Raw genomic sequence first — 72,089 nt, forward strand, 5'->3', positions numbered from 1 at the left:
TTTATTGCCTCGGGTCGCAAAAGAACGAACAAAGATGCTAACATGCTAAATGATAATCCATGTTTCTTTTTTCTTTTCAATTTTATTTGCAGTTTTTTTATATTGACAGTTTTGCAATGGTTGATTCCTGTAAAAATTAGTATTTTTTCAAAATTTGATTTTGACTTCTAACAACCAAAGCTATCAAAATTAAACCAAAAAGTTTTCATTTCAAAAAAGGAGTTTAAATTTGGCCAGTGTCAAAGAAACTAGAGTCAAATTAAAAGTTATAAACAGATGATTTTGTTTCTGTGAAATATGACATCATTTTCTGCTTCTTAAGTTCCCAAGTTTCCCAATTTGTCGATAATTATGCCTGTCGGCGGTCGCTTAAAAGCGCAAACTAAGCATAAAATTTTTTTCTAATTTACTGAAAAGAAGAGTTTTTTCCTAAAACAACCAGGGGTGTGAAAAAGTACATCTATTGATACAGTGTATTCAAAATGAAATTTTATGGAAAAAGTTGAAATTAACAAAATTATTTATATTCACCAAAACTCAAAAGTGTTTTATAAGACTTTTCTAAAAACTTTGTCGCTTTTTTGGTTTCCTTGATTTCATTATGACTTTGTCAACTGTCTTTGGCAGCGTTTGTCTGTTGAATGAGTTCTGGAAAAACTTGTCTGTTTGCTAATATCCTATCGCTTACGTCCAATTGGTTAATCTTAGCAGTAAAATAGGTTTCATATTAAAACAGTACTTTTTGGTGACCTATTTTTTAGATGAAAACAAAGTATCTCACTCAACTTTTCTCATTCGCCAAAAAAGTTTCGAGAACTCCTTGATCTTCAGCATAGAGCACTTTTTTCCAGCATAATTTGACAGCCTCAAGGTTAAATCATGAAGGCAAACATTATCAAATTTGAGCACGTTTGAGTCATGAGTCGGAATCTGTAAGAAAGTTTAAATTTAAAAACCCAAAATTAAGATAAAATCTGGTGCATCTTTTTGGTTTTTTAGACCTCATTAGATAAGAGGCCGAAGTTATCATTTTAATTCTACTACAAGTTGATGATTGTCTTAGTAATTCTTACGTCTCCTTCTTGCCGCCCTCGTTTTTCACGTAATCTAGTAATTCTTCTCAGAAACAACAATTTAAAGGAAAAGTTGAAATTTTCTGAGCTAATTGCACAGCAAACGGTTAACCTCGTTTTTTACTCGAAAATTTTTATTTGGGTTTTGACGGAGTTCAATTTTGAGCGCAAAACTGCACTAGTTTTGAAATTTTATGGTTATTCTAGATTAAATGAATCTGTCAGATAAGATTTAAAATTATGCATATAAAATAAATTCTAGCAAATCATCCTAATTCTCAAAAAACTATGAAGAAGAAGAAAAAGGAAAAATGACATCGAAAATCTTAAAAACAATAAACCCATCCTAATTTTCCTATCAAAGCTAAATAAAACTGAACTTTCAAACAAATGATTGAGCGTCTTCTTGCATATTCACGTTTTACAATTTTGTAATAACTATGAATTGACTTTATCTGAGAGTTTTGGGTAGATTTTCATAGAAATCTTTTTATCTCGAAAACAAGGACAAAACATACAAGAATTGCGCACTGCAATAAATCGAGGTCCCACTCATTTGAATCTAAGCAAAACTAAAACGACCATAAAATTCTTACTTCTTGTCGTTTTTTTTCTCTAAAAAGCTCTTATAAACTTGCAATTGGCCACGCATACAGCGAACAAATTTCAGCAAAACTAATTCTTTTAGTGTAGTTTTATTAGATGCAACAGCTGCTTTTTCAATCAGTCAGGATTTTATTCTTAACACTTTTTTTCTCTGTCTTGTTTCTTTCAGTTTCAGGCAAAAAATGTCTTGAAAGAAGAAGTTGAGCTTCCGAGCATTGACATACAACATTTTGGGAAGAAAAACACTTTGCTGGTTATCTAAAAACATATGTTCAAGATAGATTTTGATTAGTCATGGAAAGGGTCGTCAAAATAAAAACAAGCTACAAGTAATCAGTAATCAGTTCGCTTTCAGATAGAATACTTTGCCTTATTTCATCTCCACAATCAGTGCATTATATTCTTGTCGGTAAAACCATTTAACAAAATTTTTTTGCGTTATCAAATCACAGAGTGCTAAAAATTTTGATATAGGTTTGTCTCAACTTTTGAAAAAACTCTCAATGTTGATCAATTTTCATTCGGCCTTTCGTTTTTTGCTTATACTTTTATTCTACGTTTTAACTTTTTTTGATATCCAAACTTTTTACTCTTGGAACGTTCAAACTTTCAAAAATTTCTATATCGCGTTTTTTAATTTTTGGCTGAAAACTTAGCTTTATTTTCTCTATGTGCATAGACCATTGAAGTCATTTCCTTCAAAAAAAAGTTAGATTGAGATCTTTTGAGCTTTAGAACAAGTAGTTTCAGCTTCTACTATAAAATCCGTGCAAATAAAATTACAAACAGTTGTCAGTGTTTGACTCTATTTTTGGATGGGACATTCAAAGCATCGATTGATAGAATAAAAATTCATATGTCGAGTTGAAGTTTTTTATACTACTGTCATTTTTTCAGAAACGAGAAGTTCGAAAATCTAGAGCAACCAGCTTTTATTCAACTAATTTTGGTCTATAAGTTTTTGAGATTTCCAAGTCAACAAAAAACGCCACTCCATTCAAATGACCAAGAAAAACTTTCCTCATAAATCTCCATAAAGGCGCAGTATATTTTTCGTGAATGAGAAACTTTGGAGTATAATTATTAGGATATGCAGTCGATCATTGACTTTACTTTTGTAAACTAATTTTTTTCTTTATTAACTGATTTTTTTTTCAACAGATAGAAACTTAATTCGGAAATGGTGCAGCTCAATTTAGATCAAATCTTTTCCTTATTTAACAATTTGCGAAAAAACTGTCAAAATATTTATCATTGTCTTACCATGATGTCAAAATATAAAGTAAAAAATTTGAATAATTAGATAACGCGCTTTCAAAAGTTTTGCAAAAAATACCAGACTTTGTGGCAAAATTTAAGGAAAAACTCATTTTCTTATCATTCTTACAAAATATATCAAACTTACACCAAATCGTGTTGCAAAGGTTGCAGTACTTCAGAGCTATAGCCTATCTTAATGCATATGAACCTTGCAGGCCGAAATTTGAAACTTACCATCTAAGCATATTCCCTATCTTTATACGTTAACCTCTGATCATAAAATATATGTTAAAAGACCGCCAGCGGTCTCCTAAATCTGTTCCCTTAGTGAATGTCCAGTAAATGTATTCTTTATCATAATAAATTTGAGTTTTGCGCGCCGAAGACCAGTTAGAAAGTGAAACAGAGCCGCATTGCGTTCTGATGGACGATCAGAATTCAGTACTTCAGCCATGTGCGACTCTTAAAAAGGTCACAGATTGACCTTCAATGACCATATATCAATTTCAAAAGCAGCTTCATTATATCTCCCAAATTTCAAATTTCATTCATCGTCTTTTTTCCCTTCTTGAAGTTTTGGCGGTTTGATTTGGAGAGCAAAACTCGCGTGTTTGAAGAACTGACTGACCAAAAATATATTATAGAGTCAGAATTCAGATACCATAAAAATTGATAAAAATTATTGTGATAAAAAAAATAAATCAATTTTGGACAGTTACAAGGAGGGAGAGTGGTCTAAATTTTTCGGGGATTCGATCCGTTCGGCTTTCAGCAGTACTGCTTTTACGAGTAAGTTAACTTTTGTTTCTTATCTGCTGCGTAAAATAAAAAAATATTCGAAGTAAACATACGGGTGCTGTTTTTATTTTTAAATATATTTTTTTTCAATCGGAAGAGCAAAAGTTTTGCGTCTGTTCTGTCGGTAAAAACTTAAATATGATGAGTTTTCATTTACAACAGGCACTAAAATAATTAAAGATCACCTTTTTTATCTAATCGTAAAATTTTTTCTAAATTTTGCACCGAGTGCAGGTGCTAATAGAAGGCCTGGATTGAGAAAAAACACCGCGTTTTTTGTGAAACATGAAATTTTTGGATTGCGTGAGTAATTTTTGGTCAAGTCGAAAGAAACGAAAAAAAACTCAAGCAATTTTACAATAAGCTCAAAATTTTGACCCCATTTTCAAGTTTATTTAAAATTTATGAGTTAAATCGCGCCTAATGTTTGTGTTAAATCGCGCCTAGCGTGCCTTATTTTACTTTTCTAAAAGTTATCCTTAATATTTGGCTATTTTTATATTGTGTTTGAACAAAACGTTCAAATATAAAATACTATATCTTCGGTGTTTTTGAGCTTAGATCCGGGTTGGCCTGCTTCTCATAGAGTAATTTCGGATAGGGTACACCGTCTGTTCGTCACGCTATCTAATTTTCAGCCGGATAGATTCTTACAGCTTGTTACTTTAATACTGATCCTAATCTTACTCTTATATTTCCTAGTCTCAATAGATATAGTATATACTGGTATTGTTGCGAGATTATAGGAGAGGAAGATCAGCTGCTTTCTAAGTTAAATTATTTCTTCTCTGGCTGAAACTATAAATAGTTTCATCTTTACAAATTATCATAAATTTTAGTTTTGGATCATGATTGATTAGTTCTACATATTTTTCAGTGATAATTATCAATGAATATAATTGGATATTAAATACTTGTTTTAAGCGGATTTCATTTTTGTTAAGATGATGTCAACAGAATTTTTATTGCATCATGTATCTGGCAATAGTTTCACTTTCATTTTGCATAAAGGAGATTCCAGGAACAAGAATGATATTTGCTACCTGAAGAAACATTTTTGGTCATAATCTACGAAAACATGGTTTGCATTTGCTTACACGTGTTTTCGAAGTTAATTAAAATTGCGGGACCCATCTTTCAAAATTGCTTTTTACTGGGACTCAATTATCATACTTGTACCATCTTGACTTTTGCTGAGGTATCTAAATAAGTTATTGGTTTTAATGTATTGTTTTGTTACAGGTGTGTAATAGAGTGTGAAAAGCTAAATTGGAAAAATCTGAATGGAAAGAATTGTGTCGCCGAGTTAGAATTAAAAATTACCCAAAAAACGTCAACTGGAGCTCGCAATTTTTCCGTACTCCAACTCAACTCCAGATTATCACCAGAAACTTCGAAATCTCAACTCTCGAAATCTTATTTTAGCTCTACTATTACAAACAAATCAAATAAAAACTATCAGGCTACCAAAAAAAAAACCCAGATTTTGAATACATCCCAAAAACGAAGAGTAATGGGCCTTTGTTTTTATTTACCTGACAAAAAGTTCAATTACCTGCCTACAAAATAATATCCAATATTAATCAACAATTAATTGTTTCGGTAATTTACTGTTGTGAGATACCAAAAAAGAAAGCGTTTCTAGAGTTTTCGTTTCACGATTTTATATGTGACAGCAATATCAAAAAAAAGTAGCTACTTTCTCAGCGAAATTTCTTATATAGTTGATTGATTACACCTATATCGATAGTTTGAGTTCAAATATGGCGAATATCTTCACAAGTTGCCAACTTTTGTTCACTCTCTTCGCCCTTTCAATCACGCTTATTGCCGGCCAAGACTCTTCAATCGATGACCTTGAAAATGGGGTGGAAATTCAAGAAGAATTGATGAACAAATTGCGCAAAAAAGTCCCAAAATACATGCCCCCTTCAGATCTGAAATACAAACAAGTCGCGGTTAAATTGGACATCTACCAAATTTTAGACGTAAATGAAAAAGATGGTTTGATGACTCTGAAATTATTCGTGTATTATTATTACAATTCTCTGTCTGCAAAATGGGATCCCGATGAGTATAATGGGACCCGGATGTTGGCGGTACCCAAAGACACCTTCTGGACCCCAGATTTAAGTGAGTTGTGCTTCCTGGTTGAAAAAGTCCTACTCAAAATTTTCATTGATGATAGAAATGGTTTTCATACAATTTCATAGGCAAAACACTCCATGACTAGTATGACTAGCGTTTACCATAAATGGAGTTATAATTGGCATTACTTCCCTTAAATGATATAGTTTGATATAGCAACGGCAGCTTAACAAAAAACAAGCTTTGGAATAATCATTTAAAAAAACGTGAAGATTTTGAAAAAGAAATCATTATGGCTGATAAAAAAACAAAAAAAATTATTTAACCAAAAGTGGTAACCAACAAATTTTCAGTAATTAAAAAATGCCATAGTAATATAACATTATACGAAAAAAATCTATGATTATTACGACTAGGATTTTGCCGAATAATAGAACTATAATTATTGTTTCCTTATTGTTTTTAAACTTTTTTTTGCTATAGCTTGATATTTATTCGTTAAAAGGCATCCACTCAGACTGACTTTTTTCCATTTTAGTTTTCTTGATAAAGTTATTTTTCTTGATTTTTTTGAACAAAAGCGATTAATAGATTGTCGCGACTGTTTCTTAATGTCTATGGATGATTTAGAAAACTAGGAGAAATTTTTGAAAAATAACGATGAATAATCTGAAAAAAATAAGAAAAAATTATTTCATAAAAACTGTCCCCGTCTATCTATTTCAAGACAAAGTGATACATTGAGGATAACGTAACGCATTAATTAGAACAACTAGCTTGCCTCAATTACATTCAGATATTTTCTAAGCCGGATTTAATCGCCGCTTACGCGTTTGTACTCAAAATAAATAGCGCGTTGTTTATATGAGTTGGCATAATTACATAAAAATTGATCACAAGGAGTTTTTTACCATTGAATGCGGTGCAGCAAAATTTTTCAGAAAAAATCGGCAAAATTGGCCAAGTGAAATGTTGAGATTTTTAAAAAGAAAAAACCACTCGAGATTACTTATTCTGTCTCTTTCTATATAAATTCGGAACAGTGAAACTTAAAAATATAAATCTAACAGGTTACGTTGGATCCGTAGGATCCACTTGCCATAAAAACTTCTTATAGCAATCCAAAGGAATTATTTTGATTTAGGTTAGAAATAGAACTTTCTATCGCAATCATTAAAGAAAACAAGTTTCTTAACATAATTGAAATTCCAATAGTTCATGGAATTGTTCAGTTTGCGATAGAAGCAGGGTTGGATATTGGTTTTTCTCGAGTGAGCATATCTTGGGTTTTCCGAAGCTTTTCGAAACTTTGGTCTACCCTTGCAGTTTGTAGTTTTTATTGTTTTTTTTTCTATGAAATTTTGAAGCAATGAAGTTTATAAAGTATAAATCTAACAAGTTTCTTCGGATCCGTAGGATTCACTTGCCATAAAAGCGTTTTATAGCAATCCAAAGGAATGATTTTGGTTTAGGTTAGACATACAACTTTCTATCGCAATCATAAAAGTAAACAAAACTGCTCGTATCAGGGCGAAGCCCTGAATGTTCCGACTGCCTTTTAAGGTGTCTGGAGCAGTAATAACATTAACAAATTAACTATAATGAAACAAAGTGAAAAATTATTTTTTCCTAAAATTTGAGTGAAATTTTTTGTGAAAATCATCCCCCCAAACGCCATATAAAAAAAGGATAGATTTCGTTTCTTGTAATAAATCAATTATGACAAATAAGCTTCTTTCAACCAATCTGGAACAATTCCAAGAGGGATTAACTCTACGCTTACGCGTTAATAGCGCGAAATATATCGCGCGTTAATATCCCAAATTGGCCAAATTGGCAATCTTCAAACCCCCATAACTTTATGAAAAATGATCACAAGTAAATTATCTTTTCAAATTTAGGCTTAGGACAACAATACTTTTTGATAGATATAGAAAATTCAGTCAAAAATGGCTAGTTAAGAAGTCGAAATTTGTCTGAAGAAAAAAAACCCACCCCGAGCACAAATGTTCCTTTACTTTCGTATCGAAAGTCGGAACAAGAAGTTGCTTAACATTTCAAAGTATTCTATAAAAAATTCTGATAGTTCATGAAATTGTTCAGTTTGTGATAGAAGCAAGGGCGGATATAAGTTTTTCTCGAGTGAGGGGCACATATCTTGGTTTTTCCAAAACTTTTTGGAAATTTGATAGACCTTTGCAGTTTGTAGTTTTTAGCTCGACGGAATTGATTTTATGAGATCATCCAAATTAGAATAAAGATCATTGTTCAACAGATGTTTGTGCGCCTGGATCACCAAAAATTTAAGAAAAAAAACACACCAGAAAAGGCCCCATAATTACTTATTTTGACGCGCGCTCCCCCTCAAAATTGGTATATAATTTTGTTGTATAATTTTTAGGACAAATGCAATTTTCCATAAATGCCTGAAAACGTCGTTTTTGATCGGTCTTTTTAACTATTTGCCTGCGACGGAAAAAATGGACAAAAAGTTCATTCTTGTAAATTGTGAGGTCTCAGAGATGCCTGAGAGAGGTCAAAATTATCCAAAAAGTGCCTAAAAACAACTTTTTTTGCCCTTTTTACAGATCATTTGGCCGAAATAGAGTCTTTACAGTGAGTTGGGAGAGCTTACAAAGTCATTTTGGCCAGCCTAAAAAAGGTCGACAAAGTTTTTAATATCCGCCTCTCCCTTCGAAAAAAATCCTATATCCGCTCTTGACTTTGCTCATAACATTTTATGACGACGCACTTCAAGACGCGGCACTTAGCAAAATTTTTGTTTGTCATGGGAAAGTTTTGTTTATTTTGTCCTTAGCTATTCTTTTATTCGGGATTTTGAAACGCAAAAATGAAAACTGTTTTTGAGACTTTGGGAAAAAATGATTTAAAGTGCCGTTGCATAGATGGTTTGAATGGTGTTAAGTTCAATTTGGAATAAAATGTTTCAGCCAGCATTGTTTTTCAGCCATCAGGAGTGCAATGAAAGTCAACTACGATGCGTACGACAAACAGACGGTATGGTCTTCTGGCTTCATAGTCACAAGATCTACTGTAGTTTCGGCCATAATGTCATGTGACTTCGATGTGACCTATTTCCCATATGACAAACAGGAATGCGAGTTTGAGGTATCGCCCATGATCACCTATGATGACATATACACTGTCGGTAAGTAAAAAAAAAACTTTATTATTTGGGGGGGGGGGGGGGTGGGGGGGGGACGTTGGAGTGTCACGAGGCTGCCTCAGTCTATGCTATTCTTCAATCTAAATGTATCATTTTGTCAGTAGTGCTAAACGTTTTTCAAGGACACGTAATTCAGGCCCAAATCGTTTTCACACGCTTGTGGTGTGAAGTCAGTTGCAAAAATCTTGGTGTTGAAAAAAAGTCTATTGTTATATATCACTTACCTGATCAATCAAAACGTATTGAATTCTGGAAACTCTAAACTCCCAAATGATATTCTATTTTAATATATATTATATATATTCTTAGCTAAAAAATAATTATAATTATCTCATTTTATTCGACAGTTTTCGGCTACCAAGTTCGAGTGATCTCATAGCGCAGGCAGCAATTCCTGTGAACGAAGACAAGACCGACCTACTTCGACTTTTCCATTCTGGTTGAAATAATCAAATAACTCACCGTTTCTCTGGGAGATTTGGTTGGGACAGTTTTTCTTAGCCGTCAGCCGTAAGGACAAATTTCCCGTGGGGAAGTTCTTGCAACACCTGCTGCTTTAATGAATGAACTGTACCCTATGCCAGATACACTAGCAGCCTCGGAAGCTGCAGTTGCAGCCGGAAGTCGAGCTCTGAGGGACCCAGCAGCAAATAGACGAAATGACGAAATCATACCGGGGAGGCGTAGAAAGAGTCCTCGACTTAGGGACAACTCGTTTTATCATGAAGCCTAAGCACGCTTAAAGTCAATACTTTTCTTTTTCGTCAGCGATCACTGATTCGTATCGTATTTAAACCTCAATGCCTGTTCATTCAAAGCTGAGTAGGACTACACGGTGGAGTGGATAAAGATTTATCTCACAATCTTCATGAACGACAACGATTCGTTCTTCTGATTTTATGCTCATCTTGGTGTTCAAACGGCCCTATACAATCGGTCATCAGACCAGGAAAAAGCGACACTTAAAGATTTGTTTATCGACGGGATCAGGCTGATCGACATACAACAACAGCTAATCAAGGCTTAGGTAGACCTCGATAACCCTTATCGTTGGCACTCGAAAGCGAAACTCGGAGAAATTTCAGAAGCTGCTTCCACAAAACCAACGCCAACGTCTGTATCTATCCTGATAAGGGTCAAACAAGAGCCCACATTATCGGTATAGCAATACTGTAGTCAAAATCACGGTTGCGGGTGGGGGAACAAAAAATTGCTCTACTCAATGCTCTAATCAGTACCGTAAACCGACCGTGCTAGAAGGGCCACTTCGCCAAAACTTGCAACAACGCGAGACAACGTGTAAGCATGCTACAACAAGATTCAGTCCAACCAGAAGAGGAGTCAGATTTTATCGACATTGAGGTTGACATCGAACCATAATATGTAGTGACGTCGAATGATATCGTAAAGTTAACAGTGTTGAAGCAAAAAGGACACAAAGAGGAAAATAGGGCAGTCTCAGTATACAGCTATGATCAGGCACTTGTTGTTTCTACGCTCTTTACGCACGGTGGACACAAGGAACCCAGTTTCGTTTTTGAAAAAAATGACTGCTGATATTCTCCTTAGAAAAATGCCTGACGCCAGTTTCTTGTTTATATCAAAATAATTTGTGAGAACAAAAGTTGTCGTTTATAACAATAAACCTTAAACTTGTTTGGATAGCTCGAGATTCCATTTTCCTACCATAGCTGAAAGATCGAGAGAGCCCGGTTTCTAGTCTCGGTAACCGAACTAGAAATCTTCCTATTCTAAACCATCACGAACGTTTAGGCGTAGATACTATGCAACACACACCAGTCAAAATAAATACAACGGAAGTAATGGAGATAGATCCGTGCTCAAAGTTCTGGAAGGTTTAATTGTCCTAGCCGCGATAAAGATTTTTAATTGTCCTAGCCGCGATAAAGATACATCTGTCAAAAATATTCTTGAGGCCAAATCAATGAACGCGCAAATCTGAAAAAAAGAACCATATGCCGAATATGCATGAGCTGATCGACTCAGTCGCCCAAATCATCACTAAGAACACTATATTCAGTCAGTTATGTTGTTGTTAATTTTAACTTATAGACAAGGTAATTTTAGCGCTTTGTGTGGAGTAGCAACGGATACATATCGATTCAAACTGGTTTCTATTGCGTCACACATATACTCACAGAGTTTCAGAAGGCGATAGATTGCAAAATTAATGAAACTGGTAACGCACCGAATTTTTCGCAAATGAGTCAATTAATTCTTTTAAACCGCCAAAAGCTCTTTGAATTAATCAGTTGAGATACGGTTTCTGACAACAGCTGCAGTGCTTCATACCGGATCTACATAGTTATACCGTCTTATTCTGACCATTGCTATATCCTGCTAAAAGAAATCATTTTGTGGATGGGCGAACAAAAGTTGTTTTCCTGAAAATCAGGGATTTTATAGCCGATATACCAAAACTACATTTTGACGACGCGTCAAAATCTTACCGCATTAATTCTTACCCATGCTCCAGTGGGTTGGGCTCATGTTTGGAGCAAGAAATCAAACCCGATGTGTGAGCTCCGATAGCGTTTGTCTCCAGGTTTTTTACAAACGGCAGAAGCCAAAATCAGTACAAATGAACTAAAATGATGGGCCATGGTGTCACCATACGAATCTTTCCAATCATCTCTCTCGTGAAACCCATTCGCTGTTCCTGCTGATCATAAGGCTATTATGTCGGCGCTTAATGAAAAATACGGCAACAAATCATATTAGTCAAGGCTTAGTATGTGGGCGGATTGAATCATCCCGTTTGACTACGAGGTTATACACCCAAAATTTGATTTTCCAAAACCGTCCTCGCACAAAAAATCATCATCAAGTCTAGCCAAGCATTTAATTTGTTATGCTCTCAGAGTTAAGTTAAAACTACCCCGATTTGAACAGTTTTCAACGCATTAAATTTTCAGCCACTCAGAGCGTATGGTGTCAATGCAGGCAAAGTTGACTACCACTTTAACAAGAAACTTAGCTAATCCAATTGCAGCATTTGTTTCAACCAATCAGATTGCAGTAATTTTTGATCAAATCTCACGCTAAAGGTAGTCGAAATTGCGTACTACGTTTCTAACCAATCACAGCGTCGTATGCACATTGGATGCACACCGAACTCGCCGCTAGATGCTGAAACAACATGCAAGCCAACCCCAAGCCAGTATAAAATTGGATATATTGGATATGGTAAAGCTGATGAGTTAATGAAAAATCATTGTGTTCGAGCTTTCAGTTCACGGTCAAGTTTTATGAATACTTCAAATTCCTCCAGCAAAAACATCGATCTTTCAAACAAGCAAATTTACTCATGATCTCTCCTTACTTCCAGACACAACAAATAATATATGCCAGCAGGATCGACATAGTACAAGCGCGCAACAAAACCAGAGCATGACACTCCAAAGAGCGTTATGTGGCGACGAGAAACCTCACCGAACAACTCCTATTCACGAAGGTTCAACAGCAGACCGTGGCTCAGGCTGGGATCTCTGCCATCAATGGTGGTAAGCCGCTCATCACTCGAGGCAAGAGGAATGTGGTTTGATCTCCCAGGGTTCTTTGACGTGGACCTGGCCGGACTCACAGGGGAAGATCAATTCTTAGGCCGATGCGCGTGGCTATCATCAACAAAGATGTGTAGTCCTTAAAGAAACTGGGGGATTATATGGCAGCGGTTTTGAACCATTGTGTCATAGTTGACAGCAAGCTCGCGATTCGGGAACAGCTTCTAACCGCAATTCTGGCTCAACTTCATTGGTCTCACTCGGTACAAGCAGCTATCTTGGATGCCTGGGAGTATTTTGGCGCCCTGTCTTGAACTGCCAAACAGTGAACACTTGAGACTGTACTTTGTGTGGTATGATTTTCAAAACATCGAAAATGGTTAAATTTTCTCAGCCACTATCAGAACTAAAAAAATTTTGCAAAGCAGAGGCATAAAACCCATCCTCACGCCGGTCGGGGATCACAGGAATGGTGATTTAGTAAAAAGATCAATTCAGACCATCAAGAGGAATTTAGGAGCCGAAAAATTGGATCCAAGCCTTAAAAATCTAATTTCTACAAGTAAGTAAATATCGACGATATCAGAAAAACGAATCAACATTGAAGGAATAACCAATTGAGCTTCATTCTGGGAGGATACTGAACACTTTTTTTTCGTTAACACGTGGAAACAGTGTTAATTCTCAGTCTTTAGCCCAATTTCTAAAAAGGAAACCCTTGAAGCCAGAACAGCGAACAAGCCAGGATTGCAGCAGAGATCGCGCAAAACGTAAGGACGCGAGTTGCTCATATCTTGCAAACTCCTTAAAAACTGGTATCACGAAAGAGACGTTGGGGTTCTACAACCACGTGGGAGACTTCAATATTATCGTACTCTCGCACACTCATTGGATTAACATTGCGTCATCATCCAGGCAAAAGATTCGCTAAATTACGTAAATTAGAAAGCTTACTGTTAGAAAACTCCTCAAGACTCAAAGTTTTTGAAAACTCATTGATCGAAGTTTTGGCAAACCGTTGTTCAAACTGGCTAGGGTCAATATTGTACGTATTTCAGTAAATATATATTTTACTGGCAAAATACCACGATGCCTAATCCTAGGCAAATGACTGAGCCGAGCAGATTAAAGTCTAGACTAACAGAGGATCTCACAGCCGAATCTTCCGGTGACTCGATTGTCAAAATAACAGCTCCCGACACAGAAGATGTTGTCAGGCCATCACACCAGGACTCTCAGGCAGATGAAGCTGTTCAGTTGCCGATCGGTCCTCAACCTGCATCGCGTCAATAAGTCTTCTCCATTCAATAAGTCTTCTCCAACTAGGGCGACCAGGATCGGGAGATAAGGCAAGGTCAGCAGCGAGACCAAGAAAGCCCATGAGCTTTTTTGTGGTCCATCGCATCACTCAGTCAGAATCGTTTAGGCGGCCGAGACATACACACAAAGCTCATCTGCCGAACGGTGCGTTGATTCGACACGCCCAACTCCTTAATAACACCAAATCGAAAACTAGAGGCATCATCTCCGTTTCCACGAATGAATGATGAAGTTACTCCTTTCAAGAAGAAACGGGCAATCGAGCAGCCTATTAATAAATAACAGTTTGCAACAAAAATTTGAATTTTTGTAACTTAAAAAATTACTTTTGTGACTAAATTACCTAGATCATCCAACCCTGTGCTAGTTACATCTTTCATGGGTACAAAAAAATTTCATCTGCAAAAAAAAAACTTTCCTGTTGATGGAGCTGTCATGACGCGACCTTCGGTACCTCATTCTGTGATACGTATTTAACTATTTATAACTTTTATTCAGTAGTTCAAAACGTTTCTCAAGAAACTTTTTAGCGGTCCTAATTAATGTCACACGGTTGTGCGGCGAAGTTAGTTGTGAGAGCCTTGATGTTGAAATGAAGTCTACTTTTCTATCTCTCTTATCTGATCCATCAAAACCCAATCAATTCTGGAAAGTCTAAATTCACATATGATAATCTTTTCTATTTATATAATCAAACATTTCACTCACTTTTCTTTTTTCGACCGACTGTTTTTCGGCCACAAAGATTAATTAATTTCAGAGAAGTGAGAGTGAAAAAGAATCATATATAATTTTTTCGAGGTGACTATTTTTTTTCTTGTTAAAAATAAAAAAAAACATTACAGGGCAAACTATGTACTTTGTGGTTTATAAGTGGATTCCGTAACAGGCTCAAAAAGGTTTTGTCATGATATCAGCAACCTGATTCTTCGATCTTTTTTTGTAGTTGTGAACTCCGCAGACAAACAGTTGAAACTTTGCGGAAATTTCTAATCCAAATTCAGAACAAGCAGTGTTCACAGTTTAAGTTCAGATGAACGAGATGTTATCTCTTTGATGAAATTTTTTATTGTTTTTTGTTCAATGCGTGCGAGTATGATCCTGTTAATTGCAAAAAAGTGCTTTTTATAATTAATGAATAACGTAAAAAGGCTCATCTTAAAAGCTGATATGCAGTAGCGAATATTAGAATGGGGCAGCGGCGGACGCCCCCTCCCCTCCCCTCCCGCCGCCGCCCTCTTCAGGGATTCGACCCACTGCCGAAACAAAGGGTTCACGTTTGTACTATTTTGAGCTGAAGGACCTTAAATTTTGTATTGTCTAAAGGTGCCAATAAATACTAACTTTGAGGGGAAGCGCGCGCCAAAACAACGCGCTTTCCAAAAAATGCCTAAAAACGCCGTTGGTCAAAAATAGGTTCATTATACTGATTTGTGAGTGCTGAAAAAATCAATTTGGTCGACCTATAAAAAAGGTGGAAAAAATTGTCGAAACTTTTTTTGAAAATTGGCATACCCCTTGAGAAAATTGTAGATCAGCTCCTGAGTCGCTCATTATTTTAGTAGTTGTTGATGACGGTCAGTTGGATCTGATTTACTACCAGGATAATGACCAGTGGGAGCTCATTACGCCAGTGGTTATAAAAACTGCGTCAGGCCCATACATTCACAGCAAAAGGTTAGATTAACAAATCAATCTATAGTTATAAAGTTGATACCAAATTGTTGGCAATATCGGTGACCTTGAGCAATTTAATTGGTCAAAAACTATAGCATTTCAGGTGAACTTGTTTTTTTTTCGTAAATAAACAGTTATTACGTGTGAAAAACAGTGAGAAACTAAAACCCGACGTTGACAGCAGTTTTCGGCTAATTTCGTTCAGATTCGTTGACCGAAAAGGATATTGCCAAAAATTTGCCATTAACTGTACAACTAGATCTAAGGGTATTGACATTTAATTATTGACATCGCCCTTATTGACATTTCATTACCAAATTTTGATGCATCTGACAATTTGTACCCAAAGGAGGAGAAAGAACCCAAACATAAATAAACCCTGATTAGTGGCTACTCGAGTCGAGTTTTAAGGCCGAAAATTGAGCAAAACTATAGTGTTTTTATACGTTTGGGCTCAAAATTTTGCAAAACGAGTGATTTAAGGTTTCAAATACAAAACCACTCAAAAACCGTTCTAAATTTTGCGGGTTTTTAAACATTTTTTCTTTTCAAAAACTCTGATTCTTCGCCAAACCAGCACTGATTTCGGACTTATTAAGAATTTCAACTGCGAAAAGCTTACCTTTTGCGAATTCTCCGTTAAATCAACGTTGATTGAGGGCTGCAAAAACACTACGAAGATCCAAGGTTTTTCTATTCAGTGCTGCAATATAACTAAAACCCGATGACGATCGCTGATATTTTGCTAGATCAGCGCTATGTTGAAGTGGTCTTAAAACTGCGGAAACACCGACACCCTTAGTTTAAAGCTAAGAAAGCGCTGCAAAACGCTGTAAAACTAAAAACTCCATTTCTTTGCTAAATCAACGTTTTTGAGATCGCATCGATAGAACCGAAAGCGCTTCAAAAAATCTAGACAATCAGGATCAACCTTGAACTTCATTCAAATCAGCGCTAACTCAGGACTGTATTAAAACCGCTGGATACTGTAAGCCATGCCACACGCATTGGTCGTCGTAATCTAATAAAAATATACTAAAAACCTACCTAATCTAACTTAAAAACAATAAAAAGGTAAAAATAGAATTCAATGAAAATGTGTGTTATTTCTTACTAAAAAACAATAACACTGACGCTCGCTCACAACGAAGGAGGTCACTTGCGTTAAGCCAAGGTCATATAAGACCAGTTAATTACGAATAGATAAAAGAAAAAAATTAGTCACAACGCTTCCCCTAACTGGGAAAGTTTTACAGCCCATCCAAAAATGGGTGATCCTTTTCTCCCTGTCCTTCACGAGACGAAAAACGTGTACAAAAATCACAACTAACTAGAGAGCAACCAGATAGTTTACAGAGTACGAATACAAGGTTTACGCATTAAGGAACTAAGGAATTAAGGAACATCTTGAGTGATTAGATTGATCAAGAAAAAGATGAGTAAAGTAGACTGATTTAACCAATGGAATTTGATAGAAGTCAATATGATAAGGCTTTATTGAATTATTTCGACAAAAAAGGATGTTAAGATCCGATGGTTACGTAAATTTTTGCTGAAGAGAACTGATAGCTAGAATTTAAAAGTTTAGGAGAAAATGGGTTTGTGGAATAATCCGACGGACTATCTATTTCTCAGAGAAGAAAAAAAATAGAAGTAATGATAAACAACTACTACACCTACATTAGTGTTAACGGACTGGAGATAAATTCTTTCGAAATTTATATAAGGTTAACTTAAAGGTAGCACCTGCAGTGAGCATGAATTGCTCACAGAAAAGAAATAAATAGTCCAAATAAGACCAATTAGATTTTAGTTTTAGTTTTTGTCAAGGAATTTTTTACACTGTCTAATTAAATCTGAGTCGATATCTCCGAATCGTCCAAATCTTCTACTACTGAGGGTGGCGATGAGGTTAGTAGCTCCTGTACTTCTTCTTCCGTGAAAGTTCTTGTTTCAGGCACTATTTCCGTCGGATTTTGTGAGACGATGGGACTAGGTTGTTCAATTGACTGAGCGACCAAAATTTCTCTACAATCCCTCTCGTTTTCGAATATGACATCGCTCACTGTGTCGGATATGACATCGCTAAGTGTGAAGGTATTATCTGCTGTCCCCGATGCTTGCTCGCCTATAACATCTACAAACAACCTTTTACTATAAAAATTTGGTGGTCCCACGTTTCGCATTGGTCTAGAAGGAATTAAGAAATTACGTTCAGGGGAAGACTCTCCCACTTTGTAGACCGGTATATCTTCTGCGGAATCACTACCAATTCCAGTTTCACTGCCTGTTCAGGTTGTACACTGGTGTTTTTGGTCGTCTCTGGCGTGATGTCATAAAAATCGAACATCGAAGGTGGTTCCGTCTGTCCCGGGAACTCTAGTCCAATTTGCATCGAAAGGGTAGTTGCCGGTAATATTGTCTGACGGAGTGATGGCCATTTCTTGCCTTGTTCTAGCGCAAGCCTTACTGCTCATTGATCCTGCTTCATATAAATTAATCAGATCCGGGACAGTGACATTACCTTTGAAAGTTTTTGGTTGTTTCAAACAATTATCCTTTATGGCGCTATCTGATTTCCTTAAGATCTTCCCGCTAGCGAGTTTCATTGTTGAATGAGACGAAAGTATTATTTTCTCTCCGAAAGGTCGATAAACAGGCTCCTTGATTCAAACTTTTTCGGCAAATGCTACCTTTCTTTAGGGTGTTTTGGAGTGGCAGTCTCTTAGGTTTCGTCGCTCAGAGAGTCATGGTTGGCGAAGGGCTCGGTTCCGAGTCGTATCCCTTTTCTTCGGGGTTAGGATTTTTGTTATACAAAGGAGTGCCCAGGTATCCATCTTCTATTCTGTCATCTGCCGCCCAATTGTTTGCCCTGTTTCTTGACATAATTGAGTTTCCGTTGTCTAAAAGTTTACTACGATTTAGATTGATCAAGGTTTTCCATAATGTGTTTGTTGTTCTGTTGAAATGTTTTTCGTAATGATTGCGTTTTATTTTCGATTGTTTTGTGCTCCGTAGGTTCCAAATGATCTTGGATACTGAGTGCCTAATTGTAGGTTTTGTTAATTCCGAAGACTTTGTTTGTAATTTTGATGTGACAGTATTGACAAGTTTTTCCACTAATCTGTTGGAACGGTGGTCGCCAACTGTACAATAAAATTTTATATTATGTGAAAGACGAAGTAATTTAATATCTGCTCTGGTGAAACACGAAGCGTGGTCGACCAGAATTGAATTTGGGGTTCCATGAAGATGAGTACAATCGGTAAGAAAGTCAATTACTGTTTTGGCTGAAGTACTTCAAGTAATTTTTGCCGAAGGGAACTCAGAGAATCTATTTATACGTAGTAAGATATATTTACAATGCCCCCATGCGGAATCTAATAAACCTGCAAAATCAAATCAATTTCTTCTTCTACAAATTTGAGATCTGAAGGTGATTATAACGTTTTTCAGGAATTCGGCATAAGATTTTATAGTTTTTTCCGTGAAAGTAAATCATACTGTTACTAGGTGGCGACCAGACGTATTTTGAGAAGATTTTCAGTCGAAATTGTCTGGGACAGGTTTCATGGGGGCTGTTCGCAATACAAATGGTAAACATAACTTGTTGTCTAAATAAAGTAATCCGTTAGCGGTATAAATTTTTTTTCTTCTAAATTTGTGGAATTAACTGCCCAATTTATTGATTTAATCTCCCATCTTCTTCTAGAGCTCTGACTATGGGGTATAAAACGATATTTTTGCTTTTAAAGAAGCTGTTCAATTCCAATGGTTTTTCAGTCACTTTTAGAGATTCTAGGCTTTTTTCTTAATTGTGATGACTGATCCGAAGATTATTTCTCTTGTGTATAAATTAAAACAAAAACGGAAGATGGTGGAGTTTTTATAAGTCCACTATGTACCTTTACAATATTCACAATATTCGATATTATGGGAGATTTAAGAAAATTCAAAGGGAGAGATTTAAAAAATATAGAGAAAAGAAAAGTATAAAATGGTCAATTTAGAACAATTCTTTAAGAATACTCCCGGAGAATACAATTAAAGTACAAAATTTGGAATGGAAATGACCAAAATTGTAAATTGTCAATCTGGAGCCAACTAAGTTTAGAATTGAAGCGAATATTATAATATGTAGTATTACGTCAATGGAAATTTCCGAAATTTGTCCGATCAATTTTGAGTGATACTTTGAGGTATTAATAACTGTGTATCTGACGGATTTATGATTGAATTGATTTTACTTACTGTTGTTACAACGAATTCTTCATCATAATATGAAGGAACAATTTGTGTTCCCATTGGAAGTCTAGAAATAAAATCCGTGAAGCCAATATTCTTACCCGCTAGGTGTTTGTTCGAGAAATTAAACAGCAAAAGTCTGTCCACCCATCTTGTTAAACTACCATGATAGGTTTTAATTCCATGATTATAGATATTACTGATAAAAAGGCTTTATGATTGATTATGATTTCAAATTCCGAACCGTATATAGAAAATTTTTGTAGTGTTCTACAGACCAAACAACACCAAGGAGTTTGAGTTCATTCGCTGAGTATGTAGCCTCGTGTGGTTTTAAGGAAATTGATCTCCAGTCTTTCACGCCTGGTTGTTCGAGCGTTGCGCCGAGACCGTTATGTGATCCGTCCGATTTTACTCGTGTTTTCAGTTTCACGTTGATGTGTGTCTTTTCGGTTAAGCTAACAGTTTCTGATTTGATTTTCTCAAAAGCTATGTTATAATCGTCTGACCAAGTGAATATCGATTTTTTAATTAAAATTGGTCCTAAATGACTTCCCAATGATGCAAGGTTTGGTACGAGTTTCATAAATTGGTTGAGCCGAAAAATTTAATGAACTCCTTCAAGTTCCGAGGGATTGGGATCGATTTTATTTCTAAGGTTTTATCTTCCAGAGGGGTTACTCCTGTTTTTGGTATTTCGCTACTTTACCGCGAACTTAGTATTGTCGAGCGTAGTTGAAATCTTTTCAACAATTTCTTTATGTTCCTTAAGGCCTTCTTATGTTTAAATTGTCATCGAGGTAGACGTTAGCAAAAGGGATGAGTGCATTGGTTGAGTGATTGACTGCATTACTCTTTGAAACTCATTTAGCCTATCGCCTAGTCCGTAAATCCCGTTAGAAACTAATTTGTACCAGTTATATTTCCTCCAACGATGCTACAATTACTATGTTTGCTCGTGAAATTGTTTATATTAAGTTGGCTGTTAGCATATTTAAGGTCTAATTTTGTGAACCAGACTTCTTGGTCGGATTTTTCTGAAAAATGAGATGCAGCATTATTTGCTGGTTTTTGAATTTTTGGCATCTGGTACTTATTTTTGACTTTTTGTTCGTTCAAAAAAATAGAGTCTAACGCGAGCTTCATTGATTTATTTTTCTTGCAGGTAATAACTATTGGGCTATAAATCTATCTTCGTCGCATGATTGTAGCTTCTTAATGTGTCCTTCGGAAATAAGTCTGTCAAGCTCTTTGCTTACTGCCGAAAGTAAATGTAGCGGAATCCTACGCCCTTTTAATTGTAATGGTTTCAGTGGGTCGTGAATGTGAGTAAACACGAGTTGGTTCTTAATTTTACTGATTCTGTTGAATAATTTGTTGAAGTTCTTGAAAATGGTTTCAGTTTTATTCTTGTATAACCCAACGGAATTTATAAAGACTGACTTTCAATGCTTTTCATGTATGAGGAAAGGGTTTTTGTGCAACTTCTATCCCGACGTGAGGTGGATTGTCATTTCCTAGGATGTTTCGTTCGTGCCCCTCAGTTATGAAGAAAGCTGTATTGTCGTACATCCATCCGTTCGATTTTATTTGTGAGATGACAATTCCCACAATCTTTATCGGGTCATTCGTGAAGACGCAGTTTTAATCTTTTGCAGCTTAATTGACTGTGTTAATTTTAAATGTGGATCGCGTAATTTAAGTTCGTGTATTAAGTTTCTTTTCAAAAAGCTTTCTGGCCTTCCTGAGTCCACCTGTATAATTAGCCATAGATTTTTGTTATCGTTTTGTCCCGTTTCTGACCATGCAATAATTACTCCTCAACAATCTTTATGTACATGGTTATTTACAGCAGGTTTGTCCGACGGAATTACAATAACTTCAGTATCTACAATTTCGTGATTTTTTACATTAATTACGTTTTTCTTCGAGACTTACAATTTTTTTTTGAAATGTCCTTGAAAATTACAAGATGGACATTTTGCTTCTCGTTTATGAAAACTCCGATAATTATTTACAGCATTATTATTTAGAGAGTAAGAGAGTTTAAATATACTTGTCATTTTCGAATGGTTTGAGATTCCTTTCTCATCAACTAAGGCAACATTTGAAGTTTTTTTTGGGGGAGGGGAGGGGGGTTGGGAGATTTTCAGTCAAAGTTTTCCGCTTTTCTTTGCCATTTCTGCTGAAGCACCCCAGCAGAACTGTTCCAAGCTTTCTCTATCTCTCTGGCGTCTATTGATTAGCTTATGGCGTTCGAATGTCACATTGAGTTTTCTAATAAAAGCTTGGTTTAGGAAAATCCAAATTTCGGCGAAATATATTAGTAGGATTTTGGATTTTAAAATTTTTTGTTAGAAAACTCTTTTATTTTCGCTTTCAAGTGCTAGGTATAGCATAGACTGAATCTTCTTGTTCGCTTCTTCAATGCGCATTCCATTAAAGATCTTTGTTCTCAGCTTGATTGGGGAGCTCTCGCAATCGCTGAATCTGCTTTTTACTTCTGCGTTCCTTGCTAGACGTTCCGTTTTTGCTGTCGTTGATTTGTTTTGAGGCTCTCCCGCCAGTTGTAGGATATCTGGTTCCAAGAATTCGAGTGGGTTTAATAGGCTATCGATGTTCTCTTTGGCTATTAATGCCAGTTGGAACATATCCCCCCAATCTTTCCACGGGGTTGAGAGATCGATAGAGTGAGATTGCCAGAATGGAGGTACTCCACTAATGCTAGATTCGCTTACAAATGACTGAGCCATTAAGAAAAAAATATCTTAAAATAAAAAAATGGTATGAAACAGAGTTCAATTAAAATGTGTGTTATTTTACCAAGACAAAATAACACTGACGCTCGCTCACTCAGAAGGAGGTCACTTGCGTTAAACCAAGGTCCTATACGTGCAGTTAATTAAAAAAATTATAAATGAATAAGAACAATCACAACAAACACAACCTTCTAAAACCACGTTAAAAGGATGCTTGTGCGAGAGGAGAGGGAAGGAGGAGGAGGAGGCGAGGAAAAAAACCCGAACTTAAATAAACCCAGATTAGTGGCAACCCGAGTTGAGGTTTTAGAGCCAGCACATCTGGAGTTGGAACCTAAATCAGCGCTAGTTCCTGGCAAACAGATTATTGCAATACCGTGTAATTGATATGTAGAGCTACTTCAAGCCTACAAAAACCTGCAAAATATTTAGAAAACCGTACCCTTTCAATAAAGCAGCACTGATATATGACTGTGATAGAAAATCAACAGCAAAACCTTGCAAAATACCGATTCCTTGCTAAAACAGCGTTGATTTAGGGCTCCAACAAAACTGCATTAGCATAGAAATTGTTGAGTTGTAACTAAGTAGCGCAAAAAAAACATCTTTTCTGATCTTCCGCAAACTCAGAGCGGATTCAATTTGGCAACAATACTGCAGGAACCATGAACAACATTAATTTATTGGTGAGCCAGCGCTATATCAGGTCATTAATCATTCTGCTAAAAAAACACAGTTTTCCCTACTTTTTCGGTTTTATAGCGCTACTTTAGGGCTGCAAAAACACCCCAATCGCCATATTTTTCTTAAATCATCGACATATTGACATTCTATCAGGGCTGCAATTGTTCTGCAAAAACCATAAAAACTTTGATCGTGTTCAAATAGTTTTACTTCAGTCATACCAAGTCAGCTCAAAATCAGGGCTACAAATAGCTGAGCCAACTTTAAAAACCCCTTTTTTTCGGATTCTTTGATAAAGTAGCGATAGCTTAGGGCTGTTGAGAACTGTAAGAACTACGAACATTCTTCATATTTTGATAAATTACCACTCCACCAGGACAGCAAAGTTTTCAAGGTTTTTCGAAAAAGAAGTTTTCATTGAGAGCCACAAATGACCAAAGTTCTATAAATTCTCTCTTTCACTAAATCAGCGCTGAGTCGAGGTCGCCTCAAACTTGCAGACGCGCCAACATCCTTGATTTGAAGCTATGAAAGTGCTGCAATAACACTGCAAAAAAATTATCGTTGCTAAATCAGTTGTTTTAAAATTGAATCAATACTACAAAAGCCCTAAATGTTTCTTATTTTTTGCTCAATTAGCGCTAACTCAGCGCACCACTAAAACTGAAAAATCATGAATGATTTGGTTTTTGTTCAAATCAGCGGTAATTCAGGACTGTATTATCACTGCTGAGTTAATGAACACCCGGAATTGTTACAAAACTCAGCGCTAATAAATGGCCAACAGATAATTGCATTTACCACGAACAACCCTGTCCTGTAATTGCTATATCAGAGCTAATTCAAGGCTGCAAAAGTCCTGCAAAATTTCGATGGAGAATGCTTGGACATAACCAATCTTTTGCTAAACATAACCAATCTTTTGACATAACCAATCTTTTGACATTGAGACTGCAATGTAATAAAATTGTGAATATAAGGGTTTGTGTACCATGAAAAAATCATAAAAAGTTCAGGTTTTTTCAAGTTTTTGCGCAAGTTGTTTTGCTGCGCGATCTCTAATTGTTATTAATAAAGACGTTAGATTAATATTAATAAAATAATATATATAAATTGTTAAGTTTCAGACAGTAACTTTTGGAAATTTTTTTTCGTGTTAAATCAAGAACTGTTAACCTAGCTCTATAGCGTCAATATAAAAAAATCAATTGTAAAAATCAAATGAGCAAAAAATGACTTTACATATAGCATATAACAAACAACATACTGCGTTCTTATATAAAATTACTGAAAAATTTTAAAACCATTCAAGTCTTTTTAGTGGATTTATAAACGACGAAGTGCAACAAATTTTGCGTAAAGTCCACACAAAATATCAAAGCGCTGAAGTTTCCGCTGTATCATGAGCTGATTTTGCTGTTATAAGTAACGAATTATTTTCTGAACTAAACTATATCTTAGAAAAACTTAAATCTTGCATCCATCATCCAATGCGCTTCTCTTTTATGGTTTGAAGTTGTATTGGTAAAAGCAAAAAAAAAGTTTTGGTAATTGAGGGATTCGATCAGCTGGATATAATGCAAAGTACTTGAATCTCAGTTTGAGACTCCTTTCATTAATCTCTCAAGGATATAAGTTATCCAACGTCGCAACGTTTTTTTAAAGCCTCTAAACTAAAATTTTTGTTAGATTAACAAAAAAAAATTTTTTGCAAATGTTTGATATCAACTACTTCCATTGAGTTGTAGTTTTTTCAATGTTTCAAACACAAGTCTTGACAATTTAAATTGAACACTAACTTTCAGTCAGGTTAGTAGAAATTTGGATTTTTACAGCTATCTTTATTGTTCTTTATTGTTCTTTATTGTCTTTATTGAATAAAAACATACTACTATTACAGTCACATTGAAAAACCCTCCCAAACGAATACCAATTTTTGCAGTAAACTGGAAGTTCAGATAAATTTCACATTTTCAGCGATTGCTCCGAAGATGTCAATTTAAAGTCCAAAAATCTTCTTCCTGATTTTTAAATTTCCATTACTTCTTCCATCAAAAAAACTGGAAAAAAATCTCTCAAGCTTAAATCGCCTCTCAAATTGAAACTTTTCATTCAACTCTAAGATATTTTCGTTTGTGTAAAAAACCTATCAAAAGAAATCAAAGTATTATCCGAATAGCAAATGAAAGGGGAAAAAGTGGCTATTATCTAACGACCGGTAACCAAAATTGGTTTATCTTTCATTTAAAAATTTCTTGAGATCTTTTTAAATACATTTTCCGTAAAAATGCTTTTTTTTGAGATCTTTGATGAGATTTCGGTTAATACCGAAAATATTTTAACTCTAACCTTTGGCTTGTCTCCTCTCCGAAAAAGATTTTCAAGACTTTTTTTTTTTCAAAAGTTTCTGAATTGCTTTTGGCTGAATTTTTTTTCATTGAACTCTTGCAGTTGCAAAAACATGTCTATGGCTTCTAGTCAACACTTGACTTCAACTTTTGTATTGCACTCTTTTGTAGAAAAATCAAGTCCACGCAGAAGTAATTGAAACTGTCTCATGGTGGCGCAAATTTTGTGTACGAAGTTTAGGCTTGTAAGTTTTATTCTACTTTCCGAAAAATGTATCAGCTCATCTATCCTTAGAGTACATTTTATAAAGCCAAACCTTCTCATTCTTTGAAAAAAAAAACCCAGCGTCTTCTTTCACTTTGGTTTTTTGCTAGTGGCAACTTTTTGTTTTCGTATAATGTCTCCTGCTTTTATTGTTGTGAAATTATTATCTGGAAAATTCTAAAATATTCTTAAAATCTACGTCTTGTCCATCTTATCTTGAAATGTCTAATTGTCTGTTTTGCAAGGTTGAAATAATAGCAAGAGTTTCTTATCTGTTTTTGACTGCATCCTTGAATCTAAGGCAGTGTACAATAGATCAGCTTGTTTGGCATCGTTTCTTTTTTCTAGATCATGTTTCATTTTTTGTCTTGGGTTTTTTTTTAATTGACAGAAAATGAGCGCAAACGAATCTATACTCGTGTAAGCAGTTTGTGACAACAAATGGGGTGATAAATCTTATCAGTAGTAACCATTCAGCTTAAATTGAATGTTTTGTGCAGACGAGTGTTTTTGAGTTTTTTGATAATTTACTAATTCTTTTTTCCGAAGATCTCTAATTTTTTCTCTGAGAAAGTTTAAAAGACACTCACTCAGACACTAAATCAAATCCTTGGTACAAATTTTTATGAACTGCTGCAAGCCATTAGGGACCTTTTTTGAATATTGGGAGAACAGAAACGCATCCTATACTCAACGTCCCGCTATGTTTCTTTTCCAGCTGGTAAAAAGAAGTTTGTTGCGAATATTGTAGTGAATCAACGGTCTTCGGGGATAAATAGAAAAGTAAACAAGACTGCTCGTATCAGGGCGAAGCCCTGAATGTTGCGACTGCCTTTTAAGGTTTTATGGAGCAGTAATAACATCAAAAAATTAAATGTAATAAAAATACAATGAAATTTTTTTTTCTAAAATTTGAAAATTTTTATGAAAATCATCCCCCAAACGCCATATAAAGTACAAAAGGATAAATTTCACTACTTGTAACAAATCAATTATGGCGAATAAGCTTCGTTGAATCATTTTGGAACAATTTATAGGACGGATTAATCTCCGCTTACGCGTTAATAACGCGAAATATATCGCGCGTTAATTGTCGCAAATTGGCCAAAATGGCAATCTTTAAACCCCCATAACTTTACGAAAAATGATCACAGGTGAAATATCTTTTCAAATTTGAGCTCAGGACATCAATAGCTTTCGAATGATATGAAAAAATTCCGTCAAAAATGGCGAGTTAAGAAGTCGAAATTTGTCTGAAGAAAAAAAACCCACCCCGAGCACAAATATTCCGTTACTTTCGTATCGAAAGTCGGAACAAAAAGTGTGTCAAATATTGGATGAGCATTTTAATGAAATAAACTTCGATTTGCTGGGACCTACTGAGACTATTACAGATTGCAAATGAATAGTGACTAATTTTTTAAAATTCTGGAAAAAAAAGAATATAATTAACTAACTTGATAGAAGAACTACTCTTGCAGATGTTATCCGCATAATCTAGATAATTTTCTTAGAACAATCATACAAACTAGAACAAAAGTATCCTGACAAACTGGTACAGAAAAACTAAGAGAGATCTATTACCTGAACAGACCACCAACTTTTATGAATTTTGTTCAAAAATTTCTTTGTCAAATACAAAATTTATTAAAACTTTCACCTTATCATAATGATCAATTTTTTTCATTTAGAAAAACCAGAAAAGATCAAAGTGTTCAAAAAAGTTTAAAGAAAGAGATAAGATGAGAGAATTATTAGATTTCAAACTGTTCAAAAACTTCAAGTTCATATTCCATGTCAAATCCTTTCTTTTGCTCAGAATAAGAAGTTTTTGCATGTCTTACTGAGTAACTGCTACACTTCAGGTTATTTTATTATTCTAAAAAGTGAACTCGGTTAAAATTTCTCAATTTCTTTATAATTTGACTTCTACTTCTCCATTTGGTTCTCGGAAGATGCTAAGTAGACTTACTAGATTGAGATGTTGATTTGATTTTTTTGGAGGTAAGATTAAGTAAATAATTCATAGTTTTTTTCTTTCTGATAAACACTCGACACTTTAACCACTTTTTTTGAAGCTTTCATCTTCCAAAACAACCAAACTCTTTTTTACAACTAATTGTTTTCGCTAAAAGGTAAAAAAAGATTAACAGTCGAATTAGGCCTAAGTTTTTTGACGCAAAATAATTAACATAAAGATAAAACAATAAACCACTCGGCAAAACAGTAATCCATTTTAAAATTAAGGCAAACTCATAATCCATTGAATCAAAAAATACAGGCAAAATAATAAGCAGTATTCCATATTAGTAAAGCAATAATCCAGTAAGCCAAAACAAAAAAACCTAATGAACTAGAAAACATGAACTGATAAGACTTGGTTCAACATAACCATATGGGTTCATATAGGTCCATTTCATATAGCTGACTTTAACACTACAGCAAAATTTTGTAAAGCTGCACTTATTCTAGTTATTTTGAATTTGAAAAAAAAATTCATACAAAACTTTCGTAGTCAACAACTCCACAAAAAGTTTTGGGTTCATTTCTATCGAAATTATGCCAGCGATCAACATTTTGCAGACATGAATAAAAGAAAACTAATTTTTAATTGATGGAAAAGCTTGCTCAGTTTTTTCAAAAAGGTTGCAGTTTTTAATCATTTTCTGAACATTCAATTTTTGGAGTGCTTTTATTTGTAAAGATACATTGTTTGCTAAAAGTTTCCTAATAAATTTTTTTAGGAGAAATATATCAAGCGTTTTTTTTTCCTATTTTACCTCTTGAAGTTGTCAGGATTGATTCGTTTTTCCTTGATTCCAATTTATGTGATATTGCATGAGAACTGCTTTTTATTGCTAAGCAATCGATATCTTATGGAATGGTTCTTGCTATCAATATGTGGAATCCAATCAAAATAAGAATGTGTTAATATAAATCTAAAATCTTTGAAAATATCTTTTTTATTCTATAACCTTCAGCAAAAACGTTTGCTTTTTTTCTGGTGAAGCAAAGTGAAAAAATCCTTAATTGAGATTTAAAACAAAAATTTTCACAAAAACAGTTTTTCAACTCGTGCTGTTTAGTTCAAAAATTAATTGAAAATTGATTTCAGAGGATAATAATATTTCGATTATCAGACGAAAAAATATATATATCAAATTCATTGTACTTTCAATTTTTCAACAAAATTAAGGTCTGGTAAAACTTGGGACCACTCTTTGAATCCAGTAAAGGTATAGTTCCCCTGGCTACTTACTTTATAGCTTCAATTCTTGGTCTTGCACACTATGAAGCTGGCACAGAAATTGCTATGTCAAACACGTTATTTTATTTACCCTGTCCTGATTCAAAAGAAGTGAGTTCCCGTTAAAAACAAACGATGCCCTTGTTTTGAGCATTGCGAATAACATCATTTACAATTTCCAGGATTGGTTGATTTTTCCCCTAGAATAGACTGGTTGATGTCTGAATTTGTACAATTTTTTTTCTTGAATAGCTGTAAGCATCATATACATTAAATTTCTCTGGTAGTGTTTTTTGATAAAAAAAACCCAATTCTAGCTCGAGATTGTAAAATTCAGTGAAGACGGGGAAAATGTTCGTTAAATACACAATTTAAATTACCAAACTGATTTGCTGAAGTTTTTTCATTGATATGTACCGATTTGTAAATCAAGATCAAGTCATATTTTCTGGAAAAAAAAATGTTTTTATGATCTTCCTGTTTCCTCTAAAAATTTTACAGAAACGCTTTAAGTCTTTATAAAGAAAAACAAACAATTTTTCGATTGTGTAGTCAGTTCAGTTCTTTGAGAAAGTACTGAAATTCATTCCTTTTTTTATTTTACAAAATTCAGTTCATTCTAATAAAAAAGATGCATAACAGGAAAAAGATTCAATTGTTGTTATGAAACCCAAAAAAAATGTTTGTTTTTGTCTAACGAGACGCAAAATTTGTTTTAATTTCTTAACAAATCAAAAATCAATCCAACTGTTTAACAATTGGTGAAAGTTATTCAAACTTTAACAATTTACGAAAACAGTTCAATTTTAAAAACTGTTTTAAGTTTCTAAACAAGATGCCGAAAATGTTCATTGAAAAAAAAATTGCAAAAAATTGTCAATTTTTGAACAAATTGCAAAAATTGGCATAATTGTTTTAACAAAGTTAAGTTTTTTACCGATTATTTTTTATTTTGGTACTGATTTTCAACTAATTTCTCACTATAAATAAAGTTTGAAAAACATTAAAATAGCACCACAAAATTTTGCTTTACAAAAGAATAAATCGAAGAGCCAGGCATGGATCTAGAATTTTCTCGAGGGAGGGGCGGAGTTTCGAAAAAAAATTCTAAAACTTCGTCGATTTTTTTCTAAAGGTCGACCAAATTTTTTCGAGCTCTCCCAAAGCACTATAAAGACCAAATATTTTGACAAATTTTTCTGGGTTACAGGCTAAACTTTGAAAAAACAAGCCAAAAAAGGCGTTTTAGACATTTTTTTGAAAATCTGAATAAAAAGTTGCGTTTCTTCAGCGCGCGCTCCACCCTCAAAACTTGCATATATTGGTGCCAAAAGCGCCTTTAGAAAACTTTTAGTGTCCATCGCCAAAAATGGATATCTCAAAACAGTACGAAGAGGGACCTCATCCGCCCCTGCGAAGAGCTGTCCAGCCGTCTTCAAGCTGTGGGATAGTCCAGCCCAATACGTCCAGCGAAGTATCCCATCATCTGTATTGATCCAAGAAGTTGCTTCAGTTTCAAAATTTTTGCTTTGAACACCTTTCTACTCACTCACTCATTCTTGCATTTTTTCAATTGACCCGGTCGCCATTTACTAAAATAATTTTAAAAAAATTTTGTTGAAATAATTGGAGTGTTTGGTCATTTTTTTGAAAAATGTTATTTTTCTTGTTTTATGTTCTCAAAGCGCTGTGATGGAAACAGCTGGCTGTTTTTCTTTTTTGCTTGTTTAGGTACAACTATACTTTCCTTCGCGTGACCGTGAAGCTGGCGAGGAGACCCCTGTACTACCTTGTCATCATTGTGTTCCCAATCGTCACACTCTATCTCTTCTCAGGTAAATCACTTTGACCCCCCTCCCTCTTTTCCCACCGCTACGCTCACCCTGTCCCCTTGTCGAAAATCTGGAGAAACGACCTGGAGGGGACAAGAGGAAAAAGAACCGCCTCTCAAAACTTGCCAAAAAATTTTAAATTCAACCTCTTCTATATTTCATTTTCAAGTGATGGAACCTTGGTCGTCTAAATTGTCATTTAAGAGGCAAGGGATTCATAAGTTGGATAAATCACCAATTTTTCCTAATTTTTTGTAGAATTATGATTATCTTCAAAAATTCTCCAAACATTTTAAAAGTTTCAAAACGCAAGTCTGTTCATTCGTCATAGTTCTATTTATGAAGACGAAGAGAAAACAGCCTTGTTTGTTTTTCGTTAACGTGCAACAAGTTTGATAGTTATCTCTTTAAATGGAGCTTCTATGCACCTCAAAATGTTCCAGAATCTGTCGGTGTACTTACAGGCGTTGCTCAAAAAAAGTATGAAATACCAATCTGACAAACTGTTTTTGAAAGTAATTATGTTTTTGCAGAGATTTTCATGTCAGTCCTCTTTTGGTCTTTTTTTTACTTTTTTCAAGAAGGAAGTTTTTTTCAAATTTTCGGTCTATTTTATTTTTGGTTTTGATTTTTTATTCTTTCTTCAATTTCGACTTCATTTGTTTTTTGGTTCTTCTTTGTTTTCATGTTATGATAATTGTTCATCGTCGTCTTATCATTTCAGGCCTGACCTTCTTCGTGCCTGCTGGATCTGGAGAGAAGACTGGTTTTGCAGTGACCCTCCTTCTGGGTGAAGTGGTGGCATTTGGCACCCTCAGTGAGATATTCCCAGACAGCTCCACTGGGTTCCCCCTCATGGTCTACTTTGTCAGTAGTGTCACACTTCACATGAGTTTCCTCTGTCTGGCCGCCATTATGGGTGATTGTTAAAAGTTTTCCAAGTTTCATTTTCATCAAATACGAGGCAGTTACAAAATTTCTATCAAAATATCAAAATGAAAAACCTGGGGATCAGTCGGGCAAAAACTTTACCTGAAAACGAGTAACTTCGGGCTGCTTAGAGAAATAACTTTAAAATTACGGGATCATCTACTCAAAACTTTATTAAATTCAGGTGTTTATGTAGCTCATCAAGGTTTAAGCAATGTATAATTTTACAGTTTTGCATACAGAAAATAAATTTTTTGTTTGATAGCCAAAAATGTCCTTATTTTAAACACAATACAAAACTGTTAAGTGTTTCGCAAACTTTGAAGATTACACTTAGTTTATTTTGCGTTGAACTACATAGAAGCCTCTTTTTGATATGATTTCTTTAGAAGTTAACCCGGTAATTTTGCATGATTGTTGATTGAATAACTGCAGCCAAAAATTAATCGTTTTTAGGTACGAATTTTGACGCGAATTTTTCAATATAAATTTTACTATATTAGTTCTGGTAAATTTTTATGCAAGCTTTGTATAGATCACTTCATGATTACTCTCATTCCAATTTGAGAAAATTAGTTTCATTTTTCCTATTTTAAAAATTAAGCTGTATTACTCAGACAAAAATTCCCGTAACTATTTTGATTATCAATTTTTTGCAATGCCTGAAGTCTTGGGATTATCAAATTTTGTCAATATGGGATAATTAAAGCGCATTCAAAATCACCTTATCAAAGCGCAATCAAGGAATACAATTTTTTTCAAATTGAATTGAGGCAAGCTTTTGACCTTATTAATACGTTACCAGAAGCAAAGTTTGTCAATTTGTAATTGACGTAGAGTGCGGAAGATTTTTTTTTCAAATGTACCACAAACTATTCATCAGATTTAAAAGGCAAATGGAAAATTCAAGTCTTCGTTCTGATACGAGAAGCCATGCTAAGTTTTTAGTTTAAAATAGTTCTTTTTTTAGACATTTTTCAGGTCGTGTGATTGTTCTGTGGGAAATTTATTCACTCTAAACTACATCTGGCTGAAAATGACCAATCTAAATTTTTTAATTGCTTTTCAATAACAAATGTGTATATGACGTGAAAAATAAAACTGGCTTAAGTCTTCTGTTTCAAAGTGGGTTTTAGTTTTCAGATTACAAAGTGGACTATAAAGAAGATGCATTGATCAAACTTTCTCAATGTGTGTTTTATCGAAAAAGTGTCGATAGTAAAAAAAAATGAAATTTGAAAATCTTTTGTGCAAAATGTTTTTTCAATTTTAAAAATAGAACGTTAAAAAAACACTAAAAAAATAAGCAGTCGTCTTTTAGTTCGTTTTTCGCACTCTCTTTTTAAAGTCTCTCTTGGCTATGTTTTATTAAATTTTAGTCGTGGCTATTCACAACTGGACTGATAAAAGCATGAGCCCATTTCTCCTCAAGATAATTCAGTCACCCTACCTGAAGTACCTCTTCCTCAACCGATACGAATCCTCCAACGGAGCCCCGGCCGAAGGAAACAACTCCTCCCCCGGAAGCGGAATGGGCCAAAAGTTGTCCAAGGTGAAATTGACAACAATAAATTTGATTTGAAAGTTACTTGAAATCAAAAACAACAAAATTATTATTAAAAGGCGCAGAATAGCGATTAAAATAGTGGTTTTTTAAAAAAGTCAAAGAAGTATCTGAAGTTTCACCTTGCTAAGAGTTCAATCATTTTTTTTTGGAAAATTTACAATTTTTACTTAAGAGAAGGTATATGCGACTTTCGAGTTCTAATTTCAGTCAGCTGTTCTTTTAAATTCTATTTTGAAATCTGCTTTGGATTTTTTTTTGAAATCTAATTTGAATGCTGATTTGCGTCCTTTTGAGTTCTGATACTAGATACAGTCGGAACATTCGCAGCGATCAGCTCTTCTTATTCGCAACGAGTCGGAACATTCGCAACGAGTATCGCTTGTTATTAATTCAAATAAACTTACGAAATCATTGTTTGTCAAAGGAGTCTGAATCCAACATGGACAACAATGCAAATGTCGATGTCGAGGTGGACCCAGTTGGTGGAAAGGGGGGACTTTTCCCCAAGTCGGAGGGCAACAGTGGTGAAGACGGGGGAGAAGACACTGGAGTGAAGTGGCAGATTTTGGCAGCCGTGGTTGACCGGATTTTCCTGATCGTTCACGTGATCGTGCTTTTGATCAACATCATGTACTTTAGAACCATCATCTTGTAATGATTGCGCTGCGCTGTTATGATTGTTCATGAATTGCCTTTGAAAAATAACTCTGAAAAAAAACTGGCGCTGCTCTGGACTTGTAGAGAAAAATCTGACTCGGTTTGTAGAAAAAAATGTGACCTGATTTGCAGAAAAAAATCTGACGGAATTTTTTTTTTTTAAAGAAGTGTTTTTAATTGCAAAAAGACATCAAGAAAGATGCTTAAGTATTGATATCAGTGTGTATTATATGAATTCAAGATTACTCATCAATATTATTCAAAATTGCTTGGGAAAATTTTGTCGCACTAGCTTTTACCAATCTTTTGTTTCTGTTTTATCCGTTAAGGACATGAATTTTATTTTGTAAAACTGAAAATTATTAATTTCAAAAATTGAATTAAAAATTGTAATAACCGAAACGAGTAGAAAAATTTTTATAAGGGCAATTTTTATCTATTGCGGATACTTTAGGGATTTTTCAAGCACTCCAGGTCTTCCGGGTAATGCTTTATTTCAGCGCCTGCTTTCTATGCTTTCAAAAATTTATAATTTTCTAATTTTGCTTTAAAATTTCGTGCAAATATAGTTTCGTATTTGTTTTCTTTTTCTCTGATAACTACTTCCCGGTAAGATGGTAAGATACGACTATGAGTCTTTTCGGCCGAAAACACCACCCCTCTCTCTCTCTCTCTCTCTCTCTCCCTCCCACAGGCACAGTATAAATATTTAAGCAAACCAAATTTATCCCAAATATTTTTTTAGATTTAGCGTTTTTTAAATTTGGCGTTTAGGGTGACGGATAGATGGAGGGAGGAGATGTTTTGTATCTACTTAGACCCATGGCACCGAAATCTTGACCCAGTATACGCAGATTTTTCAACTGAAATGCCAAACAGTGTTGGTAATTTATGTTTTAGATCGGGAGACATTAGGTCGTGCTCCGAGCGACTTTAACAATTCACCATGAGTATTCCAAAAAAACTATTTTTAATAAATATAAACTGCAGAAAATTAAGAGACGGCAAATTTTAAATCGTGAGACATTAGATCCTTTTCTGAGCGGTTTTAACCATTAACCATTAGAACTAAAAAAATATAATTTTCATAAAGATCAACTGCAGAAATTAAAATGATGACAATTGTCATATCGTGAAATATTAGGTCCTCCTCTGAGGTATTTTAACCAATAACTATGAGTAATCCGAAATATAGTTTTTTATGAAGATAAACATCAGAAATTAAAAAGATGACAAATTTTAAATCGTGAAAACATAAGATTCTCTTTTAAGCCATTTTAACCAATAAAAATGAGTAACCCAAAAAACAGTCTATTTCAACAAATAACCTGCAGAAATTGAAAAAATGACAGAAATCTGAAAAGATGACAGAAAAATGCAGAAATTGAACCGTTAACCATGAGTATTCCAAATGCAGTTTTTCTATAATGACAAAATGCATAAAACTTTCAGACATGGCGATCTTTAAATTGCGAAAGTATTAGGTCCTCCTCTGAGGGGTTTTAACAAAAACTATGAATCTTCCGAAATATAGTTTTTATAAAGATAAACTTCAGAAATTGAAGAAACGACAATTTTAAAATCGTGAAAACATTAGATTCTCTTTTTAGCGATTTTGACTGATAAAAATAAGTAATCCAAAACATAGTATTTTATATAGATAAACTGCACAAAATTGAAAAGATGACATTTTTTGAATCAATTTTTCTCCGAGCACTTTAAACCATTAACCATGATAATTTTCAGGCATGAAAGTTTTCAAATTTTTGAAATATTATGTCCTCATTTTAGCAGTTTTAACCATTGACCATGAGTATTCCAAGAAAAAAAGTTTTTATGAAGATAAACTGCAGAAATTAAAATAATGACAATCATCAAATCGTGAAAAAAAATAGGTCCTCCTCTGAGCAATTTTAACCATTAACCATGAGAATTCCAAAATATAGTTTTCTTATAATAATAAACTGCAGAAGTTACAGAGAGGACTATTTTTAAATCTTAAAAACATTAGGTTGTCCAGTGAGCAGTTTTTACTAGTAACCATGATAATTGAAAAATGAGTTTTTTTATAAAGATAAACTGTAGAAAATAAAGAGACCGAAATTCTTAAAGCGTGAAATCATGAGAACCTCCTCTGAGCGATTTTAACTATTAACCATGAGTATTCAAACAAATAGTTTTTTTCATAAGATAAACTGCAGAAATTAAAAAGGTGACGATTTGTTAATCGTGAAAACATTAGGTCTCCTCTGAGCGATTTTGACCATTAACCATGAGTATTCCAAAAAATAGCTTTTTTATAAAGTCAAACTGCAGAAATTAAAGAGATGACAGTTTTAAATAGTGAAAACATTAGATCCTTCTCTGAGCGATTTTGACCATTAACCATGAGTATTCCAACATAAAGTTTTTTAAAAGGATAAACTGCAGAAGTTAAAGTGATTGCAATTTTCAAATCGAGAAAATATTAGGTCCTTCTCTGAGCAATTTTAGATTTTAACTATGATTTTTCCAAATATAGTTTTTTTTTTAAAGATAAACTGCAAAATTTAAAGACATGACAATATTTAAATGGTGAATTTATTAGGTCCTCTTCTGAACAAATTTAACCATTAACTATGAGCAGTTGAAAACTAGGAAAAACTGCAGAAATTGAAGAGATGACTGTTGAATAGCTCGGAAATGTTCAAACATGCTGATGATAGTCCACAATTGATTATAGTGAGCTAATGTTGACCTTCCAAGTCTTTGAAAATGGCTCAAACTATGACTAACCTAATCGGCCGTTTTATAAGATCGAAAATTATCGTGCGGTAAGTATCCCAAAATAAATTTAACATCCCATTACTTCACAAAAATTCTTCTTAGTTTATTTTTTTTTCATTTTTGAGCTTTGGTTTGCAGTATTTTTCAGATGGTATCAAAAAATTCTGTTAAAAATAGTTAATTAAAAAGTCGAAGTTTGCCTGGAGAAAGAAAAATTACCACGAGCACAACTAAAATTATCACTGTCTACAATACTAAGTGAGAAAACGAAGTATAAGCCTCAGCGGAAAAATGTGCGTTGAATTTTTTGCCGGTAAAACTTACTTTCAACTATCAATAAATTAAAAACTTTCGAGCAATATGAAAAACTCCGGGTAAACTATCCAATTTTTTTTTACTGTGACAAGAATCAAATACCCTATTTTTTGTAGAAACTGTTAAAAATTTTATTCAAAACTTGTTGAGGTAAAGTAAAGGTGATTCAAAAGGGACAAAACTAGGGGAGCAAGATATCAGGAACGTGTTTGTTTTTCTGAAAAACTACAGTTTTAACTGACTTTGTTTAATTACTAAAAGCCACGTGTATTTTGATAAAAATAATAAAAAACAAACCCAAAAGTACCAAATGGTTTTAAATTTTATCTGGCAACTAATCCACAGATCTTGCGTTAAAAAGAAAAGAAATTATGCTCATGCAGCTCCATGATTTTTTTGATGTTGAATGACATTCAGATTGCTGCAAGTTTAATTGGTAACTTTTATTGTTCCGCTCCCATAACACAAAACTAAGCACCAGAAGATAACAAGACTGCTCGTATCAGGGCGAAGCCCTGAATGTTCCGACTGCCTTTCAGGTTTATGGAGCAGTAATAACATTAAAAAATTCAATGAAATAAACAAAAATGAAAAAAAAATTTAAATTTGAAATTTTTTATAAAAATCATCTCCCCACACGCCATATAAAGTACAAAGGGATAGATTTCGCTCCTTGTAACAAACCAATTATGGCAAATAGGCTTCTTTTAACCAATTTGGAACGATTTCTAAGATGGATTAACTCTCCGCTTACGCGTTAAAAACGCGAAATATATCGCGCGTTAATTGTCCCAAATTGACCAAAATGGCAATCTTTAAACCCCCGTAACTTTACGAAAAATGATCACAGGTGAAATATCTTTTCAAATTTGAGCTCAAGACAACAATACCTTTCGAATGATATAAAAAAAATTCCGTCAAAAATGGCTAGTTAAAAAGTCGAAATTTGTCTGAAGAAAAAAAACCCACCCCGAGCACAAATATTCCGTTACTTTCGTATCGAAAGTCGGAACAACAACTGCAGATGTAATTTCTGTAGATTTATTGCAATAACTGGCTCGTCTAAATCTAATTACCAAAATAATAAAGAGACAAAAACTTTTGATAAGCTTTGAGTCTGGTATGGAATTAATCGAACCAATTAGCTGCATCTATTCAATTTGAAACGATTTTGTAGAGCGGGATAATTCGGCACGTGTAAAGTTTAAAACGAGCAGTTTAGTCAGACACGTGGCAGGATACTATATTTGCATAAGGCAGAGGAGACTAAAAAACACTTGGAGATCAAGAGATTGATCCCCTGAGAGACTTGAGTTTCGTAAAGTTGGTCTGAAAAAAAACCAACCCGAGCATATATAATGCTCAAATATTTCTTCAAAAATCGGAACAACATGCTACAAATCTGAAGGGCTATAATCGGAGCCACACAACGCCAATGTAGCAGAGTTGTTGGCTTGTTTGGGCTCATTCTTAAACCATTTTCTTCGCAAATCATTATATTAGCCCAAAATAATGGAACAGGAAAACGCGATAATTTAACGGGTCTGGGGCTTAACAAAACAAATCAGTTCATTTGATTATGAACTGAAATTGATTTTTTAATGATTTGATTCACAGAACTGGTTAAAAACCCACAAATCTTTTTCGGAAATGAGTTTGCTCAGTCGAATAGTTTTATCAGTTTCAAGCTAGTTTGCTAGTTTGCTAATTTGCAAACTAGTTTTTGCCCAACCTTCTATCGGCTTAGTTCCACTTACTCCAGCACGTAATGGTTATAGTTTCAAGTTATCTGGAATAAACCCGCAACAAAATATACAGACTGTACTTAATTGTTATCCATTTCCGGTTTCAAGACATTACACTAGAGTAAACCTCAACTTAAAATTGAAGCCTGAAAAATCCGTGAAAACAAAAAACACGCAAGGTTTTGCATCATGTGAGTCGAATCATGGTCTGAACAGTGTCAAATCATGACGAGTTAAAAAGGGTCATATGATGGTCAAACATCGAAACATGAATGGAATTACAGGTAAGTTGAATTTTTGACATTTTCAGATCCAATTAGCAAATTAATACAGCTTACAGTGCTGATTCAAGTTAACCGGAAAAAAAATTTTCAACGCTTTTACTGAAATGGGTTAAAATTATACAAAAAGTGAGAACAAAAGTTGCTTAGACTTTCACCAGAAATAATATATTGCACTTTTTCTCCGTGGAAATAATATGGTGCAAGTTCTGAGTGACTTAGTCAAATAGGGCTAGAAAAACAAACACGTGTTTCATAGTTCGTTCCCAATCTGCGAGATTAATCGGAGCAAAACAGTATGCAGTTGCTATGGAAGACATCGGGCTATAAAAGACTACTGGTGATAAACTAAGAGTAGAAATTAGGTAAGTTTATTGTGCCTTTTAAATACAAATCCTGAACATTTAGATAAACAATGCATTTTGATTTTGCATTTTGCGGAATATATTCACATCAATACATTATACTTTATAATTTTGAGGCGCCCATTTACAATTGTGGAACCCGCACTGCATACAATTGACAAGATCCCGCCGATTCTGTGACAGAACTAATGAGCCAAATTTTGGCGCCAGACTTACACAGAGCAAACCAAACTGCATGGAAAATAATGTTTTACGTCAGCAGCAATCGTTGTTTTTGAAAAAAAATGATTTAATTGAAGTCATTGAAGTCATCGAAAGTTTAATAAATAAATATAGTACAGATTGCTATGGTATCAACATTGTTCTCGTCAAGCATTTAAAAATTATACTAGCAGGCCTTTGACTGAAATTTTTAACGACTGCCTAACCTCAGGAATCTATCCAAATTGTTTAAAAATTGCAAAAAATGTACCAATTTTCAAGGAGGGAGACATCATTGACCCCTCAGACTATAGACCAATTTCGCTTATTCCAGTTCTGGGCAAACTTTTTGAGCGTATAATTTTTAAACGAGCCCAATCATATGCAGACAAGTTTAATATCATCCAAAACACTCAGTTTGGCTTCAGATCAAATGGAAGCACTGTTGACGCCATCCTTAAATTGTTGGAGGAAGTTTCAACATCGCTATCGAACAAAAAACTAACTGTTCAGAATACGTTTTTAGACCTAACAAAGGATTTTGACACAGTTGATCACTCTAATCTGTTAATAAATTTGGAACAAATGGGATTCAGAGGGCCTGTTTTAAATCTCTGGGAATCTTACCTTGACAATGGCTATCAGTACATTGAAACTAACTCTTTTAAGACCGAACTTAAACTGGTATCTTTTGGTGTACCTCAAGGATCTATCCTTGACCCACTTTTGTTCATATTATACATAAACGATCTACAAATAGTCACAAAAAACACAGGGGTACTTTTGTATGCTGATGACACTGTTCTGAAATCCACAAACAACAAAGACTATATTGCTTTTGCACATAGATCAGCTTTGCTTGAAGTAAATGATTGGTTAGACAAGAACAAATTGACACTGAATGTCAAAAAACCAAGACCATGAGATACTGTCGGAGCACGAAAACCGAAGAACGACCAGTAAATTATCTTTTAAATAACACCCAAATAGAAGATATTGAATGTTTTAAGTATCTTTTAATTCTCCTTGACTGTAAATTGAATTTTCATCAGCATATTGATAAGGTAAAGAACAAAATTTTGCAATTCTGTGGAGTGTTTTTTCAATTGAGAAAGTTTCTAACTGGACGGCAATTAATATTTGCGTATAAAAGTTACGTGCAACCAATCATCCAATATGGAGTTTTAGTTTATGCAAATACCGATAAAACCAAACTGTTAGAACTGGAAATGAAAATCAGAAGGCTAATCAGAATATTTTTTTATAAACACAGGATGGATTCAATCACTGAAATATTGCATGATAATAAAATATATATCGTAAGAGAATTTTTTGCGTACGAAGTTCTGAAATTAACCGGAAAAACTATTCGAAAAGAGTGCCAAGTTGAAACCTTGAGATATTCTATTACTGAACAAGAATTGAACGTGATATTTTCAAAGCAAAAAAAAAAAAATCAAAAATTAGCTATAAGCAGAAATAAACTCAACAGAGGGTCGATTACAGCTAAAATGAGAAAAATGTTCAACTTTGTCATAAATTTTTTTCCCACCCGGGTCGATTTCTTGAAAGGGGCTTCTCGGTTTCAATTAAATAGTTTTAATCATAAATTTTTGGTTAATTACTTTCTAGGAAATACGATTTTACTGGGCATGTTTTGAGACTTTTTATTGATCAATAAGTAGAACTTGTTTCTGTTGGTTTCTAAGTTATGGGTAGAAAAGACTGCCTGAGAAAATTAAATTAATTTTTTTATACAGAATGGTTTAAAGGTGCGAATAAAGAGGTTTTACGTTTAATAAATGGTTACCGGTAGAAAATCCATTGCATTGGTTCAAAGAATTTAAGTACTTTTTTGTTCTCCGCTTAATGAGACACCTGAAAACGGGCCTTGTTGGCTTAATGGTGTTCTCCCAAACGATTCTAATTTGTATTTATAAATTTTTATAAATAACTTTGTAACTACATATCGTTTGGAAACAATTTATTATTATATTCTTGGCCGTTGAATCTTACATTGAAGATTTTTGTGCGCACAATCCATTGAAGTTTATTAATTGGATTATGTTGAAACATGCTGAAAGACATGTCTCTGGATTCCAGTGAATTACAGACAAAAAAATTAGCGCCACGCCTGAGCACAGATTGGTCTCGTTATGAAAATTTTAGATAAAAGTTTTGATAACTTCGGGTTTTAAAGTCTCTTGTTGGCGCATAAAAACGTTAAGACACACATTCATCGGAAACCACTTTGGTTAAAGTTTGGATTCTCGTCAATTATCCGATTGTTGTGGTTTTGGTAAGGCTTATAATAGCCAGACTATTCAACAAAAATGCAAGTAATAAAACACATTTTCTGTCTGATTTTTAAATTTGCTCTATACCAAACCACATAACTGATTAAAAGAACTAAATTTAATTATTTGCAACAAATATTCATTAACTAATCAATTTGTAAATGTTGTTTACTTTTATGTGCTTTTTTGAGAAAAATCTTGAAATTTGGTGCGGCTAAAATTTGAATATTTGTGTTGGTTTTTGATTCTTTCGACAAAATTTTCATTAGAACAGAAGTTTAAACTATCAGTTTTTGACAGATTCTCATCAGGTTTTGTTGTGCTGAGCTCAAATTATGATCATTTTTTGTAATGTTATGGCGGTTTAAAATTGGAAATTTGTCTTATTAATAGCCCACATTGAACTATAGTACGTAAACATTTCACTATGCTGTTTATAAAGCGTTTGAAGGGATTATTTTCAAACAAATCATGTTGATGTTAATATAAAACTTACAAAACAAAAAACATTTTTTTTTAGTTTTTCATCAAGTTCTTAAGGCAATTCTTACACCATATATCCTAAAAAGTATTCACGGCTTTGTCTTACTACAGCAGTTTTATTGTGCCGACTTTTGAAGAACAAGAGGAATATTTAAATTTGTGGGCTGGTTTACTTGATCAGTTAATTTTTGCCTTTTGAACTATTGGCGGGAATCTTGAGCCAAAATTATTTTTTAAAGAGTAATGTTAAAGAGGTTTGATGGTTGCTAGTTCAACCAATTTGTTATAATTAACGCACGGTATAACGCATTCTTATAGCGGTGGATTAAAGAATTCCGAATTGAAATGAAGCAAGTCATTTGGTCTGATTATTTCGATACGTGACGCTATTTACATCGTTCTGTAGGGTTATATAGCGTGTGATGGTAAAAATAGACAAAAAAAATATTTCTTGAGAGCTTCTTTTTTTTTAGTTATGTCGACAACTTTTCAATTAGAAGACTTCTTAATTGGCCTTAAAGTGCAGTTAGAACAATCAGGACTTTACTCAGATAAACGAGCAGTGTTTTTGATGCAGCTTTTGAAGAAAATGACAGAATATGTGGGCGCGGGATGGTTTTTTTTAGACAAACTTCGGCTTCTAACTAGCATTAGGCAGATTTTCTTATATCATCCGAAGCATTTTTGTACCAATTTGGCAAATTTGGTATAATTAACGCTTGTTATATTCCGTGCTATTAAAAAAAATCAGTCTTAGAAATCGTTTCAAAATAAATTTAAGTATTATATTTTGTCTTTCTTTTTACTTTCCACTTAAAATAGTGCGTGATGAAAAAAAATCAATGGAAATTTTAAAAACTTTCGATTTTTTTTATGCAAGTTTTTTCATATTCTTAATGCGACCACTTTTCCATAGAGCTTAAAATGCAAACGGAACATTCAGGAACTCGCACTGAGACGAGCAGTCTTCTTTCGTTTTTTAGTTCAATTTAGGCATTTGCTGAATGGAAGGTAATTTACGCTTGCTTTTTAGTAACGAAAAAAAGAGACAATTGGAACCTGATCTAAACTACATTTTATTATTGGATAAATTAGATATTTTACCACTGTAAAATATTTAATATTAACCAATCATAATCCATCCAACTAACAACCCAATTATTTGTAAGTGCTGAAAATACTTGTATTTTCAGCACCAGAGAGATTTGAATTTAACTTAGAAAATAGTTGCCTCTCCAAGAGAACTTCAGCTGCCGCAATAAGCCAATATACTCTAGATCTATTGAGCCTAGCAGATATTAGTTAAACACCCTGAGACTAGTAGATATAAGAGTAAGATTAGGATCGGTATTAGACTAAGAAATTGCACGAATCTATCCGGCCGAAAATAAGATAGCGTGACGAGCAGACGGTGTACCCTATCCGAAATTACTCTATGAGTTAACCAATTTGGTCATAACTCATCTGGTGCGACCATAAGTCTCTAATAAGACCTTAATAGCTTAGAATTAACCAAATATAGATTAGAAATTAGACAAAACATTTTCAAAATGTTACACGATAATAACTTAATTGAAATGTCTCTACGACTCAATAGATCAGAGCCGATATTCCGCTCAATACTAGAACTACCTGATATTGGACGAAGACCTCGGACAAGAGACGATATACGACTAAGTAGAAACTTACCATTTAGTTTTATGGTTGTAAGGCAAAAGCCAACACAAACTTTTATATTTAGAATCTTTTTAGCAATTAATTTAGATTTTCATTTGCAAACATAAAATTTTGAAGTAAATCTTTATGATCATTTCAGGCGCTAAACAAAATTATTATTGTACAACAACGATTGATAAAAAGATCTCAGATCGTTTTCCTAATTTCTGCATTATTATTTAAAACATATTTGAAAAATATTTATTGAAAATAAAAATATAAATTAGTAGCATGACAATGAATAGTTAGTAAAAATAAATCATTCTGTTGTTCCAGCTTCATCACCTAAACATAACAGCAATCATAAGCTCACTAACATCATTAAAAAACTAAATTTATTTATTAAATAAAATTAAACCATTTTAAATTTAAATTCACTTAATTTTAAAAGTCAGATCATCGAGGCTTATCCTTGGATCTTTATAAATTTTCTATCTCACTAAATTTAAAATCTGATCATCAAGGCCTATTCTTGGATCAAAAAGAACAATTTTGTTCTCCCCCAACCACTTAGCAAGTGTCTAACGACCTCAAACGTCGATTCACTATCCAACCTTTCCAAAAGACCCAGGACTAATAGAAATTTTTTAATAAAACTAACCATTCAATTTAAGTTACACAGTGAAGAACTTCGGTTATTCATCCTTCACTTGAACCCTCTTCTTAACAGACCCAGGGTAGATCTTAGACTTAGTAAGTTTAAAATAGTATCTAACGAACTACTTGCGTTCTAATTATACCTGAACCTTGTGGATCGATTTACTATTCTCCAACCCTTGAACACAATCACTACCTCTAAAAAAGATTAAGCAAGTTAACACCTTAAATTAGACTAGCCACGAGAAAGTAAAAAATCATTCTCCGAAATCGATATACTTTTCTCTCCAACCCTGAACAAGAAGACCCAGGTTAAGCAAACCAAAAAATCGTAAGGACTAACAGCCTAGGAAAATAAAAATAACTAACAATTTCTTGCATCCCTCATCCTAAACCTTATGTCATTCAAAAATTTAGGAAATAAGCAAACAGTCGTTTTACGCAATTGTGAAATAGATAGCAAAAAATACGATCGTGTAATCACTCCACATACACAAACAGTTGGATACATTCGAACAAAACGACAAACAATAAAAAGAAAAATTATAAACAAACAAAGACAAATCACACGAAAAAGATTTTCAAAAAATAAAAACGTATTTTCTGAATCAGAAGCCAACAGTTTGGACGAATTATGCAAATTAAAAGAATTAATTGATAAAAATTGTCCCATTTATGATCAATTATATTTTTCTGACTCAGAAACAACTTCAAATTCATCAAAGGGAGGAAAAAGAAGAATAAAAAAGCAATATAAACACAAACCAGTACAGCTGTATAATTGGAATCAACCAATTAGACACATTGATAGATATATATTAACAGTCATCAAACGAAAAATTGAGCCACACTCAAAGTGACGAAAGTCCAGATGAAGAAGCAGTTTTTCCCTTTCTTATAGATTCACTCGATGATAGAGGACAAACACGATTTTGAAAGAACTTACTCGTAAATTTGTTTAAACCAGGAATCAGTCCATGCAAAGCAGAATTCCCAGATGTAAAAATCAAAAGACAAATTATTGAACATTATTTGAAAGACATATGTAATCTAACACAACAATGCGGAATCTACACCATAGAATTTAGCACACCAAATACGGCCCATCGTAAATATGTAATTCAAACAGACGATATAGATTTAAAATTTTCGAAAGTTTTCATAAAATATATCAAAAGCATACAATATCACAATTCACAAAGAGCAAACTCAATATTCACTGACGAAGTTTTTGCAATAATATATAGCTATATTTCTATATTAGAAAAAACAGAAGTTCAGTGCACCTCACCGACAGAAACATCCAAACATACAAAAGTACGAATTGAAATCACAGTATTTTCAACATTTCTACATAAAATTCGCAAAAATTGTACTAAAGAAGATGTTTCACAAAACACTAAACATGATTTACAAAAGATTTTAGCATGGTTTATAATAGATTATTTCACCCACAATTTAGATTTAATTTCACAAGCAAGAAAAAATTTCAGACCCCAAAATACCAATGACGACATTGTCCTTTCAGAACAGTCAGATTACGTTTGGGACCCTGACTGGTCTCATCCAGCATTTCTGAATATTCCACAAGATATCTCGAGTCAAGCAATTAGTACAATATCTTTCCGCAGAGATTATGTAAAAGTAATACCATTAACCATTGATGCAACACCATTAAATTATAATACATTTTTACCTGATGCACGAAATAACAGCTTAAATTCAACAGTCATACATAATGAAAATCTCAATGGAACCAGAAATCTTACACAACAAGATATTCAAACACCATCACACTTCATAAATGAAGAAATCGTCCAAACAACAGCATCAACTACACAACAAAGTATTTCACCAATACACCCCAATCTGACAACACCAAGAAATACAATTATATCACTAACACAGGTAACCTTACAATCAACTGTTAAGCCTTCGGTTGCTCCAAAATATTCACATATGGACTATCAAACGTATAGACCAATGACAATACCGTCAAAAGACGAAAACCATCCACAAAAAATAGTTTTGCAGAACACAATTATAATTATGCTCACCAACAAAAAACAAATCATGCCCCGAAAAAATACACAAAAATTAAATCACGTATGTTCACATTATTGGAATCTCCCAAAAACATCAACCAATTCAGTAAACTTTCCAGATAATCCACAACCTACGCAGGATTATAGTGAAAATTACCCATTTTTTCAACAGAAAAAAAATAAACAACATACACCTTATAACACAAACTACTTATCATCTGATAATGATGATCACTACCAACCAGATATTTTTGCACCATATACCAAAGAATATCGCACACAGAGATCGCGACAGTCTCAACCATCTCAAAATATAAAAATTTACCCACAAAATCCAACAGATATAGAAAATCCACAACAAATGCATATACAAAACCCATTTAATACACAATATTTTCAACCAATACAGCCGCAAAACCCAATGACTATGCATTCTTATCAACCAACTCAAATGCAAAATGTAATACTGCTTCCATATTACCTCCAGCAACACGAAATAACAAAAAATCTACCTTCAAATTTTTCACAAATGCCAAATGCCGCAGAATCACTACAGATGACTATGAATCCATACCTCATGGGTGGATCATCAATAACATCCAATAAACCACTGATGGTAGTCACAGGAACAGACCCTGAATATTCTGTAGAAGATTATCTAAATGCAGTAACAGCAAATTTAATTTCAAATATAGGACCCGAACCAATTAATACGCCACTACATCAAAATTAGATACGTAGACGCACAGCGCTAATACACACAAACCTAGATGGCGCAGCAGTATTTCAGTATTACCCATAGAAATAAAATCAGATTGGAAAAGATTCACATAAGAATTTTCAAAAATGTTTGATTCCGAAAGAAACAAACAACATCAAAAAGTTTTATGCAACGAAATACGCAGATTACCAAATGAAACAATTAGGCAATTAGCAGTACAAATTGAAACACTAATTCGAAAAGCATATTCACTTAATACACATGACTACAAAAACACAAAAATGACAGAAATTTTGATGATGACCTTAACACCTCAATTACCGAAAATAGCTATAAGAAAGAGAGCATCTCATCCCTCCTCAATTCGAGAACCAGATTTAGATTTTCGAAATATAGTAGATAAACTAGAACAAGCAGAACTCACATTGAAACTCGAAATAACAGAAAATCTAAAACTACAATATATTAATCGAATTGAAACAAATACAACACATATAAATCATGTACAAGAATCAGACACAGACCTGATTGAAAAAATCACTGAAATACTAAATATCTACAAAAAACATCCAAACTTTAAAGGCAAACTATCTTTCAAAAAATGGTGTAATTATTGCCGACGGTTCGGACACAGTATTTCCGAATGTAGACAAAAACAACAAGACAATCAGATAAACCTCAAAAGCACAAAGAACCAAATAAATCATTCTATCAATACATGAAAAAAGATCACAATCTACCAAACAAAAATATATATAGTAATAACAGTTCAGGAAAATCACTTCCAAGTAACTCAAATTACACAAGAAATCAATCACCATATAACTCAAGTTATAGAGGTAGATCACCCGAACGAGGAAATACACGAAATTTCTCACAAAATAGATATAACCGGTCGAATAGCCAAAATAACCAAAATAACTATTCACGATCGAATTCCAATACAATAAAATTTGTTTCTGAATCCAGTTCCCAATCAAACCCAAGGAATAGACACTATTCCAATAATCAATCACGAAACTCATCATACAACAGAAATAGAAACTATTCACACAATGGAAATAGAAGTTATTCAAACAATAGAAATCAGAATTACACAAACAATAGATCGAGAAATAACTCATACAATAGATCGAATTATCACAGATCAAATGATAACTATCAAAACAGATCACGAAATAATTCACAAAACCGAAACTCAAGTTACAATAATCGATACAGAAATTATTCCCAGTCACCACATAGGAATAATAACCGTTATCCCGATTCTAAATATCGATACAGAAGTAGCACACCAAAACATCGAAGCCACATTAATCAAGTGCAAACAAATGAAGAAAAAACTTCAGACCCTCCAGGTACTGATGACACAGGAAGTAACGAATTACAACTAAATCATATAATTTGCGAATCATCAGATACAGAAAATGATACAGATAATACCATCTCTGTAAAAATGATAACAGTCAAAAACGACTATGAACCTATCATATATGAACAACCTTTTACTTCACATATATCTGAAAATCAATTGGAACTCCTCCACAATTACTATATTGGACCTATTGATAATACACAAACTACAAAAGAAGTAAACGAAATTAACACAGTGATTAAACCCGATAAAAAAGAAGAAACACAATGCTCAAACAAACAACATATTTATCAAAATATAGAAAAAAAAACAACCAAGAGAAAAATTTTGGACAATTCCATTACTCTTAGAGAGCCCAAGAAACAAAGAATTTCAACCACCAGATCTTGAAATTGATTTTTTAATTGACTCAGGAGCAGAATCAAACATTATTAATATTCCCACATGGAATGAAATCAAAACATTGCATCCAAATTTAACACCTCTTGAAACCTCTAGTAAATTAGCAACAGCACAAGGATCAACATTAGTAAATTATGGAAAAACCCAATTATTCCTTCTTCCCACAAGAACAATGGAACAAAACCAAGTGTTTTACAAACCATTAAAACAAATATTTCATATTACTGATATTAAACAAAATATCATTGGCATACCATTTATTTCTAAATATATACCAACAATCAACGTCCTAAAAAGTAAAATCCATATCAATGACAAATATACAAACACAAAAAACACAGCCTTAACATTCTTCCAAAGATTAAACAAACAACCACCATTTTTCTCAAAATTTTACCCTATTTATAATCAAAAACGGAAACACCTGAAACCACGATCAAGAAATATATATAATTTCTCAATAAAATAAGTTCATCAGTATGACAAAAGTCAAAACAAACAACAACTTTTTATGTCAGACTTCGAAATTAAACCTATTCATAAATTTTTCGAAATTACGATCTCATCTAAAAAATACTCGAAAAATACGAATTCCGACATCATTTCATTACACGTGTATAACAATACACCATATCAAGTAAGATTACGTTAGGACTTTTAGGATTTTGTGAAAAAAATGCTACAATTTCACCTATAAATGAAGTAGCCTACCGCGTCAATAATATACTCCAATTACTAGATATTTGCCAATCAACAATTCTTGACGAAGAATTTTCCATTAAATAATATAATAAGTAATAAAAAAAGAAACACAGATTACTTCACAAAAACACATTATTTTAAACCAATAATCAATATTAAAAATTACAAAAAAGAGCAACAAAAATTTTTAACAATGTTTAATTTCGAAAACTCACAAATTACACAAATTGAATTTAATAAATTAGCAAAACAACTGTTAAAATATTCAACAGTTTATGCAACATCAAAGTTTGACGTTGGAAAAATTAGTTCATCACTACACCTTCCGTTAAAATTTGACGCAGTTTTCAAAAAACAAAGAGCAAGTGAAGTACCGAATCACTTATACGACAAGGTAAACAGATTAATTGACATTTTAGAACAATACGAAATTATCTCACCAGTAAATAAAGAAGAACAACCAAAAGGAAACACCTTCATTAACCCTGTTATCATTCTAGCAAAAGGTGATTCACTAAAAATAGTTTTAGACGCTAGATAGCTCAATTCACTAATTGACGAATCAAAATGCAATTGGCCTATTGAACCAATACAAGTTATCTTGACAAAGATAAATGGTAAATACTTCACAACCGCAGATATGAATAGTGCATATAACCAAATGCCACTAGATGAACAATCAAGACGTTTAACACAATTTGTTATTGGAATCAACAATATGAATTTCATCGCTTATTCTATGGAATATCCATAGGACCAGCAGCTTTTTCAGCTTTCATGAGTAAAACTTTTAGACCACGAATACTCAAGAAAAATGCAATCATCTATTTAGACGATGTTTTTATGCAATCACAAACCAAAGACGAAATGTTTACAGTTTTAGAACAATATCATAAAATACTTCAGAACAAAAATCTGAAAGCAGCCCCCGATAAATCACACTTTTTTCTAACACGCGTTAAATTTTTACATAAAATTGAACAAAACACTATCAGTCTATTAAAATCACGCATTGATGCCATTCAAAAACTTCAGCCACCTACAAATAAAAAGAAAATCCAAGAATTCCTTGGAAGGTTAAATTTCTTAAGTAAAAATGTTTACAAAATGCAATTATACTTAAGACCTTTTTATAACATCCTCAGACAACAAAATAATTTTGAATGGACCACTGAACATCAAATACGATTTGAAGAAATTAAAAAACTTTTAACTGAAGAAATTTCAAACACAATTCCAGATCCAAATCAACCATTCTATGCAATTTGCGATGCTTCAAATTTTGGCATCGGCGCATTTGCTACAATCACATAGTGGAACAAATAAAAAGAAACCTTATATTAGCAAATTCACAATTATTCACACAAGCAGAGCTACGACTCTCAACTCTAATGAGAGAATGTACAGGTATAATTTATACACTTACAGAATATGAATTTCTGATACTTGGATCAAAACACCCAACAGTTCTATTCGCAGATCACAAACCAATTACATTTCTCTTTACACAAAAATCAAATCCAAATCATAGAGTTTATAGATTTCAACTATTTTTAATGAAATTCCCAAACTTACATTTAGTTTGGACAGCAGGAAAAAACCTTGCAGTACCAGATACATTAAGTAGAAATACGCCACCTGAATTACTTACACGAAAAACTACAAATGAAAAACCACAAAATATTAAATTTTATCTCGCAAAAGATGAAACATCACCCCGACTAGAATGCAAATATGCAGTAAAAACTGACATTGATCTATCACAGATAAATAATCTACAACATTTTCCACTCTACTTAGATTGCCAAAATAATCCCTACGAAGTTGATTTACTGGGAATATCAACTTTTAAACCGATTCCATACTCACAATGGATAAAAACTAATACTCAACAAAAGAGAATAAAACAACACTCACATAAAAAAGACCTTTTTCCACTAATTGAAAAAGAAAATCTGACCGATAAAATATCAGTACCTTATCAGGACCACAAACAAAGGATTTAAAATACACAATCAATCAAGTTTTTGACCTTCATGACCCACTTGACACAATTCCCCTATCAAAACTAGAAATTGACAAAATTTTTCTTCCCCCAACAGATAAAATAACACTTGAACTATTAAAACAATATCAAAATCTCGACCCAGTAATTAGACAACTAAAATCATGGCACAAATACAAAACTAAGCCCGTAAAAGCAGATACCACAATTTTAGGAATTAAAACACTCCTCCGATATTTCCGAAAATTTAATAAGACAACAATTAATGAAAATACAGATCTTTTAGAATATCAATTAAATGATTCTAAAGTTCCCTGTCTTCCTTTAAGTATGATATTAATAGCTTTTAATATCTCACATACACAAAATACTAAAGGACACTCCGGATCAGAGAAAACATACTCGAACTTTACACAAAATTTTTATTTCCCAAATGCCCTAATTTGTATAAAAGTATTATGCAATGATTGTATAATATGTCAATTGAACAAGCCTTAACCAAATCAAAAACAAATAGCACAAAAACAAGATTTTACAGGACATCGCAATTCATTCGATACAAAAGGACCAATTTCACCATCTTCTGAAGGAAACTCCTACATTATGGTCATTGTTGAGGCAATCACACATTATGTAGCCTTCAACCGAGTGCCACATTTTAATGCTTATTATGCTTAGACAACACTTTATGAACATTGGATAGCTAAATTCGGATTACCCGAAATCTTAGTTACAGACAACGGTACAGAATTTATTAATAATGAAATTATCACACTATGCCACTTATATAACATCAAACATAAATCACGTACAACTCTTGCACCTTGGACAAACGGTTTACTCGAAGGCAAGAATATCTCAGATGTATCATAAATGGAAATGATACAAAATACACAGAATGGTCAGTAGATGTAAAATTATTTCCCTTAGCATACAATTCACAAATAACAAAAACTTTAGGAATGTCACCATACGAAATGGTTTTTAATCAAAAGCCACGTAAACCAATTATGTTTACAGCAAATGCCCATAAAAACGCACAAGGTTATTGCCAACCAAATAAAGACTCAATTTGTTATAACCTACCTTTACACACACATGATGAAGATCATTTTCATCACCCACAAATTCTTAAATTAGCCTCCGGCACACATACCGAATGGATTTTAAATAAAGATAAAAAACACAATGATATTTACCAAAAAGTAACAAAGAAATTCTTACAAAGGCAAAACATTAACGATCAAATTAATTCACGCTTTACACCAGCCACAGATTTAAAAATTGGAACATTTGTCTTAATACCTAACTTTAATACGCAGAAAGGAATCTCTAAGAAATTACAACCCCTTCGAAAAGGACCATACCAAATAATTGCCAAAGCCACTGACGTAACGTATAAACTTACAGATCCAACTAAAAAAGAAATTGTTCAACATCGTAACAATCTATTGCCCTACTACCCAAAAGAGTACGCACTACGCGAATTAACTCAATTATATTCTTTCACAGGTTTAAAAGTTAATCAAAATCATCCACATACAGAAACAGAAATAGATGAACAACACAACGTTCAACATGAAAATCAAATTCAAACACAAATCAAAGCTAAAAACAATCATAAAATACCAGACCCAAAAATACCTCAAACAGAAAAAAAGAACAGGAAAATGATAGAAAAAAAATTACCACAAGAACAAGTAGAAAAATCAGAACAAAGAGAATCATCACGACTTAGAAATCAATCACGTAAAAACTACAAAACATTAATCCCACAATCTAAAATATTAAAGAAAAATGAATTTCAAAAACAACTTTGATTTTAAAGAAATAATTTTTGCACCTCTGGATCATTTCGAACTTTCATTTTTCAAGATAACATGCTGACAAATACGCAACAATTCTAGTTCAGATTCAGCCAATAGGATTCACTTAAATCCGTCACCTTCTATATCTCTAACACGAACCTATTAGCCGATATATATTAAACTCCAGGCATATCTATAACTATAACTTTACAACCTCCAGCTCAAAAATAAGCAACTCGCTAACATTTGACAACTAAAAAAATACCACCATAATATTACAACCCTCCCCTATCTAATAACGCAAAGATCAACAATATTTTCACAACTCAGACCTCAAAAACCCTCCAACCAAAAATAACAAATAAGCCTAAAGTAAAAAAAAAAGATTATAATCATTTGGCCTGAAGTACAAATATTTCAAAAATACCCCAGATCACCCGACAAATAAAGATAAAGCAAAGAAGACCTCCCGAGCACCATAAAATTAGCCCCCAACATATTTTCACAAAACTCAACCCACTTGTCAAAAAACCAATAAATAATCCGACCACACATGAATCTCGCCCCAAACAACAAAAAATATTCAACGAACGAATCATTTCTTAATTTCTTTTCTCTCAAACAGTCAATATCTTAAAAAATACCAGCTTAAACCTTCTCATAAAATTTTTCATTCTTTTTAAACGTTCGCTAATATTTTTTGTTGACACTTTTGAAGCTTTAATAATCATTCTAATAATTTTTTGAAATATATTTTTAATTTCCTACTCCCTATTTGAAATATATCTCCAACTTTCCCAACTCATTGACCACATTCACAGGTACGATAATTCAAAGTCTATTTAAATGATACGAACAGTTTTTAGTAGAACAGATATTTTTTACTATTTGTAATTTTTATCGCATTTTTATCATCCCTAATCATGACAAGGTGCAAATGTGTAAAAAAGGCAATAATCCAAAAAAGGCAATAATCCATAAATAATATAATAAGTAATAAAAAAAGAAACACAGATTACTTCACAAAAACACCTTATTTTAAACCAATATTCAATACAACAAATTACACAAAAGAGCAACAAAAACTTTTAACAATGTTTAATTTCGAACACTCACAAATTACACAAATTGAATTTGATAAATTAGCAAAACACCTGTTAAAATATTCAACAGTTTATGCAACATCAAAATTTGACGTTGGAAAAATTAGTTCATCACTACACCTTCCGTTAAAACTTGACGCAGTTTTCAAAAAACAAAGAGCAAGTAAAGTACCGATTCACTTACATGACTAGGTAAACAGATTACTTGACATTTCAGAACAATTCGAAATTATCTCACCAGTAAATGAAGAAGAACAACCAAAAGGAAACACCTTCATTAACCCTGTTATCATTCTAGCAAAAGGTGAATCACTAAAAACAGTTTTAGACGCTAGAGACCTCAATTCATTAATTGACTAATCAAAATGCAATTGGCCTATTGAACCAATACAAGTTATCTTGACAAAGATAAATGGTAAATACTTCACAACCGCAGATATGAATAGTGCATATAACCAAATGCCAGTAGATCAACAATCACGACAATTAACACAATTTGTTATTGGAAATCAACAATATGAATTTCACCGCTTATTCTATGGAATATCCATAGGACCAGCAGCTTTTTCAGCTTTCATGAGTAAAATTTTTAGACCACGAATACTCAAGAAAAAGGCAATCACCTATTTAGACGATGTTTTTATGCAATCACAAACCAAGACGAAATGCTTACAGTTTTAGAACAATATCATAAAATACTTCAGAACAAAAATCTGAAAGCAGCCCCCGATAAATCACACTTCTTTCTAACACGCGTTAAATTTTTAGTACATAATATTGAACGAAACACTACCACTCCATTAAAATCACGCATTGATGCCATTCAAAAACTTCAGCCACCTACAAATAAAAAGAAAATCCAAGAATTCCTTGGAATGTTAAATTTCTTAAGTAAATATGTTTACAAAATGCAATTATACTTAAGAGCTTTTTATCACATCCTCAGACACTAAATAAATTTTGAATGGACCACTGAACATCAAATACGTTTTGAAGAAATTAAAAAACATTTAACTGAACAAATTTCAAACACAATTGCAAATCCAAATCAACCATTCTATGCAATGTGCGATGCTTCAAATTTTGGCATCGGCGCAGCATTGCTACAATCACATAGTGGAACAAATAAAATGAACCTTATATTAGCAAATTCACGATTATTCACACAAGCAGAGCTACGACTCTCAACTCTAATGAGAGAATGTACAGCTATAATTTATACACTTACAGAATATGAATTTCTGATACTTAGATCAAAACACCCACCAGTTCTATTCACAGATCACAAACCAATTATATTTCTCTTTACGCAAAAATCAAATCCAAATCATAGAGTTTATAGATTTCAACTAATTTTAATGAAATTCCCAAACTTACATATAGTTTGGACAGCAGGAAAAAACCTTGCAGTACCAGATACATTACGTAGAAATACGCCACCTGAATTACTTACGCGAAAAACTACAGTTGAAATACCCCAAAATATTAAATTTTATCTCGCAAAAGAGGAAACATCACCCCGACTAGAATGCAAATAAGCAGTAAAAACTGACATTGATCAATCACAGATGAATAATCTACAACATTTTCCACTCTACTTAGATTGCCAAAATAATCACTACGAAGTTGATTTATTAGGAATATTAACTTTTAAACCGATTCCATACTCACAATGGATAAAAACTAATACTCAACAAAAGAGAATAAAACAACACTCACATAAAAAAGACTTTTTTCCACTAATTGAAAAAGAAAATCCGACCGATAAAATAAATTTATCAGGACCACAAACAAAGAATTTAAAATACACAATCAACGAAGTTTTTGACCTTCATGACCCACTTGACACAATTCCCCTATCAAAACTAGAAATTGACAATATTCCCCCCCCCCCCCCCAACAGATAAAATAACACTTGAACTTTTAAAACAATATCAAAACCTTGACCCAGTAATTAGACTAAAATCATGGCACAAATACAAAACTAAGCCCGTAAAAGCAGATACCACAATTTTAGGAAATAAAACACTCCACCAATATTTCCGAAAATTTAATAACATAACAATTAATGAAAATACAGATCTTTTAGAATATCAATTAAATGATTCTAAAGTTCCCTGTCTTCCTTTAAGTATGATATTAATAGATTTTAATATCTCACATACACAAACTACTAAAGGACACTCCGGATCAGAGAAAACATACTCGAACTTTACACAAAATTTTTATTTCCCAAATGCCCCAATTTGGATAAAAGTATTATGCAATGATTGTATAATATGTCAATTGAACAAACCTTATCCAAATCAAAAACAAATAGCACAAAAACAAGAGTTTACAGGACAAAATTTATATTTTAACCATCGCATTTCATTCGATACAAAAGGACCAATTTCACCATCTTCTGAAGGAAACTCCTACATTATGGTCATTGTTAGCACTCAACCTAGTACCACATTTCAATGCTTATTATGCTTAGACAACACTTTATGAACATTGGATAGCTAAATTCGGATTACCCGAAATCTTAGTTACAGACAACCGTACAGAATTTATTAATAATGAAATTATCACACTATGCCGCTTATATAACATCAAACATAAACCACGTACATCTCATGCACCTTGGACAAACGGTTTAGTCGAAGGTATGAACCGTTCACTACAAGAATATCTCAGATGTATCATAAATGGAAATGATACAAAATCCACAGAATTGTCAGCAGATGTAAAATTATTTCCCTTAGCATACACTTCACAAATAACGACAACTTTAGGAATGTCACCATACGAAATGGTTTTTAATCAAAAGACACGTAAACCAATTATGTTTACAGCAAATGCCCATAAAAAAGCACAAGGTTATTGCCAACCAAATAAAGACTCAATTTGTTATAACCTACCTTTACACACACATGATGAAGATCATTTTTATCACCCACAAATTCTTAAATTAGCCTCCGGCACACATACCGAATGGACTTTAAATAGAGATAAAAATCACAATGATATTTACCAAAAAGTAACAAAGAAATTCTTACAAAGGCAAAACATTAACGATCAAATTAATTCACGCTTTATACCAACCACAGATTTAAAAATTGGAATATTTGTCTTAATACCTAACTTTAATACGCAAAAAGGAATCTCTAGGAAATTACAACCCCTTCGAAAAGGACCATACCAAATAATTGCCAAAGCCACTGACGTAACGTATAAACTTACAGATCCAACTAAAAAAGAAATTGTTCAACATCGTAACAATCTATTGCCCTACTACCCAAAAGAGTACGCACTACGCGAATTAACTCAATTATATTCTTTCACAGGTTTAAAAGTTATTCAAAATCATCCATATACAGAAACAGAAATAGATGAACAACAAAACGTTCTTCATGAAAATCAAATTCGAACACAAATCAAAGCTAAAAACAATCATAAAATACCAGACCCAAAAATATCTCAAAAGGAAAGAAAGAACAGGAAAATGATAGAAAAAGTTTTACCACAAGAACAAGTAGAAAAATCAGAACAAAGAGAATCATCACGACTTAGAAATCAACCACGTAAAAACTACAAATTATTCAAACCACAATCTAAAATAATAAAGAAAGTTGAATTTCAAAAACATTTTTGATTTTAAAGAAGTATTTTTGCACCTCTGGATCATTTTGAACTTTCATTTTTCAAGATAACATGCTGACAAATACGCAACAATTCTAGTTCAGATTCAGCCAATAGGATTCACTTAAATCCGTCACCTTCTATATCTCTAACACCAACCTATTAGCCGATAGATGTTAAACTCCAGGCATATCTATAACTATAACTTTACAACATCCAGCTCAAAAATAAGCAACTCGCTAACATTTGACAACTAAAATAAATACCACCATAATATTACAACCCTCCCCTATCTAATAACGCAAAGATCAACAATATTTTCACAACTCAGACCTCAAAAACCCTCCAACCAAAAATAACAAATTAGCCTAAAGTAAAAAAAGACCATAATCATTTGGCCTAAAGTACAAATATTTCAAAAATACCCCAGATCACCCGACAAATAAAAATAAAGCAAAGAAGACCTCCCGAACACCATAAAATTAGCCCCCAACAATTTTTCACAAAACTCAACCCACTTGTCAAAAAACCAATAATTAATCCTACCACACTCGAATCTCGCCCAAAACAACAAAAAATATTCGACGAACGAATAATTTCTTAAATGCTTTTCTCTCAAACAGTCAATATCTTAAAAAGTACAATCTTAAATCTTTTCATAAAATTTTTTATTCTATTAAATTTTTTGCTCATAATTTTTATTGATACTTTTGAAGCTTTTATAATCATTTGAAAAATTTTTTGCAACATTTTTTAAGTTTTCTACTCCCTATTTGAAATATATCTCCATCCAACTTTCTCAAATCATTAACTACATTTACAGGTACGATAATTCAAAGTCTATTTAAATGATACGAACAATTTTTAGTAGAACAGATATTTTTTTACTATTTGTAATTTTCATCATATTTTTATCATCCCTAATACTGAAAATGTGCAAATGTGTAAATGTGCGAATGTGCACATTCGCCTTAGCAACAATCCTTTTAATTCTTTTTCTTGAAGAATACTACAATAAACATAAATTTTTTCACTAGAAGAAATAAATCAAGAACCCTCAAAAATTGCTAACCAACAATCACACGGTCAGTCTTCACCGACAACATCCCAAGAAAACCCGACAATACCCACAACTACCCAAATCCCCCAAACATCCACACGAATTTCTTTTCAAGATAACCCATACACTTTTGAAGAACGACACGCTCGCTTATCCGAACCATTAGAACCAGTTCAGCGACAGGCACCCCTAAGTGAACCAACATATAATTTGTACCCCACATTACCACAAGACTTAAACAGAATAAGAAACATTAGTCAAAATCAAAATACAGTTGAAATAAACAGACAAATTATATATCCACGAAGAAATATAAGTTTTCAAACCCCTAGAGTTCATTTTGATATACCCCAGTCACCAACACCAACTACTTCAGAAAATCCAAGTAGTACATTACCAGAAACTCCCCCACTCCTTTCACAACGCAGCACCTCAAGTATACCCTCAGATTACTTAGGTTTAACACCAACATCTGAACAAATACGTGAAAATCCCTTTAACCCCCCAATCTACGCACGACTACCATATTGGGCAACACACTCATATACACAAGGTGAACAAAACTTAGTGAATGGTCCAATAGATATTTCTACGGATACAACACTATCATCACTACCAGAAACATTATCACTTCCGTCAACACCATCATTAAGTCAAATTTCACCGACGCTTTTCCTTTAAATTTTCCAAATAACCTCGACGCTAGATATTGAGAACAATCATCAGCAAATATCCCTTTACGATTAGACTGGAACACATTCGTAGCACCTCTCCCACTATTTGGACAACATCAAGATAGTAACCGACTCCACAGTTGGGCACTCAACAGACTACAATATAGACAAGATATCCACGAAGATATTCGTGAACACAATAACCAAATACTTCAACAAAATAGTCTCCAATTAAAATTTGATATCACGATCAAACTTAATAATTTTGTTCAAAACCCCTACCCATTAAATCCACCAAATATAACGGCTCAATCACTGAAGTAATATACAAATACGATAGATATACGAAAAACACAATTGGTTACATAACATTTTATAACCCATACTCAGGATTATCATACACATGTATATTCTAAAGATATTAACATTTCAACACATCTTTTTTCTAATATTTTCCGACCAAAACACAAATCCTTCTCCTCGCACAGGACCCCAGGATTTATTAGTAACACACTATGATTGTGAAGAAAACGAACAAAAAACACTACACAAATATGCAATAAATCAAGTATCACAATGCGAAACAGAACCACAAGCTATAGAAACTACAAATGTAACAGCAACACTGTATTCAAAAGCCCGAGCAACAACAATCACAGGATATAAATTTACAGCAACAATTTCCGAAAAGAAAGTACATTGTTCACAAGTTTCAAACGGAAATAAAAACCGACTTGACCACGAATTGTTTTACCAGAGTAACATTGAAAGACTTTTACATCTAAACCCCGACGATTGTAAAAACGAATTACTCAGACTAAATCTAACGTGGAATAAAAACACAGACAGAACAATAGTAAATTTTCATGTCTATGCCGATTCTGTACATCAAGCAGAACTTGAAAGATATCAAGGACATATTAAATTAGACGAAAAATATCCATAAAACGGCGCACATGGACCATTGACTTATGACATACACGATAAACACTGGATACCACATATTGGAATAAATGACCCTTCAAACTGCAAAGCAGACACAAAAAATAAAGGATATCAACAAATAATGTTTTTCGATTGGAAAATACAACTTGAAAAAATACAACTCACACGAGATTTAACTGACAACACCATGATCTATCAAGGAATTAGATTACCTTGTAAAAATGATCAAGGTTATTGTGACCCTACAACAAGGACCCAAGCAACAATTTTTTGGTTTCCCGAAGATACATGCACAACATTCCAAGAAGCAAAAATACACGCTCGTATGATAAAATTTCATGAAAAATTTTCTATAGAATCAATTCCATACGAACAAGTAAACCCATCCCGAAAACAAAGTAATGAATTTAGAAATATTTATGATATAGAAAATAAATTAACACGTTTCCAAATCTATCAAGAAGCAGAATTTGCATGTAAATACAGAAATCCGCTTTATAAAACACAATACTCTGAAATACTTGTCGAATACGAAAAAGGTTTCGACATGACCACTGGAAAAATAAAATTTGAACCTTATGCCACAAGTCATCCTATAAATGAGGGGACATCATACATCCCAGTTAACTTTCAAAAAAGCACAGGTCAACCTGGTGGAAAACTAAAACCACATGACTGTAAAAGCACACGTTTACAAGAACTATCACTAATGAATAGCACCTTTTTTAGTAATATTCATTATGATATCCACTTAGATATGAAGTTAGACTACACAATCAGTCGAATTTGTTAAGAAATGTCACTCTCCGAATTAGAGACACTTCATCAACTATGCGAATTGGAAAGAACACAAATCCTACAATCACTCGCACTAGCAGTACTAAAAATACCTTACGCAGGATACTTATTATCAGGAAACAGATCAAATTTTCTAGATTACGAAGGAAACATTTTATGGTTTTTTTTATTCGTACCAAAAAAGTATCACCATTATATGTTTTTGAAGACAAACTTTGTTATAAAAGAATACCCATATTCTATAAAAATAAGGTACATTTTGTCGACACAATTTCAAGACGAACATATTTTTGGGATAACGCAGTAAAATAGCCACAAATAGTACAATTAAATCCTGATAAAGATAAATACTATCTCCTTACACCATACCGTACATTAATGCAATCACTCAAAAAATTTCACCCGAAAGCATCAGAGCTATTACTCGTAATCCAAATATTGATTTACAATCAATTGGAATATATTCTAAATCAGATATCCAACATCACATTAGAACACAACAATTTCAGGAATTATTAAGACAAATGGACAGAAAACAAAGACAATCAATTGACCAGAATTTAAGAAAACTTGCCGAAACCGCAGGATTTGCAGAAAATTATACACAAGACTACAGCGGATATTTTAAAGACATTAAAGACTACATATATTTAAACGGTGAAAAATACAGACCACAAGATATTTCACCTATAAAAATTTTCATTTTTGTCACTTTAAAGAACAAAATTCTAGCAAAATAACTCATAATCCAAATTCTAGACCAAATATAACACAAAGTCCCATCCAACACATAATGACACATCATTCACAAAATGATAATACATATGAACAAATTATAGAACAACCTCACACCACAATCTTTCAATCTCAAAATAATCATTTTTTTTAGCCCACGATGAGCCGAAAACTTGGATGCCTCCATCGCTCAAATTCCCACCCAGCCAACCTCCAAACTCCAATCCCAATAATACCACTTTCTGCTTTCCCACCACCCGATTTTCCGATTATTAATATATCATCGAGCACGAATTCTGATACTAACTCAGATATTTCAGTTTTATATTCTATCTCACAATTTAATAACTCTAATGTAGAAACCCTCGACGAATTTGCAGACTCCGAATCATCTCCCTCTAATTATACCCAGACCAACTCCTCAGTTTTTTCAAAACCCCCTTTTCAACCAATCCCATCTAATCATCCACTCCCGTCCATTTCCACTCCTTCTTACGCTTCCCAAGTAACCCCAACCTATTCTCCATCTCATTCCGACAGATCATATAAAAATTCCCCAGATACACCCAAAATTTCCCAGGAGCTCGATAATTTTAGAACTTTACAACAACAACTAATACACCCAACATCCTTACAATACATCAACTATCGTCCACAAAAACATCCTCAAATCCACCTACTCCCACACCCTCCTCAGCTTAAACTCCATCATTAGCACAATCATCCACATTCACCGAAACACCTACAAGCACTTACAGAGCTTATCGCACCTTTAAAAGAAAATTCCCGAATCATCCATTCCCGACCAAACCAGGAACAGCCTGCGAATATATTAATCACCCACAACATACCAACACGAAAGTTTTTCTAGCAATCACCTTACCCTCATTTCCACAATATACATTAAATACACCTAACAACACTAATGACACACGAAGTTTCGTAGATGAAACTGTTTTAATGCCCACACTTCATTGGGGCATTAAAAACCCCCTTTGCCTACCACAAGCAAATACTCATGACAACATAGAAAAGAACGGAAACATGTTATATAGACTCACCACAATACTAACACCTCGACAATTTACTTACGTTGGATAAAAAAAGTTACTAAAAACTTTCACTGCACCCCGAGCTAACGAATTTGCAATAGAATACTACGATCATAATATCATCCGCCCTAATCAAGACGAATTTTTAGATGAAGACCGCTTCGCAAACCCGCAACTAACAGAAAAATTTTGCATCTAATATTTTTGATAGAAAGAATAACCACATTATTTCAGAATCAATAGCTGATATTCAAGCATACGAGAGCTTCTATGATAAATTTCAATTATTCTCGCGAACCTTTCACTTTCTTTCACCACAGGAACGCGATTTGCACTGTTCCCACGATATTATGTTACGCACTAAACAAACGCACACATTTACATACTATCGTTTTATACACAATCATTTTGATTTGCACACCCCATCAAGACAACCTCACCATCGTTTCCAGTTTCTTAACTCAAAGTCACCATTTTTCCTTAATTTTACATATTGCATCAAAGATACTAACCTCCACGGCATCCTCCGCAACTATGACCCAGTTACCCAATGTATATATTCTGTCCCATCACGAAGACCTTCAATGCCGAAGAATCCAGACCCTTCCTTATCCCGCATGAATTTATCCAGCCTATTGAAATACCCATATTAGAATTCATTCACAATACTAAATATAATCATAAAATATATAACCTCATTCAAAACACACCTTACGAGTTTGCAGTAGGCGCCGAAGAACTAAACACCATTAAAGCACTTCAATTGTTCAAGGGTGAGTAACTCTTCAAAATAAACGAACTAAAACAAAACGCTTTTGTGAAAACAACTAATTAAATTCATGACTAAAAACCAAATTAACATAATTTTATAAAATGTAAATCATACTTTGCAGTAGATAGATCATACACAACAACAAAGTCGAACATCCATAGACTAGATGATCCTATCACACTCGAACAAAAGAATGGCTAACCATAACCGACATGCCGTCCACAATCACAAGTCAAAGGATTCAGAGTACGACTTGACTTTGCAGAAAAGGACTTCATTGAACTAGAACAATGACCACCTCGATGTTCAAGTATACGTACAGATCCGAGTTACAAGGCATCCCTTCCACACACGATCTTCACGCCATTCCCAGACGAGGTTGCACACAAAACAAGTTCTCTACATAATACAGAAAAACCTGTCATAGCAAACCATTTTGATATCGGATTGATTTCATTGGGGATCTCGCGAACCTTTCACTTTCTTTCACCACAGGAACGCGATTTGCACTGTTCCCACGATATTATGTTACGCACTAAACAAACGCACACTAGATGCCTCACCATCGTTTCCAGTTTCTTAACTCAAAGTACACGTCACCATTTTTCCTTAATTTTACATATTGCATCAAAGATACTAACCTCCACGGCATCCTCCGCAACTATGACCCAGTTACCCAAATGTATATATTCTGTCCCATCACGAAGACCTTCAATGCCGAAGAATCCAGACCCTTCCTTATCCCGCATGAATTTATCCAGCCTATTGAAATACCCATATTAGAATTCATTCACAAAACTAAATATAATCATAAAATATATAATCTCATTCAAAACACACCTTACGAGTTTGCAGTAGGCACCGAAGAACTAAACATCATTAAAGCACTTCAATTGTTCAAGGGTGAGTAACTCTTCAAAATAACCGAACTAAAACAAAACGCTTTTGTGAAAACAACTAATTAAATTCATGATTAAAAACCAAATTAACATAATTTTATAAAATGTAAATCATACTTTGCAGTAGATAGATCATACACAACAACAAAGTCGAACATCCAAAGACTAGATGATCCCATCACACTCGAACAAAAGAATGGCTAAACATAACCGACATGCCGTCCACAATCACAAGTCAAAGGATTTAGAGTACGACTTGACTTCGCAGAAAAGGACTTCATTGAACTAGAACAATGACCACCTCGATGTTCAAGTATACGTACAGATCCGAGTTTCAAGGCATCCCTTCCACACACGATCTTCACGCCATTCCCAGACGAGGTTGCACACAAAACAAGTTCTCTACATAATACAGAAAAATCTGTCATAGCAAACCATTTTGAAATCGGATTGATTTCATTGGGGATCACAGTCGTTGTCGAATGACTACATAACAATTTCCCATCCATAATTTCAGCGTCCTGGAACGTTCTTCTCCAAGAGGAACCGGATAAGAAAATGATGTTCGCCAAATACCAACGTTCATCATCCATCCTTCAAATTGCAGAGAAGAAAGATAGTTCTAAAAACTCTAAAAACCCCGGATGGGTGGAACTTGATCTAAACTACATTTTATTATTGGATAAAATAGATATATTAACCAATCATAATCCATCCAACTAACAACCCAATTATTTGTAAGTGCTGAAAATAATTGTATTTTCAGCACCAGAGAGATTTGAATTTAACTTAGAAATTAGTTGCCTCTCCAAGAGAACTTCAGCTGCCGCAATAAGCCAGTATTCTCTAGATCTATTGAGCCTAGCAGATATTAGTTAAACACCCTGAGACTAGTAGATATAAGAGTAAGATTAGGATCGGTATTAGACTAAGAAATTGCACGAATCTATCCGGCCGAAAATAAGATAGCGTGACGAGCAGACGGTGTACCCTATCCGAAATTTTTCTATGAGTTAACCACTTCGGTCATAACTCACAATGTATTTTTAGAACAACAAACTTAAGCAAACCTTCTTTCATGAAATGTTTAAAGCAACTGACCTAATTCATTAAAACAACTGACCTATTTTTATTAACGTTCGATATACAACAGTAAACTTGACAAACATGGTAACCCAAGTTTATTTTGAGAGTAAATATCTCTAACATTTCAAAATATTTATGAATTTAAGTGAACTGAAATACGAGATTGCGAAAAGCCCTAAATTTACCATGAAGAGCTTTCTGCTTTTCAGTTTTTGCATGTCTTTCAAGAAATTTCAAACAAACGACATCTTTTTCAATACAACAGTTGAAACCGTTTGGAATTCAACTATTTTTACTATTCCAGTTGAACCTCCTTTCAACATGCTTGGGTCGTTTTGTCGGTCGAAAAGCATTTATTACTGCTTAACTTCATTCAAAGTCAAAACGATTGAAGAGAGCCCAGCTGTTGTTGAGTACTTTTCTTTTAATATTCTGAGAGGTTCGGCAGAGCTTTACAAAATCTTTGCCCAACTGAGACGAAACAGCTTAGAGCAATGTAATATTATCTTTAGACCATCATACGAAAAGCACAATTTTTTCGGAGGCAAAGACGGTTGTTGTGGCGGCCAATTTGATTTGTACTTCAATAATGGGTTCAAACAAGCTGGAACCTGATCTAAACTACATTTTATGATTGGATAATTTAGATATTTTACCAATGTAAAGTATTTAATATTAACCAATCATGATCCATCTAACTAACAACCCACTTATTTGTAAGTGCTGAAGTTACTTGTAATTTCAGCACCAGAGAGATTTGAATTTAACTTAGAAATTAGTTGGACTCTCCCGAGCACTTCAGCAACCGCAATAAACCAGTATACCCTAGATCTATTGAGCCTAGCAGAGACTAGTTAAACAACCTGAGACTAGATAGTATAAGAGTAAGATTAGGATCGGTATTAGACTAAGAAGTTGCACGAATCTATCCGGCCGAAAATAAGATAGCGTGACGAGCAGACGGTGTACCCTATCCGAAATTACTCTATGAGTTAACCACATCGGTCCTAACTCATCTGGTGCGACCATAAGTCTCGAACAAGACCTTAATAGCTTAGAATTAACCAAAATAGATTAGAAATTAGACAAAAACATTTATAAAATGTTATACGACAATAATTTAATCGAAATGTCTCTACGACTCAATAGATCAGAGCCAATATTCCGAACCATAACAGAACTACCCGGAATTGGAAGAAGACCTCGAACCAGAGACGACATACGACAAAGTAGAAACTTGCCATATAGCTATATGATAGTTAGGCAAAAACCAGAACAAACTTTTATATTTAGAATACTACTGGCAATGAATTTAGATTTTCATTTGCAAACATAAAATCTTGAAGTTAATCTTCAAAATCATTTCAGGCGCTAAACAAAATTATTAATATACAATAACGATTGATAAAAAGATCTAAGATCGTTTTCCTAAATTCTGCAGTAATATATAAAACATGTTTGAAAAATATTTATTGAAAAATAAAAATAAAAATTAGTAGCATGACAATAAATGGTTAGTAATCATAAATCATCCTGTTGTTCCAGCTCCATCACCTAAAACATAACAGCAATCATAAACCCACTAATATCATCAAAACACTAAATCTTTCCTTTACACACATTTAAAATTTTATTAAAACTTAAATTCACCTAATTTTAAAACCAGATCATCAAGGCTTATCCTTGGATCTTAAATCATTTTTTACTTAATTAAATTTCAAAAATTGATCATCAAGGCTTATCCTTGGATCAAACAGAACAACTTTGTTCTCCCCCACCCACTTAATTAGTGTCTAACGACCTCAAACGTCGATTCACTACCCAACCCTTTCTAAAGACCCAAGACTAATAGAAATTTTTAAACAAAACTAATCATTCAAATTAGGATAAACAGTGAAGAACTTCGGTTATTCATCCTTCACTTGACCCCCCCTCTTACCAGACCCAGGATAAATCTTAGACTTAGTAAGTTTAAAATAGTATCTAACGAACTACTCGCGTTCTAATTATACCTGAACCTTGTGGATCGATTTACTATTCTCCAACCCTTGAACACAATCACTACCCCTAAGTAAGATTAAGTAAGTTAACACCTTAACTTATACTAGCCACGAGAAAGTAAAAAATCATTCTTCGGAATCGATATACTTTTCTCTCCAACCCTGAACAAACAGACCCAGGTTAAGCTAACCAAAAAATACGACCTTGTAATCACACCTCATACACAAACAGTTGGATACATTCGAACAAAACGACAAACACTAAAGAGAAAAATAATAACTAAACAAAGACAAATAACACGAAAAAGATTTTCAAAAAATCGAAACGCATTTTCAGAATCAGAAACCAACAGTTTAGACGAACTTTACAAACTAAAAGAATCAATAGATAAAAATTGCCCAATTCACGATCAATTATATTTCTCTGACTCAGAAACAACTTCAAATTCATCAAAAAGAGGAAAAAGAAGAATAAAAAAGCAGTATAAACACAAACCAGTACATTTATACAATTGGAATCAACCAATTAGACACATTGATAATTACATATTAACAGTCATCGAACGAAAAAATGAGCTCAACGCACACCCCAGGTGAAGAAACTCCAGATGATGATGAAATCTTTCCTTTTATAGTAGACGCAGATACTGATAGAGGACAACACATATTTTGTCAAAATTTACTCGTAAATTTATTTGAACCCGGAATTAGTCCATGTAAAACAGAGTTCCCAGATGTAAAAATCAAAAGACAAATCATAGACCACTACTTAAAAGATATATGCAACATAACACAACAGTATGGAATCTACTCCATAGAATTCACCTCACCAAACCATAATAATAGAAAATATACAATTCAAACAGACGATCTTGATTTAGAATTTTCAAAAGTTTTTTCAGAATATATAAAAAGCATCCAATATCATAACTCACAAAGAGCAAACTCCATATTCACCAATGAAGTTTTCGCAATAATATATAGTTATATTTCGATATTAGAAAACGAAATCCCAATAACAAATGTCTCACCGACAGAAACATCTAAACATTTGAAAGTACGACATGAAATCACACTACTCTCTAGTTATTTAAACATCATTAAAGAAAATTTCACGAAAGACGACGTTTCACAACATACAAAACACGATCTACAAAAAATTTTGGCATGGTTCATAATAGATTATTTCACACACAATATTGATTTAATTGCACAAGCAAGAAAAAATTTTAGACCCCAAAACCCGAACGATGATACCGCTATCACAGAACAATCAGATTATGTTTGGGACCCCGAATGGTCTCATCCAGCATTTATAAGCTTCCCACAATCAATCTCAAGTCAAGCAATAAGTACGATATCTTACATAAGAGATTATGTAAGAGTAATACCATTAACCATTGATGCAACACCATTAAACTATAATACATTTTTGCCCGATACACAAAATAATAGTTTAAACTCTACAGTTATACACAATGAAAACCTCAATGGAACTAGGAATCTTACTCAACAAGATATCCAGACACCATCACACTTCATAAATGAAGAAATTGTACACACAACAACTACACAACAAAGTATTTCACCAATACGCCCAAATTTGACAACACCAAGAAATACAAATCCTTCACAAACACAGGTAACCTTACAATCAACCGTTAAACCTTCGGTTGCCCCTAAATATTCACATATGGATTACCAAACATACAGACCCATGACAATACCATCAAAAACACGCAAAACATTCACTAGAAACAACTTTACAGACCATAATTATAATTATACACATCCATCAAAAACATATAACCAACCACAAAGAAATTTTAACCAATATACAAGATCTCGAAATTGGGATAACCCAATGACCCAACCTAATTCAATAAATTTCCAAACAAATCCTCCACAGGATCACAGTGAAAATTACCCATTTTTTCAACAAAATAAAAATAAAAAACAGACATCTTATCAAATGGATTATTTATCCTCAGATGATGATTTCTTACAACCAGATATATTTGCACCAAATACTCAAGAATATCGTAGACAAGGAATACAGAAAACACGTACAAATCATAGAAATTTTTCTCCACAATCAATAGATGCACAACATCAACAACCAATTCAACAACAAAATTTAATTAATACACAATCCTTTCAACCAATTCAACAACAAAATCCAATGACTGCACACTCGTATCAAGCATCACAAATGCAAAATGAAATACCACTCCCATATTATCTCCAACAACATGAAATAACAAGAAACCAACTTTCAAATTTTTCTCAAATGCCAAATGCAGCAGAATCATTACAAATGACAATGAATCCATACCTTATGGGTGGATCATCAATAACATCAAACAAACCTTTAATGGTTTTCACAGGAACAGACCCTGAATACTCTGTAGAAGATTATTTAAATGCAGTAACAGCAAACCTGATTTTAAATATTGGACCTGAACCCATTAATACGCCACTACATCAAAACTGGATACATCGACGCACAGCGTTAATACAAACAACCTTAGATGGCGCAGCCCAAAAATGGTTTTCAGTACTACCTCTAGAAATAAAATCAAACTGGAAAAGGTTTACACAGGAATTTTCAAAAATGTTTGACTCCGAAAGAAACAAACAACAACAAAGAGTTTTATGTAATGAAATTCGCAGATTACCAAACGAAACCATCAAGCAAATAGCAGTACGAATCGAAACACTAGTTCGAAAAGCATATTCATTAAATACACATGACTATAAAAACACAAAGATGACAGAAATCTTAATGATGACCTTAACACCACAATTAAGGAAAATAGCAATAAAAAAGAGAGCATCCCACCCTTCTTCAATTCGAGAACCCGATTTAGATTTTCGAAAACTAGTAGACAAATTAGAACAAGCAGAAATCACGATGAAACTAGAAGAAACGGAAAATCTGAAATTACAATACGTTAACAGAATTGAAACGACTCCCACTAATATTAATAATATACAGGAATCAGAGACAGACCTCGTTGAAAAAATCACTGAAATACTCAATATTTATGAAAAGAACCCAAACTTCAAAGGCAAACCATCTTTCAAAAAATGGTGTAATTATTGCCGACGATACGGACATAGTATTTCCGAATGTAGACAAAAACAGCAAGACAATCAAAATAAACCTCAAAAATATAAAGAACCAAATAAATCATTCTATCAATACATGAAAAAAGATCAAAATCTACCGAACAAAACAGTCCACAGCAACAACAGTTCAGGAAAACCACTCCCGAACAATACAAATTATACAAGAAATCAATCACCATATAACTCAAGTTATAGAGGAAGATCACCAGAACGAAGAAACACGAACAATTCATCACAAAATCACTACAATAGACCAAATAGTCGAAATAACTACTCCAGATCAAATTCAAATACACAACGATTTGTTTCTAGATCTAA

The 72,089-nt window shown here is 33.5% G+C and overlaps 1 protein-coding gene across 1 annotated transcript; it reads left to right on the top strand.

Annotated features, from left to right (window-relative positions):
• The first annotated feature begins 5,335 nt into the window (after nucleotides 1-5,335).
• LOC134854241 (neuronal acetylcholine receptor subunit alpha-5-like) lies at nucleotides 5,336-34,209 on the top strand. Its single transcript, XM_063870416.1, has 7 exons — nucleotides 5,336-5,870; nucleotides 8,794-8,994; nucleotides 15,419-15,533; nucleotides 30,813-30,916; nucleotides 31,638-31,832; nucleotides 33,223-33,395; nucleotides 33,835-34,209. Exons 1-7 carry the CDS (start codon nucleotides 5,501-5,503, stop codon nucleotides 34,063-34,065), a joined length of 1,389 nt encoding a protein of 462 aa, XP_063726486.1. The 5' UTR covers nucleotides 5,336-5,500; the 3' UTR covers nucleotides 34,066-34,209.
• The last annotated feature ends 37,880 nt before the right edge of the window (nucleotides 34,210-72,089 follow it).

The sequence above is a fragment of the Symsagittifera roscoffensis genome, chromosome 9, assembly GCF_963678635.1.
Source record: "Symsagittifera roscoffensis chromosome 9, txSymRosc1.1, whole genome shotgun sequence".
NCBI classification, from domain to species: Eukaryota; Metazoa; Xenacoelomorpha; order Acoela; family Convolutidae; genus Symsagittifera; species Symsagittifera roscoffensis.

Bases quoted from the DNA above. Each gene is read 5' to 3' on its own strand.
- LOC134854241 (XM_063870416.1), top strand. From the start codon at position 5,501: ATGGCGAATATCTTCACAAGTTGCCAACTTTTGTTCACTCTCTTCGCC. The intron at 15,534-30,812 runs GTTAGATTAACA...TTGCTTGTTTAG, and splicing joins CCATACATTCACAGCAAAAG to GTACAACTATACTTTCCTTC. The intron at 30,917-31,637 runs GTAAATCACTTT...TTATCATTTCAG, and splicing joins CACACTCTATCTCTTCTCAG to GCCTGACCTTCTTCGTGCCT.